Source organism: Echiichthys vipera, assembly GCF_963691815.1.
Source record: "Echiichthys vipera genome assembly, chromosome: 8".
Taxonomy (NCBI): Eukaryota; Metazoa; Chordata; class Actinopteri; order Perciformes; family Trachinidae; genus Echiichthys; species Echiichthys vipera.
This window is the reverse complement of record NC_139833.1, coordinates 10,003,066-10,075,154: the sequence shown is the minus strand read 5'-3', so window position 1 is coordinate 10,075,154 and position 72,089 is coordinate 10,003,066. Positions and strand designations below refer to the sequence as shown.

General features: G+C 41.5%; 2 protein-coding genes across 3 annotated transcripts; one reads left to right on the top strand and one right to left on the bottom strand.

Moving 5' to 3' along the window:
* The first annotated feature begins 30,919 nt into the window (after window positions 1-30,919).
* cited4b (Cbp/p300-interacting transactivator, with Glu/Asp-rich carboxy-terminal domain, 4b) lies at window positions 30,920-33,682 on the top strand. Its single transcript, XM_083917992.1, has 2 exons — window positions 30,920-31,084; window positions 31,994-33,682. Exon 2 carries the CDS (start codon window positions 32,003-32,005, stop codon window positions 32,816-32,818), a length of 816 nt encoding a protein of 271 aa, XP_083774118.1. The 5' UTR covers window positions 30,920-31,084; window positions 31,994-32,002; the 3' UTR covers window positions 32,819-33,682.
* Window positions 33,683-39,988: 6,306 nt separating this feature from the next.
* On the bottom strand, window positions 39,989-57,932 carry LOC310949944 (polycomb protein SCMH1). Of its 2 annotated transcripts, none has more exons than XM_083917568.1 (17): window positions 57,801-57,932; window positions 57,132-57,275; window positions 54,431-54,502; window positions 53,633-53,710; window positions 53,282-53,352; window positions 52,912-53,146; window positions 52,359-52,447; window positions 51,876-52,122; window positions 47,843-48,087; window positions 46,672-46,863; window positions 45,178-45,304; window positions 44,675-44,875; window positions 44,245-44,415; window positions 43,270-43,392; window positions 42,272-42,400; window positions 41,033-41,166; window positions 39,989-40,824 (listed from the first exon to the last, which is right to left on the bottom strand). In XM_083917568.1, the coding sequence occupies exons 3-17, from the start codon at window positions 54,453-54,455 to the stop codon at window positions 40,705-40,707; spliced, it is 2,187 nt and encodes a 728-aa protein (XP_083773694.1). In that variant the 5' UTR covers window positions 54,456-54,502; window positions 57,132-57,275; window positions 57,801-57,932; the 3' UTR covers window positions 39,989-40,704. The 2 variants fall into 2 exon arrangements, with proteins under 2 accessions (XP_083773694.1, XP_083773695.1); XM_083917569.1 differs by having other exon boundaries at window positions 51,876-52,119.
* Window positions 57,933-72,089: the final 14,157 nt, after the last annotated feature.

Below are 72,089 nucleotides of genomic sequence, written 5' to 3'. Positions count from 1 at the left end.
AAGAAGAATGGTAATTAACACAAAGACGCAATCAAAAATGTCTAACTGCACAGACAACAATGTTTGTGAACTTCTGTTGGGTAGGGCTCAAAATCATCTGGCAATTTCATGGAATGGCAAGAGATTTTGTGACCAAATCTATTCACACATGGGCTCAAACTGAGATTACACAGACTTTGTACTAGGGAGCTGAAGGATTAAGTCTGTTTAATGTCCAATCCAACTGATTTGGACATTTGCGTTTTCACATACAGCTCCTCCTGGTAATGTTTGCAGTGCATGTGTGAAAGGGGCTCATGAGATACTGCAAACACTATGCATGATGGTGAGCCATAGATGCTCAAGAACAGCCTAACAGTCCCAGCCAGCTGACTGTCAGATTTCTTTGTTGGAGCATATTAGTAGATTATCTCAACTATCCAGGGTCACATGAAATAAAAATGGGGTTGCAAGAGAAAAAATGCCTGATATAACGACCTGCTTTAATTGAGTACATTACAAGAGTGGAATACTAGTCAACTTGTGGTCACCATGAGGTTACCAGGCAACCAGTGGAGACTCCAGGAAGTCACTGCGTCCGGCAAACAGTTTTTGCTAAGCTAAACTAATTGTCTCATGGCTCTAGCTTGGAAAGTTATCAATCTTCACATCTACTACTCAGCAAGAATAAACATAAACATATTTCCCTAATTGTGGAACTATATTCATTGACAGTTACTACTCTTTACATACTTGTACAGCTACTGTAAAAGTACTGCAAAGTTTGTATGACAAAATACCATTTCTTTCACACTATTGGTGGTAAGTGTGATGCTATCAGAGGAAACTTGTTCATCTTGTATCAGCAACACGGAAAGTGACTTGCTGTACATTTACCCTCATCTTGTCCATTCTAACTATACAGGAAATACTGAAGCTTTCTGGAGGTCTTCTGAGCAAAAATCATGTTTAGATACCATCGGTTGTATCTTTTATCTCTTATGTTGTGTACATTCCAACTCTACTCATTGCAAAAGACTTTACCCTTTTCTATCATGTGGGGGAAGGGAACAGTAACTAAATCTGTTCTGCCCAGCAGTTTTTCACGCCCATTCCAACCCAGGAACCCCAGGTTCGATCAAGGCCATATGCTATAATAATTATTTTGCTAATGTCACAGATGCCTCTGTTTGGTAAGCACTGGGATATTTAAGCCCAATTCACATGTTGCACAGAAGTATCTAAAAGTAAACTAAATGACAAGTACATGTGACGGATTATTGTATTGTTGATATGTGTAAACCCGACCCATCTGAGACTTTAGGCATATTGTGAAAAATGTTATTTGCAGATGATCTGCATCTCCATATTCATAAAGTGTTTCTCTTATGATCACCCCCTTTAGCTGTCATTTTATATTGTGTGCTAGCTATTGACGTGGATGATGTGTCAGTGCTAAGTGTGTGCATGAGCGCATGAAGTTTGAGTAAATACATTCGGGAGATAGACATGTGGGCGAGACAAAGAGAGGACGACGTTGTGTGTGATGGTGTTTTGTGTAGGTGACGATCCCATGGGTATTTCCCGAGAGCGAGGTCTTTATTCCATGCTGCACAAACACAGCCAGTGCTCCACAGGGGAAAGCACCAGTCAGTCAGTTCCAGGGCTTAAAGCGAAGGCTTCCCCTCCCCCCGCAACAAGGATGATCCTCGCACACACGCACACACACATGGACATGCGTGCAAGCTACACATATGCTCAAAGGCATATAGGAGAATGCTTCCACACACACACACACACGCACAGGGTTGGCCTCTTTCTCCTTCACACACTCAATTGTCCTCAGTGCCCTCCCTCTGTTTATTCATGGCGACCCCAGTGCTGATACCATCTCATTCTATCTCAATTACATCAGCCAACTCCCCATCCTCCTCAACAAGAACTGTTCTTCTTCTTCTCTTACGCTTGCACTTGTACCCTCTGTCAGTTTCTCCATCAACCAGTATTTGGGGTTTTATAATAGGCTCTGTATCGAGATAAATACAAAATAAATATGAACACTATGATTAGCAACTGTGTCAGTTGGTTAAAGGGATGAGATTGAAGGTTTAAACCCCAAACAAAAAACAATGTGGATTTAAGACAAAATAAGAGAGAGCTACAAAAACATGCTCCATGGGAAATTATTGGATGGTTGCATCCAATTGCATCATCACTTACTCCAAATAGTAAGCTGTACTGGTCACACATTATAAACTTAAAGATTTTCTATGCATAGGCATGATGTATTATAACAAACATCAGAAAAGATGCAACAATGCCTGTGAATATGATTGATTGCTTGCGCCCTTGTGTTCATGGTTATGTTCTTATGTAATTACATGTTTCAACCTTTTCTCAGCTTCTGAAATATATTGCCTAAAGCCTGAAAAGATCCTAAATGTTCTTTACCTGCTGAGGTATGTCATTCTCTGTGGCAGGAGGCCCATAAAGTGAAGGGTTGTGGCCGCAGAGTGCCATAAATCATTTTCCCAGATTTGATATTTAAATCCCCATAGCAGCTAAGGGTTTACTCTCTCATTGTCTTTTTCAGTCACGTTTATAAGTCGCAGGTGTCTTGCTGCTGCAAACCATATTGTCCCATCATCCAAACTGTTGTATTGGTTGTGTGTTGCTAACCCTCCTGTGTAGTATTTCAACACAATTACAGTGTGAAATATCAGACAAATAGCCTGATTATCCAGATTGTTCACATACCTGCTGCCTTTTATCATGACTCCAGTCAAATGTTCCCATTGTATTTCTCACACAGCACCATGCTTAATAAAGTACCTTTTGAAAGTAACATCTGAAGGATGTTCTCTAAATGTATTATAGCAAAATGAACTGTGATAATGATTAAAGGTGCTGTGGGCTGTGCTGTACTGTGAAGCCTATTTCCCCACGGTGCTGCTTTTGACGCACACATGTTTAGTATAATAATTATTGAGTGTGTTTAATGTATGTAATATATAGTTGCACTTACTGTTTACAATGACATGTGTCCCATTTGTTTGTTTGCTTTTTTGTTTGGGTGTTTTTTGTGTTTTTCCGGTTTCCTGAATGTGTTGGGTAATCTGTGAACAATCTGTTGCAAAATATGAACACGCACACACACACACACACACACACACACGCACACACGCACACACGCAGACACACACACACACACACACACACAGGGAAATTGAAAGTCTGCCATTGAACTTCTGCAACGTAGTGGCCATCCACTTCCTGTGATAGACAATAACAGGAAGTGGTTAACAAGGTCCCCAACAGGCATCCCTAGTAGTGGAATGCAATGAAAAACTCAACATGGCTGTTTCAAACTGAATGTCAGAGTGATAACCACAGGACACTCTTACAAAATGTATTTTGTTCACAAAAAAGCCGGATACAAACTGTGAACAGCAGGAAAAGGTGAGGTCTCACTTTTGGCTTTCATCCATTAATGTGACGCGACCAATGTACAAACACATAATGAGGGGTGTGTCTCTTTAGGAACTAAATATGTAATAATAAAAGCCTGTTTTAATATATCCGTTCAAATCTTTATTCACCCTTGACATTATTACTGAACACGGATGCAAACATACAATAGCACTGTAAACTAAAACAGATGTTATTGATATATATCTGGCCTTCTGGATTCATTCTGCTGTTGGCAGGAATATTAGTTTATCCCTGCAAATAAACAACGCATCCTTTCAAGATACTGTATGTGCAGGAATAGCTACAGCAAAATTGAGTTTAATTGTATAGAAATAATCTAAACCATTAGTGCTTAAAGGAGATATATTGTGCTTATTTGCAGGTTCATACTCTGCTAAGGGTTGTTCACATGCTATAATATTTTAAAAATACTTTATTTAATCCCATACTGCGGGAAAAAAGTGAACCCCGTCGGACACCTGTCTCTTTAAGCCCCTCTCCCGAAAAAGGCCAGTCTGCTCTGATTAGTCAGCGTTTCTGGGTCTTCCCCATCTGCACTCTTGGCGTCTCTGCCATTACAGTCATTGCAGCTGTGCAATGACTGTAATGGCACTTTAGCAGCACTTTCTACTTATATATAGTATAGTTATGACATCACTTCTGTACAAAGGTCCTGGCACAGTTTCTGAATACATGCTGTGTGCATTTCTCTGTGGATTGAGCGTATTGATACTTTGACAGTATTTATATAGCACCTCGACCTGTTCTATGATAAAATTTTAAAAAAGACATGGAAATTTCAGCTCATACACTATGGGACCTTTAAAGTGTAATTCCGGCGCAAAATCCTCCCATGTGGCTAACATTGATAAGCTCAGGGCAGTGCGGTGAAGGCATTAAAGCGACTTTTTAACCACCATACTGCTCAAAATAACACCAAACCTCTACAGCGTGCTTACACATAAAACAAAGCATCAATGGGCTCCTTCCTTTTGGATTGACTTTGGTAATCGACTTGAATGGATTTTACTACGAGAGGAGCTGGTTCCAGGGCCAGTTGGTAAGTCTTTCAAAACACTCTTTTAATAAACTCTGGGTTCACTACCTACATTGTTGGAGCTTTGTTTTATGTGTAGGGACTCTTATCATGCAAGAGGTTTGGTGTTATTTTTTAGCAGTATCAGTGGTTAAAAAGCCATTTTAATGCCTTCACTATAATGCCTCGAGCTAATCAGTGTTAGCCACGTCTCAAACTGTCTCGATGGCTTATTTGATGTATTTAAGTGCCAAAAAAGACCATGGGATGATTTTGCACCGGAATGACACTTTAATGTGTGGTGGTCTTCAGACATGCGGGTGGCTGGTGGCTAACTCAGTATGTGAACATGCTCACAGCGATAATGCTAACATGGTGATTTTTAGCAGATGTAATGTTTACCAAGTTTACCATCTCAGTTTAGTGTGGTAGCATGCTTATATTACATCTGAGGCTGATGCTAATGCCATTATTTTGCAGGTATTTAGTCATAAATCAAAGAGATGCCAATAGTAGCCTCAATAGACCATGATTTTCGATTGCTTTCTCTTTTCTACTATTTGTATGTATCACTCATTTCATCTCTACGTTTAATCCACAGGGGAATGCAGCATCTTAGACCTTTTCTTTTCAAATATTGTCAAGAGGCAATATATAACAATTTGAAAATCCTCCTGTAGTGGAAGGAGATGAAGAAGACTAAAACCTTGTCTGTCACCTCATGTGTAGTAACGGATGCTATGTCTTGTAAAGAAAATCTGAGCTGGCAGATATGTCTGATTTAATACAGGATCCTTCTCAACCAGATGTAAAGGGAACATTCATGCTTATTCATGCTTCAGCTTATTCAAGCCGTCTGAATCCTATATATGATTTTACTAGGGCAAGTAGATTATCTACCGCCTTTAATAAGCATTCATATGTGCAGCTACCAGCAAAATGATGATACTTCTTTCTCTTTCTCAGTCAGTAATTAATGTTCTTCGGGGGATGTGTAAATATAGTTGCTCAGTCTTTTAGCCAATTACGCAGAACAAAGACGGCGGATGTCAGCAGAATCCTCAGCGCTCTGGGAGCTCCCAGCACAACCAGGACTGACCTTCAGGCTTTCACTTCTTTGCTGCTCCTTATCAGCAAGCATTACTTTGTTATTGTCATCCAGACTCATTGCAGTCTTCCAAGGACAGTTTAGGGTATGAACCGTGTCAGAAACTAACTTTAATTTGAAAGTTTTTCCAGCATAATTAACTTGCCAAAGAAAGTCAATGTTGTGTGTCTTTCTCTTTCTGATAATCAGTGATGGTAGGTGTTTTTTATATACTGCAAGAATATTTCATGAATATATGCTTTTTTTGAAACTATAACCCCATTCTACGTGTAACTGTCCTTAATTTTTGTCTTGAAGTTGAGCATAAAAGCTTGTAGTTGTATTTCACACCAGCTTCACACTCTAACAGGTTTGTATAAACGGACCGTCCATTATTGGGATTATCAGGATGAGTGGTAGTTAATAAATGGGGATGACCCTCAACTTTAGTTCCCAGAAAACAACATGGCCAGAGATAAAAGTACCACTTCTGATCCTAGAGCTACAGTACTTTGTAAAGATTGTGCAGTTAACTGCTTTGCAAAGCCATTTCTCTACCAGCCCAGCTGTGCATCTATAGACTCTCACATATAAGCTCTCACAGTAAACCTATCACTGATGCCACATAGGTCAAGTGGTTGAACAAGGGGAGTAATCTAACTGCTTGTTTCTCCACTCTGTGCGCCTCCACAGGCTCCATTGAACAGTGTCTCTGCTGCTCTCAGCTCAGGAATGCGCAAAGGTGGCAGCCACTCCTCCACTGTCCTTTTCTGTGTATTCCAAATATACAAACTTTTGAGCGAACAAGCATGCACATGCAATGGTCCTGCTCGTGGTTAAGACAACTAGTTGTCTTGTGTCAAGTGTTTTGTTGTTGAGCTGTACGTGAGAACGCAAGAGTCAGTTGGACCAGATTGTGTAATGTTCAATTAAGCCTGTGTGTGAATACAGCAGGTCATTGTCCAGGAAAATTCACAGAGAGCAAGTGGGTGTTTCTATTATGCGGCTCACGCAAAACCAGGAGAATACAAATATCTAAGTGTAAAGGAAGTTTATTTGTATAGCACCTTTCAACAACAAGGTAATTCAAAGTGCTTTACATAAAACATTAAAGGCATTGGAAAAACATATAAAATTACATTTAGATTAATAAATAACTTTAAAAAAAGAATATCAAAGGCAGGAGAAGCAGTTTCTGAAAATGAATTTTAGCAGCATCAATGATAACATAAAACAATGACTATATATTCAATCCAGTTTGAGGCTTATGCGTTTAGAATTTAGTCTGAGAACCCAATCATTTGTGGCAGGCTGTGGGGTCCTCACCACACACACATTTCATTCCCCTCTTCCTTCCAGCCTCTCAGGCTGTGCTTGTGCTTAACTGCACATGGAGCGGGGGAGATACCCAAGAGCTCTATAAATTCAGTGCTTAAACAACCTACAAAACAATCATAAATATTCACAGATAGTGAATAGTGAAGTGAAGTGATAGACTTTTTAGTGGCATACTTAAATATCAATTTTTAAATTGTCAGTCGTTCAGTTACAAAACATTAACAGCATTTGAAATAAAACACATAAAATCACATTCAAATAAAAAAGAAGGCAAGAGAAGCTGTTCCTGAAAAGGAATTTTCAATTGTCAATTATTACTTGACAATGTTTGTTTTATTTACTGAAAGGCAGCGGCTAACACAGAGGTCTTCAGAATTGATTTAAAAGAAAGGGTGATTTACACAAAGACGCCAACAAATATTTCTTACCAGAGAGACAACGAGAGTTGAGAACTTTTTCTGGTAAGGGCAGACGCTGAAATCATCAGAGAATGTATAGGAGTGGTAAGAGAAAAATTACCGGCTTATGATCGGCATCATTACTGCTATATCCACGTTATATTCTGCTTCCTGCAAACCTCACCAACCCCCTCAGTTGCCACCCCTTGCATAAACCAAACGAGTATTTCCTGCATGACACAATGAGACAATCTCTGAATTTACATAATAATGGATAGCACTACCATTCTAGCACAATTATTCAATCCAAACATTTTTTTTCCCCATAGAACCAGAGTGACAACATCTAACTATAAAGGCTCTCCACTCTCTCTGTTCGTACTTATAGCTGATCAGAAGTAATGCACTGCAATTCGTATGTAATCCACTTATTTATAACCGTAGAAATTACGTCGGGAGCAAAGGAGGAAATAAGGTTGTTTAAAAGAGCCAAAATCAACATATGGAGGAGGGTCGGGGTGGTAAATGGGTGCCAAAATACAGAATTTTCACCAAGGGGACCGGAGTTCGTGTCCCGGACTTACTAAGCCAAACCACAACCTTTTATTCTAATATTAACCAAGGTGTTTGGGTGCCTAAACTTAAACGTTGCAGTCACGTTCCAGTTATCGTTTCACAGCGTTAAATAGAATATCATATTCTGTAAGATATCATACAAACCTGTTGATAAGAGTACATTTAACTGTATTAGGGTTGAATGTGTAGTGTTGTTTCTTATTCTATAACAATGGCATGCGTTCTCTGTTAAACATGTAACAAAAATGACAAATGTTTTATCAAGAATATATTCCACATTATATATTACAAACCAAGATATGTGAGCCACACTAGAAGGATCGGCTACAACAAGGACAGAGCCTCCATAAGAAAAGGACATGGTATTGGAAAGGAAAAGGACACATGAACCCTCTTTACCCCTGTCACTACCTCACTCTGCATTGATCTATTTTCAATTTACCTTCATGAGCAAAGGCGATCTTACCACAATGACAAAGAGTCAATGAGCAGTGGAATGGCTTCAATCCACAGGACACATAAAGAAGTGCTGTGACCTGTGATGAAAAATCAGGCGAAGCAGCCGGAGGTGTGGCTCATTGCCTACAGGATGTCTGAAAAATGGGTCACACGTGTGGGAGGACTGATGCTTGTGTCTGAGTTACAGAAAACAAAAGGATTCATACTATGCCACAGTATACACAGTGACTGACTCCCTCATTGCTGAGCGGACAGCATTGGGGGCAGGGAGCATAGGCGGCCTTGTTTAATTAGATTTAGTCTCGGTTGCATCCAACCTGAGGGGGGATGAATGTGCTGTGCAAACAAAGTGGACATTCATCAGTGTTGCCAATCACACCGGACGTGATTAAGTTACACACCCTGTGGCCACAGCGCTGGGGCTAGCGTTACACTGGTCGCCAAGGCAAACATAAGCGCGCTGCACTCACAGGCTCAAAGGTCAAAAGGTGCTGGACTTTGTTTTTACATGAATACCCAAAGAGGTTACATTAACATCTAAGTATTACACCCTGGGTAAATTATCATTTAAGTGTCACGACCACATATAAGTTAAAAGGTGAAAGAGTAGACTGAGGAGCTCTGTAATTGCACACTGTTATAAGTGATGTAAAACGTATAAGCATAAGCTGCATTAGTGCCTTGTTTCTATGCAATCCAGTTCTTATAATCCAACAGCAATTACAGTGAATTACATGGATTGATTTACATTGAAAGTACTCTGGAAAATCTCTGTTTATTTGCAGATTAATTAGATTTGGATTCAGATTTATAAGAATTAGCGATTCAGATTAAGAAGAAGTTTGCTAGAAGATGGTTACAGTGAAGAAATGCTGAATGTTAGCAATATTCACATCAAGGTAATTTTTCATACAATTGTTGTATGTACAGTATGTATGTATTTTTCAATCTCTTATTGTTGATTCCCTGTGACAGAGTGATGATATAAGCATGTGCTGAATTCCAGTCAAGCAGGGTTGCATCAGTTAAGTTTAATTGCTTTCAGCCTGAAATGTTTGGATCACATCCACTGACATCATATTTGCATCACTTGTAGAAGGGAGGGAGGGCTGGGACTGTCTGTCACTCTGTGTGCAATAATACTGTGAGCACAGTTTGATTCAAATCTTGACATGACTTGAAATATAACAGCTTAATCTGTAAGATTACGACAATCAAGCATTTTGGTAAGACTGAAGTGAAATTGATAAGGGGTGATTTAACAAGATTTTAACGACTTGTGGTGTATGCCTAAGGAGCCATCCCTGAACCAGATATTCTTTTCCTCTTCTCTCCCAGTTCTATCAAGAGTAAACAGGAAGCGTGTGGCATGTTATAAGAGGGGGAGGGGAGGCACAAGCAGGAAAGCAACAGGGATGAAGTAAAGAAAGAAAGAAAAGAAGGAAAGAAAGAAAGAATGAAAGAAAGAAGAAAATGCTGTTTTACAGATAAACTCTATGCAAGCATTTTGTGATTTTGTGAAAACATTTTACATGTCTGTGTGCTTTAAAAATAGTTTTCCAAAGAGGAACAGAGAAACACGATGTGCAACATTTTGTCGCTGATCTGTTTGACACATGACACTGAAACAGCAGCTCACTGAAAGGCAGTGTGCCCAAAACCCCGGCAAACCTTTAGAAAATCAATAGTGAAGAATTGAAAAGCTGAGTTAGCTCTGTGCGCCTTTTCTAACAGTCTCAGATGCAGTGTCACAGACCTCTCTGGTATCTGTATGCAACTTGTTGGCTGGCACTTAATTGATCACCAACCATCACCCCAAAAAACTCTAAAGAACACATGCTGCCAGCCTTCCATCACTTGGCACAGACGCACCATGTAAATTTCATGACCACAGCATGTTACCGCTGCCAATTCTATGCTTTGAGTCGGATTCACTGGGACACCCACAAAAGCCTAGGGCATTCATCTTTTATAATGTTGTTTTTGTCTTTATTTGATGGTCTCAATGAAAGATTTAGGGGGATGGTTAATCCTTTGGGTCTAGTCAGGTAGATGATACTGCTACTGCTGCTGCTGCTGTGGTGATGAGAGCCGCAGTGGAGAGATGGAGGGAGGCAGGGTGCAGACTGACAAGCAGACAGACAACCATGGCTGTTAATATAGCAGAGAGGGAGGTGCTGATGGCCTGTTGCCAAGGTGACATGGGCCAGCCGGGTTCTGTCTCATTTGCAGATGCAAACGAGACCTCGCAGCTCCTACCAACGCTTGCTAAGCCTTCTCTGGAGACACAAACTGAACCCCCTCCTCCCCGGAGAACAGCTCCTGCATACACCTGAGCTGAGAAGGGAGGGGATGCGCAACTATTTATTTGCATTTCACGTTTGCTTGTGATAAGCCTCCTTTGTGCCCCGTCTGTCTTGGCTCCTCTGGGATGGAAGAATTGCTTATAGTTTCTAAGTGTCCAACAACCCCCACTTTGACATCTTCCCTCCTTGCCTCCTATTCCATTGATTCCCTGTGTTGAATTGGCCTTTTCAGAGAGGGGGGCTGATAGCAGCCTGCACTGTTGAATAACAGCCCACAGCCGACGCAGCACTCCACCCCAGCGACAACAAAAAGGCAGACTCCTTTGTTTGGCTGAAGGTAAACAGCTGGGAACAGATGATGCTGGCCGGGTTGATTTACGCGGCTGCAGCTACCGTGGTGACAAGGTTTTGTTATGATAAGGACAAACAGAGAGGGAGGGAGAGGAGAAAGGAGAGACAGGGAGAGCAGGAGAAGTCAAGCAGATGAAAAGAAAAAAGACAAAAACAGAAATTTGGAGAGCAATTTGGGCATTTGCGCTCATATGAGATTGCATTACATTACAGTCAGTGTATATTTGGATTAAGGTAATACCCCGGTTTGTCAAACATCATGAAATCTGTGGCAGTGGCTTTTGACCCGGAAATAGAATAAACCAGGAAGCAACATCACCAAAAACAACATGAAAAAAACAACACAAGCTTTACATTTAAACCGAGAGGGGGCCTTCACCATGGGAAGTAACATCACTACCAAGAAGACCTGTTTTTGTTGCACGGTGAACCGAAAGAAAAGGCAGTATTCTGACCAGCTGTATGTAGGCGGAGCCCCATCTACTGTACCGGAGGTCGAGTTACTCCCTTCATTTTCCCATTCTCCCCCTCTCATCTAAACGGGGTGAACTTCAATAATCCCATTATTCCCTTAACTGGGGAAAGATCCTTTTCGGGTTACTGATGTGCATGTAAACACACTGATTAGGTCCATTTAGCTAGTGCTTTTATCCAAAGTGACTTACAATAAGTGCATTCAGCCATGAAGATACAACCCCAACATTTCTTGCAGGTACACTAAATTAATGCAAAAACAAGACTGCTTCTGAACAGATGAGTTTCCACTCTGCTTTAGAAGATGTGCAGGGTTTTCTGTAGTCCTTATGTCAGTCGGGAGCTCACTCCATCATTGTGGAGCCAGGACAGCAAATAGTCTGGATTTTGTTGAGTGCACTTCCTGAACTCACTGGAGAAAAAAAAAACAGAAGACCTAACGATAAATGTATCAGTGTGATGTCACACAGGTTTGAGAATAGACATCCAAACAGCAAATTACAAGAAAAACGCACCAAAGGAAAAATAACGGGACAGAAAATACACCATCCCCTTTCTTGTGTTGTTTTTGTCCTTTCAACAAACGCAAATATATTTGGTCTTGAATTATGATAACGAACAACTAGAAGACAGAAAATAAGTGTTGTGTGTTGTGTTGTGATAATTTAGAGGTACAGAATTAAAAAAAAAAAACAGTATTGAAACGGCCATTTAACAAGTGTGGCTGACGTGCACTTATGAGAAATGCCACATATGCCACGCAGACCAAATCCTGAATGGTTAAATGGTCATGAATAATTAGGGCATTCTCTCACTGAGCAGATGTCTCTTTCTGCCAAACGCTGCATTTCTCTCAAGAATGAACGGCTGGGCAAGATAAGCCTGGTGGAGGAACAGAGTGGGGGTCTAAGAGGAGAAGGGAGGAAGACTGGATGCTACAGCCTGTAATACAATATACCATGTGTGCACAATCACACACACACACAGGCATATATAATGCAAAGTCTCACAATATGCACACAAGCGCTGATCAATGCCTCAAGCCCTCTGACCCTCCCCCAAAACACATGAGCACACTGCACTAACATTATTTACGAGCATTCCCACTTGAAGCCCTGGAGTCTGGAGAGACTATGGTGGCAAGGCCCCACTCTGCTATATGGTCACCGTGTCAGTGAGCCTATAAATTACTCAACTTGCCCCTCAAATATTGATAGGGCAATCACCATCTCACCAATACAGAGGGGACACATTTTCTCCACTTTGCTGTTGAGCTCTAAACATGTTTGTTTTTAATAAAGGATTGCACCTTATTCTGTAACACTTGATGTCAAGTGCAAAGATACTCCGGATTACACAATGGCTTCATATGTTTCCTCCCATGTTAAGTTATTGCATCACACTGTTAAAGATGTGTGGTTGAAGGGATGTTTTTTATCCTATATTACAGAGTGGATACACTCACACTAATTTGAAAATAAACCGGAATTAGACAGGTCTCTACAAAAAATATATGTCAACACAAGTTGTAGTATTAGGTGGAGTTTCTGTCGGGAACTGTTCTCTCTGGACGCAATGACTTTCCGGAGTCACATTGAGGTTTTCAAGCAACCAACGGAGACTCTGTTGAACTCGTTCCAGCATGGACCCGCCCTCACACTTTTCAGATTTTCTATTGATTAAAAGTATGTGTTAATAGGTGATCATTAGAGGTTCTGGGCGGCAAGCTGTTTCCAGTCTCAATAGACTGACCTAATTGTTTCCCGGCTATAGCTTCACATTTAGACACATTTACAGTTTTGAGAGTTCTCATCTAAGGGTCTACTCACACTTACCATTTGTACTGTTCCCAAACATGATTCATGGCTAAAGTCTAGTTTGTTTGACCAGTGCGAGAAACTGTTCCGTGCTTAAGCGCGGTAGACTTCCCCACCGTGGCCCGGTTGAAAGAGGTGGGTTTAAGTAAAGCACCATTGCACATGTACGAGCATTTGCACGAGCATTGGACTTGATGTTTGTTTATATGCGTCTTTGTCCTGCAACAGACATTTGAAAAGATGCCGCTGAAGAGTTCGCAGTGGTCTGATGCGGAGGTGGAGTATTTGCACCCTAACTCTCAACAAGAGGCAAGTAAGCGTATTTCCCCAAATATCAAACCTTTGATCTTGTTAGGGTGTTCATCGCCAGCGCTCTTATATACTCCATCAGGGATATTTAATGACCCTGTTTACAGTTGGTGTTAAAATGCATCTTGGGTGATCAGATCAGAAGTGGACAGTGCAAAATCCAAGTGTAAACCACTTTGTAGTGTAAATGCTAATGCGTCTTGATGAATCCCAGACAAGGTTGTAACAGAAAAATACGCTGTCAATGCAGGATGTGGTAGCGATGCCCCAACGCTCTGTAACTTGGCTATTTTACGACATGCTGGACGATGTGTTCGACGAAGTGTGATCGTCCATCATTTTGCCCTATGGAAGGATATGTGTTGGAATTTTGCTGACAGCGATATTTCCAGCTGTGCGGACACACCCCTAACATGACTGGTGGTGACCTTTCAGCTGATGTGATGTAGGCTGTAACTGAACAAAGTGGTCAACTGGAGACAAAGTATAGACAAGGGTGTGAACATCGATGTGTCTTGGCTGTCCACACATCACCAAAACACATCTTGAAACCAAATCTACCAGCGTTATGTGTTATGGGTCATACCACCCCGTGAAGGTTAGAGTCTTACTGCCTTGGGACTTGTATATCTCCCCAGCTTTTTCTATATATGCAGTGTATAACACATACATTTCCTTAATAACTGTCTAGGCCTTTCTTTCAATTAGTTTCTCCCAGATGAATTGAACAGCTCTTAAATCTGTACTCAATGACCAGCAGCATTTTAGCAGTCATGGACCAGTGGTTTTATCATTTCTAAATACATTAACAGTATCTAAAGGCCACGTCTTGCCAGGCAGAATGAAGTGTATTTAGCGCTCTGGTCCACTGATTTGACTCGACTAGTCTGTGGACTGTCAACACCCAGAAACATGACTGCGATTGCCAGCAATGGTGGCTGACATGTAAGTGTCTTGCCACCATTCACTCATACACCTCACACACAGTTATGTACTCGGCCTCACACCTGCAAAGGTCAGCTAAGGAAAACAAGCAAGGCATCAATATACAGTATAGATTTGTCTGTTTAGAATCAAATCAAGACAAGGAGACTCGAACTCTGGGATTCAAAGCACGGGAAACAATGATTGGTTGTTATTAGGCAAAATGAATAACAAAGATGTAGATTCTACTCAATCAATGGCTTGCAAACAATTTAGCACTTGAAGCGTATTGATTGCCACAGCTTCCCATAAATGCTGTAGGGGTTTTGAAAAGCCTTGATGGCTCCAGGTAGGGCTGCATTATGATAGGAACAAAGCAGTGAGTCAGAAGGAGACACTGACAAAGACTTATCTGTTAGGCTGTGAACTTTTATTCTTCTGTATTGAATCCAGTTGCTCTAAACTGTAGCTCTTCTCCTACTTTACTGCCCCTGCAAAAAAAACACTTATAGAAAGAGAATTAGCTGCCAGTTTTGGAGATGAAATTGTCTGACAGTGAAAGAGTGTAATGTGGAAGGCACTCAAGTTTGTCACAGCAGAGTTGTCATGACTAGATAAAGGAAAAGTGTTTTGCAGTTTCAGGCTTCAAATGCTGCCTTTCTGCTATCCTCAATTGAGTACAGAAACTGTCACTTTATCAGTCGCATAAAGCTTGATGTATGAACAAGAGAATAACTTACGGGTAGCCTGTAAGTCGAAACAACTGCGACTCATTCTGATGTGTCTTTGTCATCCTATGAAATTGTTCATGACTCATATGCATCACAAGTCAAACTGTCATGGGCCCACACCTTATTAACTGGTTGCAGAGGAGTTGTGTTTGTTTGCCTGGCTGAAGCAGAATATAAGTCTATCAAACCCCATCGAATAGGCAATAGTATTTATGTTTGTGTAAGGAAGTGTGTGTTCAGACCACCACATTGCCAGGAAATCCCCACAGGAGGAAGCTTGTGGCACATCATCCCATTTCAGTGATAATGCCATCATTGTCTTTTTGTTAAGGGGTGGAATAGCTATCTCTGCTCTCTTGCCATAGTCAAATAAGGATGTCTTTGTCTCACTCTGTATCACCAAACCTATTGTGGCTTTTCAACATATTATCGTGTGTGTGTAATGATTTTGGTATATTTACGAAACATTTCTTTTTTAAAAGCAGCAACATTAGCAGTGGTTTTCACAGCTCTAAACTACAAAACATTCAAAAGTGTTTTTGAAATTGTTCTAACACATCAGCAGTGTTGTTTGGTTTGTGTAGGTGTTTCAGTTCCTTGTGGCAGAATGGCACATCAGAACAGGATGATCGCAGTTTTTTCACAAAGAAGTGGAGTTACTAAAGCTGACTTGGGAATGGCTTCTACTTGCATTTTCCCCTTGGCAGGGATGGCTAACTGTTTTTTGGATAAACTTCACACCTCCTAAAATGCAACTGGAGGCGTTAAGTCATTTCATCATCTGCATAATATTTTCTCCGATCCAGCTGGAACAAAAAGTAAAAAATGGTAAATTCTTGAGTGGAAAGTCTTTGCTGGCCAGTGATTGCTGCCCATTTTGATTTAGCAAACATTGGCTTCCAGTTATATACTAGTGATTAGTAGTTAAGATTTTTTATCTTCCCACAATGAGATTTAGGATGCCCTCAAGGACAGAATAACTGAAAGTGTGCACTCTTATCCCCATTTTGTGCATATAATAGCTTATGAAGATGGAGCTACAGCAGAGAGAACAGAGAGGTAGTAGTTTATTGGAGCGTATACACAAGGCTACTGTCCGGAGACGACATATTAATGCAAGACACCAACAGCAGAAACACAGAATTTTGCGATTTCCATACAGCTTTTCTAATGCAATACTTCAAAATGTGCATAAAATACTTTTATGGAACACAAGTGTGAAATTGGAGGAGGTTATTATGGCAGGTTTTTCCCCCCAACTTCATGTGTGGCCTTTCAGAGCAGGTGTAAACTAAATTCTAAGTAGTTGTCAAACAACATGCTATAAAATAGTTTGTTTCAAGCATACTGACATCTTAATGTGAGCAGGGATTCATTCTTCCAGTTCTGAAGAAAGCACATCAGCTAGAAGTCCCTTTTACAATGAATGAGCATACATTCTCATTAGATTCCCAAAGCTAACATGGCTGATAACATTTGATCGCAGACCTGACCACATGAATAACTGATGAAGGGTAAATGCTTGCATTTATACAGCACATGTGTGTGAGATAGCATAGCTTTCCGGAATATAACACAACAGCATTTAGTGTGTGAGTCTGCACTACCCAACCTGCAAAAATATGCATCAATTAGCCATCCGAACCTGATCTACAAACTGCCAACTTTATGCATTATAGTAGGGAGGGGATGATAGAGAGAGGGGAAGAAAAAGTGTACTATTACTCTCAATTTTTCTGTAAGACATTAATAACTTTTTGATCCACTTGATGGTCGGCTGGCATTCATTACAGCTTCATGACTACCTCTTCTCCTAGTGTAAGGGCGGAAGAACTCTGTCCCCCCATTCCGTCTTTGTAACTTTTACACAGGCGGCTAGGTGCAATAAATGTGCAACATTCTAGCCATGAAGAGGCTGTCTCCTCTTCTATCAATCTATTGAATCTCTCCGGTAGGACTTCAAAATAATAGGGTGGGTAAAGTGCACCATTTAAACATACAATACATACTGTACATACAATAGTTTGGCTGCATATAAGGAATTCTGAAAACTGTTCTACCACTGAGAAACTAACTTACAAAGCAACAGGTGGCTGCTGTGACAAGATTTGTGATACTTGATATGCTTTTTTGTGTGTGATTGTAACAGTGATCATTAAAAAAAGCCAATGATCCAGAAAGTGGACACTGCTACTTTCACACTGGACCAAAAATTCATAATAAGTCTTGTTGTGTTTAAACAGCAGTGGAAAGCTAATTTGACCATAAGGTTCCTTTTTATTGAAAATACTTGACAGCGTGTTGCAATCTTTGCAGTTGCAACATCAGAAAATACCTCCATGTCTTCATACAACAGAAGCACCACTAGCAGATCATGTTAGATTAATACATGCTAGTGTAAAGTTATTGGCAAATTTATTGTACATGCAAATCAGTTACAAAATTGACCTTCGTGTATACGTTTAAAAAGCTTATATTGTACACTGCCACAGGTGCAGTTATGTGAAAACGCTTTCAACATAGAAAAGACACAATGTCTGTCACTGACCGATGACCATATATTTTTGAAATATTCATTTCTTTATTTTGTTACTTAACAGCTTCCTCCCTCCTCAACACTCAAAGTGGAATATAGGTTGATACCAATTCAATGTGTTGCATTATGGCGCTAAACTTGACTGTGCATTACACTAGAAACCAATTCAAACTTCAAACACACAGGCATTCACTTCGATTTACATAATAAGACTCCATAACGAATAGAAATCATGCTTTAACTGTGCCATATAAGGAAAGACAGTGAGAGTATTTGTTGGCCCTGTATATTAAAGTTCAGTTGACTCTCACAACTACAGAAAGTCAACTGTGTTTTGATTGATTTTGTAGAATAGCCGAGGAAAGAAGAATGCAACTAAAAAATAAAAAGCACTGATAGGTAGCAGATGGCATTAAAATGGGGATATATAAAGAGTCACATTTGTATATTTACTAAAGCGTGCAAAATTATTTCAGTCACTCAGGCGTTATCAGGGTGTTGATTCCAAATCATTCTGAATTTAAAGCAGTGGCTAAACCAGTTAATCAGCTGCCAACAATCAAGTGATCAGTCACTGGTGTTGAACAAGGCAATTTAGAATTAAATGGCCAGAGTGCAGTGAAGCATACTGTACTGGGGAGTATAAATAGTTGCAATAAAAGATGAGTGTAAAGCCACCAAACATGAAGCTATTTTAAACATTAATTAGCTATTTTTCCTGTGCAAACATACCAGTTTAAATTTAAAGCTTGATGTATGAACAAGAGAATAACTTACGGGTAGCCTGTAAGTCGAAACAACTGCGACTGATTCTGATGTGCCTTTATCATCCTTTTGTATATTTACTAAAGCGTGCAAAATTATATCAGTCACTCAGGCGTTATCAGGGTGTTGATTCCAAATCATTCTGAATTTAAAGCAGTGGCTAAACCAGTTAATCAGCTGCCAACAATCAAGTGACCAGTCACTGGTGTTGAACAAGGCAATTTAGAATGAAATGGCCAGAGTGCAGTGAAGCATACTGTACTGGGGAGTACAAATGGTTGCAATAAAAGATGAGTGTATAGCCACCAAACATGAAGCTATTTTGAACATTAATTAGCTATTTTTCCTGTGCAAACATACCAGTTTAAATTGCTGGAGTAACGCTGCCATAACCCGAGATTGTTAATTAGTATTTTGTGCTTGAAATGTCTCTCCATATGTTTCAGGTATCATCTTCAATAATTGATCCTCAGCATGCAGCTTAAACAGCCTGTACTCTGCTCGCCAGTACATTGCATAAAAATTGAATGCTGTCTGTTATGCAACCGTTTTATAGCTCTACTTGAAAACATGCAAAATGAAAGCATTATTAACTTTATTTTCTTATGTGAGGAGTGTTCTGGAATGAATGTTTTTAACAGAGTTCACTTGTACTTGTTCTAGTCCCATGCTGTTTTCTCCCCTGACTAAACACCATGCAGCAGGGTGGAGGTCAAGCCAGAGGCAGCAGATAAGAGGGACAGAGGAGAGGAGGGAGAACGGAGGAGGGAGGGAGGGCGTACTCCCTGACCGCAGAGCACAATGTCTTATCTTGTCCTCTGTCCTCCCTGTCGTTATCTCCTGCACATGGACACATGGGGATTATACACAGCTGTTTGCTGCCCGCAGAAAAGGAAATAAGAATGTAATGTTTTTACAACTAACTGTCTGTTAAGAAAATAACTCACACAAAGGTTAAAACTATATATGGGTGATAGATATTTGAGCATGCAGCTGCTCTTAAAGTTACGATCTTGAAGATCTCTGGCGGCAGCTATGGAGATAAGCTGGAATAAGAATAAGCGGGAATTGCAGGTGTGCTTTTAGATCTCACTTTCCAGAAATCCAAACCGTATGCCGCTTCACACACTAGTGAGTTGAAAAGCAAGTCTGTTGCATTAGCTCCATCTACCCTTTCTGGTGGACCAACCACTGCTGGGTGATGGAAAATTGTGATTTTTCCTGTAAATGTTGCCACCAAGTGGCCAAAAATTCAGCGAAAAAGCCTAAAACTGCAATTCCTCGAATGGCCACTTGAGGCTGACTCCAAAAGCGAGTCAATCTCCATGGACACCATGTTAAAATTCTGGACTTTACAGCAGAAATAAACAGCTGATTATAGCCTGGTACAAGAAAATGGTCATATTAAAGCCTAAAGTTATGCAGCATTAAGAGCTAGGTCACTTCGAGTGATGGGTGGTTGCCATTACAGTAGGCTAGTTTAGACTGTTGGCTTTATTTTGCCTGCCTCAGCTCCATCCTCTTTGTCTATTTTTGGATTAGCCAGGAGCAGGCGGCGTCAGGCACTGCCAAGATGGGGACTACCAATGAACCAGGAGCCACCAACTTTGAGCTTCATTTTGGCTCTTCAGAAACCGATGAGTGATGTCACTGAGACTACATCCATATTCCATACAGTCGATGGTCGCCACAGACAGGTATGGAATGACAACAGTCACAATAACATCGATGATGGCATTCTGTGCACATTATATGAACCCTGCTAGGACGCAACATTGTAGTGAATATATTAGGCCAAATGCAGCAGTAATCTACTTTATAATTCATTATATGCTTGACTCACCTTGAAAGTAACAAGACGTTTAACATAACCCTTTATAGCTAGCAAGCTAGCTGCTAACTTAAGCACTGATGTTTTGTTAGGCAATAACATTCTAGCATGTATCCTGAAACCCAGTTCATAATACTGCGAATGCAAGGGCATAGGCTCAATCATCATTGTGTTACGTCATCTGGCGATAGAAAGTGACTAAAGGGGCATTTATTTACATGAAAACCTTCAAGATTATTTCTTTAAGTAAAAAATTCGATGTCACAGTATCCTCTAAATATTCCCTCTCACCTCTAAAATTCCAAGGTGTAACTTGTGTTTGGTCTAAAGAAAAAAGTTTTCCAGCTAAAATAGGTGTAAATATTTTATTAAATATACAATTTAAAGAGTAGCTCTAATGCTAGGCCAGAAGGTGGCACAAATAAATTAATTTGCATATCCATACAAAGTAGTGCTAGGAGGTTGGTGGCAGAGTGAGATGTGCTCCCAGCTAGCAAAAGATATGCTCCTTGCAGCGGTTGGGCTAATGACTGTAGCTTACATCAGAGCTTCATTAATTATGAGTTTGGTTCCCTCAAAGGTTAGCACTGTCAAGATGGCTTGCAATTGGTCAGCACTGCAAATTCGAGTCCACCAAAAGTTGAACTCTGCAAAAGTTCCGCACCAGTTAGGCTCACCTTGTATGAGCAAATCCACTGAAATTAACTGTTCAAAATGTCTCTGTTATGCTACTCAGCATCAGTGTCCACCACGTGTGGGCACTTCCTATATCATATTCAATGGACCTATTGATATTAGCAAAATACTCGAACACGCTATTTATGTATTTATTAAATTAGTATCTGAAAATGTGATTTGACATTTTCTCATAGTGGATGGATATTTTTATGGATATATGACAGCCGCCTTTTGGTTTTTATTCTGTATCCTCTGTTCTTGATTCATGGTTTCAAACAGCAATATCCAGGGATGAGCCCAGAGTGGATCTTGGATAAGCCTCTAGCCCTTGGCTTAGGTCCCCACCCCCATCTCTCTAGTGCTTGCTGTCCTTCTCACTCTCTCTCTCAAACAGACACTCACATACAGGGACTCCAAAAGCACTACAGACACTCTGCCAATTTAATAAAGAGAGACTTTGTCATGCGTATCTCTCCCACAGCTTCCTGGCCAGAGTGACAACAGTGTGGGTGAGTGGAAAAACAGGAAGAGGACAGGCAGACTATAGACAGCTCTAGCGGGCAGTGCATTGGCCTGTGTGTGTTTATGTTTGCGTGTATGTGCTGAAGTCTGTGCATGTGTATGTACGGCATATGTGTTAACCGGCAAAGACATGTGCTCATCGGGACATTGCTCAACATTTAGAAGCAATGGTGGTGTAACACAGATAGGGCTCCCCGGTCAGGAAGGAGAGCTGTTTCCTGGAGGTGACGTCTAGCTGTCAGCAGCCGGGTAGGAGCGGGATATGGCTCCACCATTAACAGACCTCAAGATGGGAAGGCCAGTGGACAAAGTCCACAGGGGGAACTTCACCAAGGCACTGAGCTTTTGGGGGAACTCAATAATGCATGATTTATGTTTTCTTGGTAGTACAGCATGATTGCTCTCCTGAATGTCCCTCTTGAGGATGAATATCTCTGAAAATGTACAGATCTTTCAACTGAATACACTCTTGAAGAGGCAACATTGTTCCTTTTAGAGCTTGGCTATACTTTTATTACCACCCTAGAGACCAAAGGTAGCCTATTGTACACTGTTTTTTTTATTGTATGAGCAGTCCACCACAGTAATTCTGCAGCATTTTCCTTATTCACCCACACTTTCCCTCCTAATTATTTTGCTGCTGTCAACGATGTTGTAACCAACTGCTTGAATACTAACTGTGCGTCCAAACAGATTTCTGCTGTGAGTGAGTCATTTGGTAAATATAGGGAATGACAGCACTGACTTTCAATTTGGGCTCAGCTGTTTAGCAGTCTAGTTGGAACACACAAACACATGAACATGATGACAGATGCACACACACATACACAGCTGTCAGTGGTTTGGGTGTTCAGAGAAGACATTTGAATTCTGCAGTCCATATATGTAGGAGATGAAATTGCAGTGTGCAAACATGGCATGACATGAAACCCCAGTGTGAAAATAGGTCATATCATAGGTTGTACCGCATCAACTGCCTCAAGTGTTATTGCATCCATGTATCAGTAGATGAGACCTGCTTTAGCTTGACAGCCAGGGAGGCTCCCCAGATGGTAAACAGAAAAATGAAATTATGCCCAGACCAATCCAGATTGTTATTGTCCACAAAAGGCTGTTAGTTCCTGGTGTTTTTGTAGGCTGTGCCAGAGTCAGAACTACCTTACAGCTCACTGTCATATTTACACCTTGAGGTTTATTTTGGAGAAGTGAAAAAAAAGCCCACGCCCAATCCCCTCGCCCCAACACAGAGACATATCTGTTTAATGAAGAGGTGTGTGTGAGAGAAAAAAGACGGTAAGGCCACAGGTACATGCGCATGCATGTGTGCAGGTGTGTGTACATTTTTTTCCTGCGTGCATGTGCATGGGTGTTTTTGTTTGTTTGTGGTGGAGAAAAGTGTCACCGGGTGCTTTAGCCCCTCCACAAACCCGACTCCTCTTGACATCTGTGAGTCAATTAGCTGACTGAAGAGAAAACATCCCTGCCCCCTCACTCCCAACCCCTCCCTTCTCTCCATGCATCCCTTCCTCCACCAAACAACACCAACCAACCAGCCAGCCAGCCAGTTAGGTAGTGTAGCATAGCAGCTCCTGTCTGCCCTGCCTGGTGTGAGGCATTGGGGGAGGGGCGCTAGTCAGGGCCGGGGATGGGAGGGTAGTGGGGGTGATGAGGTTGGATGTCAAGAATGTGGCTCATGGTCTGCTCTTTTGTGTGTTCTGTGCAAGATGAATAGGCCCGTGGCTGGCTGGGGTGCTAGCCGGCCACAGTTCCCCATTGACTTGTGTGTTAGAAAAGCCTGAAGGCCCTGGCCTGCCCCTCTTGAAATCAGACAGAAATATAATGAAGGCTGCTGGGTGAACAACTTTAACGCCCACTACATATAGACATAACTATTTCAACGTGTTATTTCCTCCATGGCTCATTCTTGTCTCAATATTGCATCTAGCTTTATTATCTCTCTTCTCTTCTGTCTATCTCTATGTCTCTGTCCATGCCTCCCAGAGCCCCCTATCAGGATAGTTATTGTTTGCTAAGCTGGTGTGGGGGCTGTTCTTTTTGTGCCTGGTGCATCCCATATTCCCTTCCCGACTCGTCCCCAATGCCCTCCACGTCCTCAGGCAACTGCTATGGAAATATGCTTCAGTCACATTGCTAATTATTTAAGAGTCGTCACCTCATTAACAGTGCTGGGAGATAATGAATGATTAATAGGTCATTCTTCACATCGTCATTGTGTTCTCCCACTCTCTCCCACTCTCTCCTTCTTTCCACATAGCTTCTTGTTTGACAGGTTGTACTGGCTCTTGTTGTCCATCCGGTCTGTGTTTCACCACACTCCTGCATTTGCACGTTCCTGAAGGTAACTGGAAACGTCATCGGTGGCTGTAAGGCAGGAAGTGCAGTGAAGGGGACATGATTAGTGTTTGTGTCGACAATGATCCCTCAGGCTAGTAAATGCTGGGGAATGGTGTTGCTTGGAAATGCAGGCAGTGGTGCTGACTGTAAATGACTGACACTGCTTGGTAATGAGCCAAGATTGGATACATGAAACCAGGGAGTCTACTCCACTTGTATTTGTATAGCTTGTATTAAGTAGGCATAGGGGTGTGCTAACACCTGCAAGGACTACGTATCATGCCTTTGCTATCATCATAAGTACGCTGGGAATTCTCAGCTGTACTGGGGAAGTTGTTTCAGCGGTTATCTGAATGGCCTCAGCCTCAGGAACTTTGCACTCTCTGAGACATTAAGACAACTCTTTTCCTACTACCACCGAAGGCCTCAGTATGCATCAACAAAGTCATACCACATGCCATCTAACCATGTCAAAAGGCAAACATATTAACATCTATTCTGAATCACCACACTTTTTGAGTCAGGGACAAAAAGCCTGCTGACAGAGATGGGAGGGGTTGGAGAATGTAGGATGAATGAGACAAATGGGAGTAACAGCGCATAATCAGACTCTCTTCTGAGGCATCATGGTGTTGCTTTGTTGTAAAGAAGTAGTTGTGTGAGGAATGACAAAAGAGAGATTATGAAAGATGTTCAAACTATGCCTTACTTGTGCCGAATTGCCACTGCATGGCTCTTCGCAACTTGACTAGCCTTGAGTTTGTGCAGTCCTGTGTTGCTCAAGTGACAATTCTAGTGACAATTCTCTCTGACCAATCATTGGTCCACCTTTTATTATTATCTCTGCTTGCTTGGAACCTTGTCTGAGGTCATACAAAAAAAAGTACGAGGTGCTAGGTAGTATCCACAACTTTTGCTGATGTAAGACAAAAAGAATGGTTCTGAGCGACTCTTGGACAATTGCTGTGCAAAGGTATCCTGATTGTTAGATTGTGAGTAGGGCTGTACCCGACTCAGAATTTTGTTTTATCTTTTAGTTTGAACATGCACGGCATGGTGCACAGCTTGTTAAACAGCTCTCTGTGCTAACTTTACTAACAGCGGGTCGGAAATGTGCAACAACATTTTTTGCTTAAACTAGATATCAAACAAAAGCCGTGACTATATTGTATTAAGTTGCTGTGAGCTGTAAATTCACCATTCTAAGCAGAAGATAATGTTATCTTGGAGCCTGACCGGGGCAAAGCCTCTCTTCCTCCCAGCACCCGCCTCTGTCTCACTCAAGCCGTTTTCTTATATGAAATGTGCGAAAAATTTGTCCAAACATTGTCCAAAGTTTCGCCACACATGTAGCACACAACAGGATTGTCCGTGTCAGACATGTTCTCACTTATTGAAAATAATCTGTTAGATATTGGTGAGGGGTGGCGCCTGGGTAAAGCGTGCAGTACACAGGACACGAAGCGGATTATACTGCGGTCACTTAGGTGAGGCTCTTGACATTCCTTGAATATGTCTGGCATTTTTGGTGTTAAGCCCTTATTAACACAAATTGTTACCTCAGTTAGACATTTTCGTTAGCATCTTTGTTTAAATGACCCTTCTTCTTCACGTTAAGATGTTTTTTTTCTTCCAGTTTCACATGAGAGCTGCATGATAGGAACGTCATCAATGCACCCGCTCTCACGCTGTGAATTCTCCGACTTTGGGCTCAGTTGGACATTACACAGACTAAAATCTGTTTGATGTCGGATCCAACTGATTTGTATATTTGCATTTTCATATACAGCTTCACTAGGTAAGGTTTAGATCATTTCAGGTCGACAGACTCACAGCTGCCTGTACTGTGAAAAGCAGAGCAGCCCGGGGACCAAAATGTCCCCAGACGTACCCTGACTGACAAAAAATAGAAATAAAAAAGACTGATATTGAAGAACTATGAGCCCATTGTAACCAACTTTATTCTTGGATCTTTCTTGGATGTTCTTTATTTGTTGTTTGTTAGAAGTCATATAGAGATCAAGCCTACTAGTATATTTCAAGTGGAACAGAATAAGGGCGTACAAAGAGGTCAATCAGTTGTATCAAAGTCAAACAGACCAAAGTCGTTTTGAAAGGGACAAATGTCAAATAACTTCACATGGGACAATCTCAAAAGTTGTTGGAAAGCTGCTTTAATGTGGTACATACCGACAACCCCCCACCCCACCAAATCACTACTTTCACTCAAGTCTCACCCCCACTTGTGGCCTCAGGTTCGTGAGTGGCACTTACCCGGTTTCTCCCTCTCCCTCCCCTCCCCTCCAAAGTCCCTCACCCACTTCTCCACCACAGTATGTTTGAGTCAGACCCTCCCCCGTTAGCCTTGACTCAGGCTTATTGCTCCCTCTCAGCTGCTCGGCTGAACAGTGACTGTTGATTGGTGGTTGAGGCAGAGAAGGAAGCCTTGGGAGTATTTATAGAGACTCTCTCATTTACCAGAATAATAACAAACCTCCCCCACGGAGAGAGAGAGAGAGGCAAACTGACTTTTGGTTTCACATCTCAGGGGAAATGTGCATACGAGGACACACTCATGTCCTGGTGAATAAGGTGACTTCTCACTTGTATTGATGCGGTGTAGCCATTATAACAGAAGATGTCTAAAGTGACTACAATTTCTTTATGTCTTAAGTTAAGAAATATAGAGAACAAACTTCTTGGATGTTTTGAAAAGTGTGTTAACCATTTACATTTTATGTCACAAGCACTTAGGTACGCTTATACATAGGAATAAATGGAGAAAATATAGTACCAAAGGGAAAGGCTGTTTGATGGGAAAGTAAAGCTTTGAAAATATTCTATATATATCATATACGTAATTGAATATTGCTTTTTTAAGTGGGCCTGTATTTAAGGTACGTTTTGCCACAGCTGCTGCCCCCATCCACAGCAGCTTCTGTGTTGGGATTCCTGACTGCTTCTCCAAACAGGCAGTGTGCTAACAAACACCCACTGTAGGAAATACATAGACTATAAATAATAACCAACCCACCACACTTCAAAAAATCCAAACTATCCTTTTAAATTTGTATATCACCTTGGTGCAATGAACAGATGTGATATTGGAGACCTGCAGTTGGTGAGCTATTATGGTCAGTTGTTGAGATCCCCACAAAAAAGCAAAAAAGCAAACAAAATCAGCAGAAAAAAGTAGTTTAAAGTATTTCTATTTCAAGTTCCTGCTGGAACACGGTGTGTACATAGTCCTTAAACACATAGAGTGAGTATTTGTTTTATCTGAGATAAGCTAACACATTTTGTGTCAGTAATACCAGCAATCCACAGTGAAACCAATTCATTTTAAGGATGTGGCAGCACTTCCTGAGTACTCAGCCATATGGCTCTACCTCTATAAACACATGTCTGTACCAGCCATAAGGCTCTATACATCACTTACATTGCTAATCATTACTAGCGTTGACAGTGTTGGGAGGATTAGTCAGGTAGGTAGGATTGTGTCAGCTGGTTTTAGCTAATAGTGACAGAGATTAAAAATGACTTGGGGGATCAGTTCAGTGTCTACTGGTCAGACTGCAGAACATAGAAAGTGGCTGAGTTCCAACAGTAGCATTACTACAGAGACGGTTAAGAGGCAAGGTGGCACAACTCAGTTATTTCCTGTATCTGTGTCATGTGTGTGAGGAGACTAGAGGTAAAAATCAAGAATCCTAATCTTGGAAGTGAGTGTGAGCACAGATTATGACCGATCCCTTCGTCCCATTGTCACCAACGTGAATTTCGGACCCATTTTTCACAAGCCACTTATCTACATAACTTCCTGACCCTAAAATGGCATGACAAGTCAGGAGAAACTAAACTTTGTTTGGAGACCTGTCTCTGTCTCAGCAACACACTCACAAGATCTGGCAACTGATTATCATAATGCTATATGTGGTTGTTAGCTGTGTAAATATCCAGTGTAAGCTAAAAAAAATACATTATGGAAACATAATCCATCCACACAACATTCACTTTTAAACGGTAAATGTATACCGTTTTAGACCCTTGGCATAGCCTGTAATGCTTTATTTATAGAGTTTCTTTGATTACCATCATAAACATACAGGATGTGGTATATAGAATTGCAAAAAGTATGCTTACTAATATTGTAATTGAAGTGTATAGTATATTAGGACTACTTCAGATAAGTTTCAAGTAGATGCTGTGCAGAGTGGTTCAACAGGGACCCACCAAACAGAGTTGGTATGTCAACAGGCTGCCACATGGAAGAACTTTTCCAATCAATTTTCCAAACAATTCCTTGTTCTTCAGTTCTGGGTGTTGAGTTTCTACAAGCTTCTTCTCTGCCAACTGGCATAACCAGGGATAAAGCTGGAGTGCACGATCCTACAGCATCATCTGTGCAGAACATCAGACTTCCACTCCAGGGGGGCTCTCCACACACACTCCAAGACCCTGTTGAGGAGCAATAAACATTGGCCTCTACATCTCTACAGACTGTCGGCTCCCTTGAAGTCTGATGTAGAGGGCCCAGAAGCGGCAGCTAGACGTTTTGTGATCTTTATGGCCAACTTCATAACAGCTAGGAAGGTTGCTGGAGGACGTGCAGTTGCCTCAGACAGTGGGAATTACATGCAGAATGCTGAGGTGGATGATACTCAGACAGAACAGGCTGAGTTGTACAGTGTGTGACAAAGCAGTTATTAGCTCCGGTGTTGTCTGCTGTCACTAAAGAAGAATCCATAAGGAATGCTGAGGCATTTTAAAAGGGGAGCTCGCCAGAAGTTGGAAAGCTCATACTGAAATGAGGCTAAGCTAATTCTTTAGACCCTGTTTAGAGCGAGAAACCTGTGTGAAATCAACCGATCATGCAACTGCAGCGTTTTTATTGCATGTTTTACAGTGTGGCACAGGGGTGTGTCCAAGCTGGGAATGGAAGCAACACTTCCAGCCTATTGCTCCTATAAACACAGTCACATGAACTCTCCCTCTCTCTCTTGCTCTTTATCCCTTGAGTAAACACGCATGCATGCATGCGCGCGCACACACACACACACACACACACACACACACACACACACACACACACACACACACACACACACACACACACACACACACACACACACACACACACACACACACACACACACACACACACAAGCATATAAATCAATAAATGGCTTAAGGCAAGGTGTGTGAAGGCTCCTCTCCCAAACCATAGATCACAGTCAGAGATGTGAAACATACACAATATACAGAAAAAAACAGCCTTTAAGGGATAAGACTGCAGTGTATCCTCCTTCTAATTACAACAACGCAAGACTGTTCAATGGATATATAATTAGAAAATCCATATCTTCCTCTACAATCATGGCTGATTGCGATTTCATGCAAATATCTCGAGTTTGAAACAGACACAGTGATGTTATTGGTGAGCTCCAGAAGGTTTGGACACATTGCCTGCACTCTCTAATGCAAATGAAACCATTAGGAGCTTTTGGCCTTGGGATAAAAATAAAGAATGTTTTGATGCATTTTAAAATGCTTGTTTGTCATACTGTCACAGTCTGCACCGACCTTGCATAGAACATATGCCCTACCAAAAAGAGTGCTTGTCACAGGGCAACACAGAAACTAATGTTGATTGTGTGTTTTCTTTGGGCCGACTGGCTGGGTGAGTTTCTCAGTTAGAACCCACACCTGGGAGTGGCTTATTAACACTAGCTTAAAGTGGCTGGACAATGTCAAACAATGACAAACGCCTGCCAGTGGTTGTCCATTTATAGTTGAATTCCCAAGACAATAGATTGGCTCGCTCTCCCAAAGTGCTTCCATTCATTTACAATTGCAGGCAAGAGGTCGTTGTCCTGAAGTGGGCAATCAAGAGACGTGCGCATCTGCAGGGCCGAGGTACACAGGGCAGAAACATACACACATGCCTGCATCCACAGTCCATACACGTAAAGCAGGCGGACACACATCCATGCACAGCAGTAGTTACACTGCTGCTGCAGCTAGTGTGGCCTAGAATAGCACACAGGCTACATTCCTGTGCCCTCCCTCCGCTGCCTCACTGAGGCGAACACACAGCAGACTGGTAGGTCACATGGCCCAACAGTGATCTTGGAGATGAAGTGAACATGCACGTAACAGGGCAACACTCTTTTTACACACACACACACACACACACACACACACACACACACACACACACACACACACACACACACACACACACACACACACACACACACACACACACACACACAGAGGCCAATTAGATAAGTAGGCACAGACAAATTGGGAACATTGGTTTCTACACTAATGTTATGATATCTGACACACACCGGCAGATATGAGCATTACATTACATTACATGTAGCTGACGCTGTTGTCCAAAGCGAATTCCAATAAGTGCATTCAACAATTATGGCACAAACCAGAAGAGCAAGTTATTAAGTAAGTGTTTAAATAAGCCAATCTTTAGAGTGCTACATATAAGTGCTTTTTGCACCCATGCTAACTGCTACATATAACATCTATCTATCTATCTATCTATCTATCTATCTATCTATCTATCTATCTATCTATCTATCTATCTATCTATCTATCTATCTATCTATCTATCTATCTATCTATCTATCTATAATGCATATAACTCAATAAGAGCCCTTATATTTTCAATATTCAACCACAGGAGCAGCAGTTACTTATGAAGACAAACAAGATGTCCAAATATTCTTTCAAAAAGAAACAGTGGGGAGGAGGGTATTTAAATTGGCTACTGTGTCACAGCTCTCCAACTGCCTCTTTTTTTTCTACGCCCATGCACAATTATATTAAGTAGGGCCAATAGGAACAAAGAAGAGGCAGGACCGAGGCTCCACCTCTCCCCGACTGCCTTCCTCTGAGCTTTTTAGATGTACATAATCCCTGAGTTGACCCAGAAAATAGGCAGTCGTTTCAAGATCTGATGCGGCAGTCTTTGTGCACACCGTCCCCGCCTGAGCATGAAGCGTAACCCCGTGGAATACATACTGTAATTCAAAGGAGCTGTGCATTGCAGGGGAAACTGTTTTAAATAGACGGAGCCGAAGCAAAGTCGCGCAACTTTGTGAAAACGGAGCGGATACGGGTAAGTGATTTTTCTCGGGTTTATTTGTTGGATAAATTGGGGTTTTTTGGTCTGTGGTGGTCCTCGGGGCTGCTGTTGCTGCTCCATTGTTTGCATTCCCTTGTTTTAAACTCGAGATTAGCCACACGGATAACATTAGGCTACAGTGTGTGTTAACGTTTAAACAAATCGACACAAAGTAAGCGGATAAAACCGAAGCCTTTGTTGAATTTTTTTGGAGCCCTGTTAGAAATGTGGTTGTTCAGCTGTTGGGGAGATGTTGCATGATGTCAGTGTTCTTTGTTGCAACCTTACGTGCGTAAAATGTAACTGATTTTTCTGCCTCAGCTGACATGCAAACATAGATGGGGGATTTAAGCAATGCAATACGCGATGCACGCATTTTTCCTCTATTTTGTCGATCCCGTCATGCGTGAATTATCCGGCTGGAAATAATGGACCCCAAACAATGTATGTTAACCTGTGATTCCGACCTGGGCGTTCATTCCTTGGCACAAAGAGGGGAGGTTTTTAGGAAGACTAAACACACGAGGAAGATTTTCAGTGTTCGTCCGCAAGCTAAACAACCATGCAGATATTTTTTTTCCGGAAGCGTTTCGGTGGTTTAACTTGAGGTGGCATTGTGACATTACAATGGACGAATTATTGGTCATTATAAAAGAAGTCAATTGGCTGCGTATGGAATTGGTTTGAACCACAGCAATGTAATTTTGCAATTTACTGCACATGGCACCATTAATACCATTGCTGTGTATCTTAATAGTGGTACTGGTTGCAGAGGACAGCTACATTATGCTCATGCCCATGTCAGCCTTGATCCAGCTGCGCCTCCCATCAAATGTTTTTACAGCTCCCAAACATCTTGTCTGCCCCATGGATGTTCTAACCGTGTCTCCTCTCTGTTCATAGACAGTAGGCATGGCAGACCATCTGATGATGCCCATGAATCACAGCTCAGCGGGCGCTAGTATCCACGGTTACAGGATGGGCATGAATGGCGGCCTGCAGGCAGGTCACCAGCAGCATCCCAACCAGCAGGGCATGCGGGCACTGCCCAATGGCCAGATGATGCACTACGGTGGCGCCCAGGCCAACATGGAGACAGCCATGAGGCAGCGGCAGGGCATGGTGGGTGGACCCATTAATGGACAGCTGAATGGGGCCCAGATGGGTCACCACCAGATGACCTCTGGTAACATGATGTATAATGGCCAGCCCCAGCAACAACAGCATCACCCTCAGCAGCAGCAGCATCACATGCATCCACAACAGCACCAACAACAACAGCAGCACCAACAGCAGCACCAGCAACAAGTCCAGCACCCGCAGCAGCAGCAGCAGCAGCAGCAACAGCAGCAGCAGCAACAACAACAACAGTTCATGAACGGAGGACTAACATCCCAGCAGCTCATGGCCAGCATGCAGCTGCAAAAACTCAACACCCAGTACCATGGACATCCACTGGGGCCTATGGGTGGGAACCACATGGGGCCTACAACCCAGTACCGCATGAACCCGGCCCAGCTAGCTAACATGCAGCACATGGCCGGGCCGACACTGGCCCTGAATGGCATGGACGCGGACATGATTGACGAGGAGGTTCTGACCTCGCTGGTTATGGAGCTGGGCTTGGATCGGGTCCAGGAGCTGCCAGAACTCTTCCTGGGCCAGAATGAGTTTGACTTCATTTCAGACTTTGTCAGCAAACAGCAGCCCAGCACCGTTAGTTGCTGAGAGGACCCGATTTGCAAATGGGCACAAATGGAGTGAGAAGAGTGAGAATTGTCCAGGGTGGATGAAGAGTGCTCATCTACTCACATTTTATTTAGTGAGCACCTCCCTGTCCAACTATGCCCTGTTGCGGCACAGGATGCACAGAAGAGAACTCTGGATATCCACAGGGAACACATAGAGCTTGAGTCTCACATGTGCTCGGGCCAGAGGGCGGCTGGCTTCAAGGCCGAGTTCAACCTCTCCCATTTCCTGGACATGAATGTAATAAAGAAATGCTGAAATTCTTAAAAGCCACTCTGAACAATGCTATGACACTGTGCAGCCTCCAAGCCTGGACTCCATGACAGTTTACCAGTAAAAAGGTGTATTTATTTATTCCTATCTGAGAAAACTGATATTAAGAATAACCACCTTGTCCATTTTGGGAACCAAGTGGTATAATGATTTTTTTTTTTTGAGTATAGGATGGGGGGAACATTTAAATTAAGTTCTCTGCTCATGATTTGTTCCTATTCTATTTGGCCTAGTATTTAAATAAGCTCAGATGACAAGGTCATCTAAAAGAGAGCCTGGGTTTTCTATCATAAGTCAGGCACAATAGAAGTACGATGTTATCTCATTTGAATGGGAGCCTCATCCAGATTTAAAAAAATGGTTCACTTTTGGTAAAGTGCTGCCTTTTTAGTTGTGATGTTCTCAAAAACCTACTGCTTTTACTGTATGAAGCTGTTTAACTCCAACATGTCCACACTGTTGTGTTCTATTGGAGATGTAGAACCGCCTTAATCGCGCAGATTCTTATTTATTGGTTGTTTATATTGTCCCCTTTTTGTGGTCAAGATGGGGGGATGGTCTTTGTGAAGGGGGTTTTGAGGATCAATAAAGATGGCCTGGATAGAAATGTGGCCTGCTTTTCCATTCATTGCACAGTTCTTCCCCGGGGCAGTGGGGAGCTAGCTAAGTGCTTAAGTTAACCTGTGGGTGAAGGGAAATCACGGTTTCTTTCCAGTCTGGGAAGGAACCATTTAAATAGATACAATATTTATGCTTTTTGAGAAGGACATACATTCCAAGTCTCCTGGGTTTTCAGCATCACGTCTTTTCCCTCATTTGCCATTTTGATATTTAATATGGCCACTAATGTCACTGATAGTAACATGATTGACATGCAGTGGTAATGAAATGTTTCTCTGCTGGTTATCAAAAGATTGTATTATATGTCAGTTTATAATCTGATATTACATCTCACGTAGTGATAGCCAAATGTGATCATTATCCAACCTATTTTCTTGGTAGTTATTTAAGAAAATGCCATGCACTGACATTATAGGTGTCAACAATGTTTACCATAATGGCAAGATATTCAATCAAAGGGGGGCGGGCTTACAAAAGCAGCATTTAAATAACATTGGTTTCTCTACAGCATAACAAACATTTGCTTCTTTTCTGTGTGTAAAGAGTAATGTGTGTGTGGTTGGGGGAGGTGAGAATGACCAAAGAATGCTTACCTTGATGGGGGTTTAACTGACTTAAAGCTTGTAAGCCCCAACTCAAAGACAGTGCTGCTTTTTTCCAGCTCTCACAGTGGATGGTCAGAGAAATTATTGGCTTCTAAATAATAAAAAATGACTTATGTAAATTCAAAACAGCCCCTCTCCAGTCTAAGCCATAGCCTGTTAGAGGAGTAAAACAATTTTCCTCATATAATTGCATTCATTATGAAATGAGGGTAAAGAGATTCTCTGCCGTGGCGGAGTTTGTTGGATTGTTTTGTGCCTGCGGGCTATGAAAATTGATTGAGGTCATATTGGGAATGTCATCACCGCGTCTAGCTTTTCACATTGTCAACGATGGCATCTTTAGGGAGTAATAAGGGGAAATGAGAGCACTGTTGTTCGCAACCAGGAATAGTATTTGCTGATTGCTCAGTTTTTGTCCAATTGTGTAAAGGCTGATGTGCTCAGTTTGAAACCAGGTGTCATGGGTGATCCAAACCGAAGTGTGTGTGTGTGTGTGTGTGTGTGTGTGTGTGTGTGTGTGTGTGTGTGTGTGTGTGTGTGTGTGTGTGTGTGTGTGTGTGTGTGTGTGTGTGTGTGTGTGTGTGTGTGTGTGTGTGTGTGTGTGTGTGTGTGTGTGTGTGTGTGTGTGTGTGTGTGTGTGTGTGTGTGTGTGTGTGTGTGTGTGTGTGTGTGTGTGTGTGTGTGTGTGTGTGTGTTGCACTGTCAAGAGAATGGCTCATAAGTAGGCCAACAGCCTTGGCACAGTGCTTAGTAACCGTAGCAGGTCCCTTGCCCAGTGCCAATCTGGTGAGATGGTCTTCTGGTGTGGGGCATGTTGGCACACTGTCAGAACTCTGTCTCCTCATATATCTCATAATTGTATGCTGCACTGAGAGCTCCTTGTTTAGCCCCAATTAAGTGCAGAGGTTTTGTTTCTTGATTGTGACTCCATAGACAAATGGCTAACTACGCTAAACAGCCCTGTTTGCTCTCCCAATCCCTTGTTATGACTGCCGCCTGCCTCACAGAGCCAGTCTAGACGCATGCTAAGCAGGGTGGGACACTCCGAGAGGTTTACAGTTACTTCTGTTCTTTTTACTCCCTCGTTTTCAGCCCACCCACAGCAACTGCTCAATACAACACTGTCTTCCTGTGGCAGCTTGCTTTTTTCGCAATATAAGTCAGAGACCAAAAGCCACATTCTGATAGAGGCAAAGTGAAAGATCTCTTTAATTTACAATTAGAAAATAGGTGGAGGGTTTTTTTGTTCTCTGGGATTTCTTAGTTGGGTTTTCCCAACACTTTTATGATTACACTTAAAAGCAGTCAATAAACATCACGCGAGGTATGCTAAATGCAGCCTAGGTAACATTCCTCTCTTCTGCCACATATCTGTATATAAATTGTGTGTGTGTGTGTGTATATATATATATATATATATATATATATATGTATATATGCACTGAGTATTTTTTCCTTTCCCAGGCATTGGTCCAGCTGGTGCCAAGCCTGAGCTCATTGTAATCTCGGTCCTTAGCGCCAGCGATGGATAGATGGTCATTTGCTGTTGTCACGCATGGCCAGGTCTTCACATGAGCGCGCACATACACACATTCAGCAGTCGGCACACAACCTGATCAAACAGGCTAACAGGGATGCCTCAATATCAATATGGAGTCAGGGGAAGATTAAGGATTAATGCCTCATTTCTGGTCATTGTGATCCTTACACCTACAGTGTGTTGGTAGATTATGGTGGATCCATTATTGGTGCAAATGAGAAAATCCCATGAGTGGAAGGTATACCCAGAAATTATAACTTAATAAAGATGTACTGGAAATGTGTAATTTGGAAACAGTATGACTAAACTGAGCGTTACCTTTCATCAAAGAGCTGTTAATTCAAGATTCCCCCAGTGTGAACAACTGTCAAGCAAAGAGCGAAAAACACAACGAAAGTGAGAAACACAGTGAGAAGAAAACTCGAGTTTCCCAGATGAGAGGATGAGTTATTTATTGACAACAGGGGCACGTTTCTATATGTGTGTGTGAATATTGTGTGAAGAGGGCACATGTTTGAGCTTGTCTGCTCCCAACAAGAGAGTTTTTTGACATGTTTTGTGTTAAGTGTGTATGTGTGTGTGTGTGGCAGTTTGTAGTGGTGTATGTGTGCTGGCAAAGGGTAAACAAACAGCAGATCTCAGGGCAGGGTTCATCCAGTGGACATGTTGCTCAAGCCGAACTTCCTGATTTTCAAGCTAGTCACCTTGTACCTCCACCTGACATGTAGTCTTATTGGGCGCTACTTTCCCCTCCCCTTGCTTCAAATACCCATCATATCATGTCATAAATATTTCAATGCAACAGGCTTTCTCTGGAAAACCGAATCAGTTTTTGAACGGTTGTATTCTGCTCCCAGTCTTTTTAGTAAAGCTCAGCATCTTCTAAGCAACCAAACCTTTCCTCTTTCTCACACGAGGGCAAAAGCAATAGAATTACATTCCTCTTTCTTTCTTAGAGCCATATAATTTGGCTGTGTCTCAGTAATTGTTTTGTTTTCCATCCTGCTGAGGAGGGTTTTTTTTTTTTAAAAGGCAGCCATGTACCTTGTGAATGCTGCATCCAGAGGTAAGTTGCTGATTTTGGCATGTCGGGGCAGGTGACACAGAGGTTGCTTAGTGACTAGCAACTCCTTCTCTGACCCCCCCTCCCCAAATCAGGGGGTGAATGGTTTGCCAGCTCTTTGAAGTAGAAGAAGGGGGTGTAAATAATTTATTTTCCCGCACACAGCTGACACTTCTTCGTTGAGCCGGCTCAAACACACCGAGGTGTCCCAACAATGTCTAACGGTGGTAAATATTTAAGGGTTGTGTGATTTACACAGTTGAGCCAAACGGAGCAGAGCCGCAGTTTTGCAACAGTGGCAGAAAGTTAACCTTGGTGTCAGCGCATACTCCAGTAGAGCTGGTAATATCCCTTGTTAATATGTGTTTTATTTGTTTTCTACCTGCATGGATGGGTTTTATCATGCAATTCAAACTGATACAGTTGGATATACAATTAAATTCCCTCTTAAACTCGTTCATTGTTTTCTAGTTTGATGTGTCAGAACCTGTCAAGAAGATTACAAGGAAATACTAACATTTAACAGCATAATTTGCACATTCAAAACGAAAGTAAATATTGCCCATTTGAAGCTTAAAACGTTAAATTTGTGTTGACAGTGTGGCAGCAAGATATTCTTGCCATGACACTTTATTGGAAATGTAATGTAGAGGTGAATCCGACAGTCTCAATAAAGACTGAACATTCAAGGTAGTATTTTTGGGTTTTTCTGAAGTTCATATTATTGTGTTCACCTCCTTCCTGTACTGAAATTTTTATTTGACTAAGGCTCGTTTAATGTGAGCAGGGAAATTACGTGGGCTTGCCTGTGAGAGTTACCGGTTCGTAGACTGGAATAGAGGGAAACCGTATTAGCACAGGCTATGTTCTGTACACAGTGTCTTTGTGAGCAGGGCTTTAAGCCTGAGTGCTAATCTGGTGACAGTGGCAAGCACATGCTACCAAAGACAGAGTAATGGGCTATAGGCAGGGGGTGGAATTAATACAAGAGAACATTTCTTGTGAGGCTTTACAAGTGTTATCCTGTCAGAGAAAGCTACTATTGTAATATCAATATGTTAATGCCAAGGGAACTCATATGCATGTCATATTCACCTATGTATTTGTTTGTGTGCGTGTGTGTGTTCATGTGTGATCCGTGCCTTTTCTGCACTCGTGGATAGATAATACCCACGTTGCCGTGTGACCAACATTTTCCTTGTAGGAAAATCCTGACATTAGCCGGCCCACACCATCTGTACGCACGAGGCTGACAGGGTGAGCGTGTTAGGGTGAGGGCTGTCAAGACAGCGCTCTTAGCAGATATTATCTCCTAATCAAAAGTCACTGAAGACAAGCAAGTGAAGCAGGTAAGCAGCCTCATTTATGGAAGGTAATGAAATCAGATTTTCGTAAAAATTCGTAGCTGAATGTGGCTTCGGGTGTGCTTCCCTGAGATGTTTTGGTTCCTGAGATGTAATCACGTTTTCCTTTTCCATCCCTTATTATTTGGTTATATAAACCCGCAGAAGTGTTCTAACAGCATGCTGAGAGTTCGGTATCAGCTGGAGAAAGTGGTTGATTGAGCTCCCTTATTTTTGCACTGGTTCTTTAACTGTGCCTGTATATGTCTTCAGAGTGCAACATGCCAGGCTGATTCTGCAGAGAATACAGTATTTCTATACCACTAGACCTGAGAAAGTCGTTTTTTTCCCACAGTTATGACTGATCTGCAAGCCCACAAAACTTCCTTTCATACATAGTGAAACTGCCTGTGTCTATATGGTGTACAACTGTTGGGGCAAAGACAGTGAATGACTCAGGAGGAGCACTGCACAGCATTGTTGGTAAATATCAAGGGCAGAATTCCCCCAAAATACCCGATACGACTGTTATGTCGTATACAATAAACATAATCTATCCTGGTTGTCTGGTTTTAGATAACCCAGCCAGTCATGTTGAATATCTCTTCACCTTCATTCCTTCACTTGAATACTTTACAAGATCTCTGCCTGCTGCCCTATCAGCAACACAAGAATGGCGCCTGATAAAAATCACACTATAAGCGCTAAAGTAAAAAACTGGCTTCACAACCTTCACAAACACAATATAGAGCACAAGGAGCTGTTATTTCTATTATTAGCACTGGCTTCATGCACAACACTTTGGCTACTATTACACATCAACAAGCTCAGGCATCAGCCACGAGCTCTGAGCTTGTCACATGTGCGTGAGCATAACACACAAACACAAGCACAGATTGTGAGTATGTGCCGTACGCTCTCACACAGAGAAATGCATTCATACTCATCCATGTCAGTTAGGATCAGTTGGTTTGGTCACTGTTTTCAACCTAATGTGTTATGTTTTCCTGTTTTCACGAGGAGGATGTGGTTAGATTTTCTGTCTTGTACTGAGTTGCTTCAGTAGACACGTATTTTTTCGCCCACAAGCCTAATAGCCCACTCATGTACTGACAGAAACAATGACAGCAACATTTACCAGAAACAGCATGAACAATAGGTTGACATGGTCATAAAAGACAAGGGTTTTAAATAATGGTAAATGCATGAAATAACTACACAGCATTACAGGAGAAATTCTGACAACGGAGAAACTAATTAATAATAGGAAATCTTTATGTGATAAAATATATCACTGAGATTATCATGCTGAGTGTACCAGATGGAGATTTGGCCACACATGGCAGTACATGCCAGTGAGTCCCAAGGAGAAACAGCAAGGGGACGTGACTGCTAAAAGGTAGACTACGCTGTGCTGCCCTCTGTTGGTGAACTGCTGTAACAACATTAAAGAAACAACAGTAAGTGCAAACAAATGCATTCTTTGAAATACACCCTGAAAATGTTAGACCTACATTTGTAAGTGGCATCCAATTAAAGGGACATAGTAAATATCGTACTAATGAAAATAACAGGTAAACAATTAAAGTGGTGTAATATAAGATCACAGATTGTGACTTTAAAGGGTTAACATTGCAAAACAAAGCGCGGAGAAAATAAACCAACAGTTGAATTATTATATATTTATTGAACAATGTTAAGTACAGTATGATAGGGCTCTCCATGTAGGAACTCTAATAATATAGTATAAAAATTAAAAAAGTACAAATAACAAAGACAAGACAAGGCATTGTAAACAACATCCAGAATAAGAATAAAACAAACAATAAGAGATATTTCCTCACGGCAGTATTTTCAGAATAAAGTGTTTTTTTTTCTTTTCATAAAAAATGTTTTTCCTCCTCATAGTTAATATTGTTGTAGTTGCAAAATTGTGCCTCAAATCGAGACATTAACCAGAAGTGTTCCCAAGTGTTGGGATGAATGTAGCGTTTTTTTCTTCTCTTCCTTTAGGGTTCTTCTAGCATCCCAAACAAAACAATACAAGTCCATATATCCATGACGTACAAAATATGAAATGTAACTTAATAAAAGCAGGCCAAAAAGCCTTTTACAGTTAAAATGGCAACATATGACTCTTCAAGTTATACTGAAATGCAAAACAGATGACGGACAAGTGGGTGATCCTACGTATCCCATGCTGCCTTAGGGCTGGATTGTGCTACACAAAATAAACATTCCTCATTGGATGAGGTCAGGACAGGGGTATGTCATACCAGATATGGTGGTCTGAGGGAAGCTGCTACATGTAAATGGTCAGTATATGTCCAATATGTAATGAATGATATACTGATCCTAGAACAGGGAGATGGGGTTGGAGTTTAGTCCTTTGGAAGGCTGCGGCTGGTCAGTGGACCCCCTCAAGCCCGTTTGAGCTTGTCAATGTGAAACGTCAATTTGAGGGCAGGACCGAGCTTCAAGCCCATATATTTCATCATCATGTCGCTACGCAGCAACAGGAGTGCTTTTCCGTCAATCTCCTGTAGCAGAGAGGGAGGGACGATTAACACAAATGTTTTTTTTTGGCAAAGCTGTCCACCAAGTTAAGTCTTGCAAATGTACTAAACAAAAACTGACGTATAGTGTAATCTAAAAAGAATACATACACTATATACCATATAGACGTACATTTTTGTCATATAAACTTTACATTTCTAAGGGTCTTTACCATTATGAAAGAATACATACATGTTTTCTGAAAAGGTCAGCGTGTGGTGCCAGTACTGGGTCGATATCTCTGATATACTGCATGACGTCCTCCACTGTCCACAGGTTGGGGTCCTGACCACTCGGCCTCGGGCTCTCCCGGAAACTGCCTGAGCCTGAGAGTGTAAAAGCACCGACTCAATCCATGAAGACAAGTCATTCCTTGGGTATTCATTCAGCCTATGCTATTATGTCGTTTCAATTTTTTAGCGAAGATCCTTTCACTCACCAAGCACTACAATACACTTTAGCTTGCAATACAGAAATACCATTAAGAAAAATAAGACATAATAATCATGGGCCAATTTAACTTTAATTAAATAAACAAGACAACTTAAGCTCAAATGATAGTATTTCTCACATCAGAATGACCATGACGGCCCGCAAATTTCCTTATCTGCCACAGTCTGATAAACTGTCTGAGGGGACCCAAAATTCACAATCATGTGAACTGCATATTTGCCGACAAACACGTTTGACCACATCAATGACACAGAATGTTGTATGAGCGAACAAACACTCATTATGGACTGGATCCGCCCCTTTACACACCCTAAGTAATTCTAACTGTCTGGGAGGTTTAAAACCTTTAAATTAAAGTGTTCATCTTGTAAAGGTGCAACTCTTGCAGAAAACAGAATGTCACGTCTATTAGTCACCTATTAATATAGTTGTGACACAAATGTTTAAATGTATCATTATCAGCCTCAAAAACTCTATTGATTAAAGCCTACTTACAGTTGAGTCAATTTGATTCTTCTGACTTTAAGGTGTGCATTCAGACAGACGACAGCACTGCGTGGAAATAAAAGGCAGCTGCCTCATTCAGTTAAATGGAGTCTTTCCCGCGACGAAACCAATGCAGAGGGCTTCACCAAAAAATTGCAGGGTTGTCAGGTACTACGGTGGGCAATTAAATATGTGCAGGTGCACAATCTTGGTAGATTATTCTGTAACGTGACCTGCATATATCTAAAATGGAAGATAAAATAATTGTTGACATGGTAACCTTTTAGAGAATTCTGTGTCGGAGTATTTTATTATTTTTTTCAATACATTTGGTGTCTGACAAGCCTTCACGCTCTTTTTCCCAGTCTCTTGCATTTTTCATTTTAAATTTTTGATTTGATCACCCACTTGGATGCATTACAGTCGCTATCTTGAAGCACTGAAATGTGCAAATGTATTGTCAATGTTTCCTGTATCAGTGCATCGTCCTACCTGTAGAGTTATGACGCAGCAGCTTGGAGGGAGACCTTAGGCCAGGAGTTTGTACCGTAGAGTTTGGGGAGAGGGGGCTCTTCTTTAAGTGCTCTGATGCGGCAACACCATTGTCCATGAAGGACTCACCTGGGGACAATGCACACAAAAGACTCACCGGTGAGATAAAATCAACACATAGATGCTTGAACTGTACTGAAGCAACAAAAGGGGCCACCAGCCAAAAACTAAACCTATATAGAAATATGAAGTAATTAAAATGCTACATGCACGACATGACTTCATGATTTATTTCAGTGATATGCCTGTAACCCTCAGAAAGTATGACAGTGATTTGAGTGTGTGGCCTGTTCTGGCCTGTGAAAGTGAAAGGCCCTTTTATGGGGGAGATTAACCTTTTACATAAATCTCTTCAAATATTCCATTAACTTAATTAAAATCTAAGGAAATTGAAAGATGATTAAATGATTAACCTCCTGCCCAGGAACTTAATACGACTCACTCCTGGGCCAAGAGCTGCTTCTGTTTTACTACCTCCTTTTATATGATTATATAAGGCTTTACTGGACAACTCAGAGCAGTCGATTATTAGAATTAAATGTCCTATATAAAAGGTGGCGCAGCATTACAGTTGAGAGCCACTGATTATATAAAACAAATACTACACATGAGTGGAAAAGTGTTTAATCAGTCCTTTGATTTAAGTACTTACTACTTAAAAATATCTAATTATGAACAAAGAAAAATATCAACCAAAGGTAATAAAAACAGAAATTTAGTAGCAAGGAGTAGCAGCATATACACAACTTATGATAGACTACTTATAATATCGATGACTGTAGTCAGAGCAACACATCTCTCACTTGCTCTGCCTGAATTCACAGTAAATGAACAAAAAAATAATAATTGCACCTTTTTATAATTTATGCGTTACAGGAATGAGACCCAAGGTGGATTTTAAAGAAGAGAGGGAAAATCTTGACATCAAAGTACCATACCATCAGTAGAGTGCCGGTGGATTTTGGGTAGTTTCTGAGTTAGTGGACTGTTGTACTCCTGAAGGAACCGCTTGGAGCCTCGCCCCGGGCCCGTCGTTAGGCTGTCTCCAAAAGTCCTCCTCTCTAAAACCAGGATATATGGAGGAAGAAGTCATTTATGTTACTTTTAGAGGTGAGAAAGGTAAAGATAAGCGCAGACAGGCCAGTAAAAAAAAAAAAAAACACCTTACCATTTCTGTACTTTTAATTACTGCTAAAAATATAGAACTTGAGTGAGTGAATTTGGTTTGTATCAGTGAAAACTATGGTATGTATTATGTTTTACCATTAATCTTCAATTAACTAATGACTCTAAGAAGCTAAAACGTGTCAGCACAAAAACACACTGTGACTCTGTGGCCACACTAGAAGGGTTTGACTTGTTGGATAAAAGATGAAAAAAAGAGGATATTAATCTACAGTTGACACAACAAACACTCATCGTGGCAATGAAAACCATATTTCATGCCACTTATTTTACTCCAATAAATACCTTGATGTTAGTACACTTCTAAATGATGGCTGTAAAGCTGGTAGCCAACAAAATGTCTTTCATGTCTGATTTATCTTGTTCACAAGAAATCTAAAACCTAGGCATGGTACAAGTTACTTGTCTTTTGTACAGTAGTGTAAAAGATAACACGTTGCACCTCCTGTGAGTATTTACATGAGTAAGGCAGACATGTTGTTGTATTATTTAGCCCATTTATTCTTGTTTTCTTGTCAACTTTAACAATGTGTAGACATGCAATATAATTGCTCTCTGGAAAATGTGTAAAGTCTGCTGGTTTGCAGCATATTAAAGAAAGCCAGAATCAGATTTTGCTTCTATGAATGACGACAAAAATATCAACATAGCTGCTGAAATTAAATTTACAGCATTTGCATTTTGCATTCACTAAGAAACGGTCACTTCGGATAAACAGTATCACTGACCTGTAGTGTATGTGTGACTATCGTAGTGCAAGCCTCCTCTGGCGACAGGCTGGCTGCCAAACAGAGGATCGCAGTGAAGGTTGTGGCAGAGTTTTTCCAGGAAGCGGAGGACGTAGGTGACACTGCTGACTGTGGGCAGGGTCAGGGTGTGCTGCTGCTTGTCAAAGTAGGCTGGACGGGGCAAACAGGGGGCATGGACAGAGGATCATGTTCTGTTCAATGTAGTGAATAGTCCTTAGATGTGCATGCAGGGTTTCAACACATCCTCATGGACAAAATTTTTACTTTTCCATGACCCAAAAAAAATTTCTTTGACCGTTCACAACGTATGACACAAACAGAACTGACAGCCACAATGAACGGGTAAACAGTTAAGCAAAAGCCTCCTAAAATGCTGTTTTCTTTTTATTATGAGAGTTTAAATTCCCACCTGAAATGACTTCGCCTCCTTGCCCAGACTTGAGGCAGGCGAATACTGTGCTCTGGTTTTGGGCGGAGTCCACACAAGCTTGAACACACTGCTGAAGCACCGAGGAGGCCCGGCCTGGCCCGAAGTGGTCGGGGAGCTGCTGGATACGCCGCTGGTCCAAATGGGGACCCACTTTGCCGTACTTGTTGAGGTACACACAAACTAGGGGGGAAAGCAACAAGCAGAGGAGTCAGTATTAAAGGGTAGGTGACTTATTTTATCAACAAAATGCTTTTGTAATTTAATAAAAGGCACTAGTATGTATATCTTTAACCTAGTTTGCTTTGCATGTGTTAACAACTATTTGGCAGATTCTGTTGTTGACAGAGCACAAAAGGCAGCGACAGTGAGTGTGAGTGTATGTGCGAGCGTGTGAGACAGCATGATAGATGACTAAACATCCGAGACAGATATACCCATTAGTAATAATGTGCAGTATGTCCAGTTCTTAGGACGCTGTGTACCTGTGGGGGCCTGTAGTGCAGAGTTGGGGATGGTTGCATTGTCCAGCGGTACAGTGCTTGTGTCGGGCTCTGGAGTGCTGCTGGTGGGAGACGTGGGGACTGGATTAGGTACCACACGTGGTTTTCTCTGGATACAAACACACACATTCAGACTTTTTACAGCATTCGTCTCTTTTCTGGTTTGTTACAATCAGTACATTTGATGTACTCATTCAAACGTTCATAATACCGCATCAAATGTAACTCTTAGTTATTATTTTTTATATTTGCACTCTTAAACCTGAGGAAGGCAGTTTATTTTTGGCACTGTTGGGCAAAAAGTCCATAATAATCTTTCATCATATTGTAGCTCAAGTGTTTTGAGAGAAGCTTCCCTTGCCTCTGTTTTCAGAGAGAGATTCACATTCTGGCTTTTGCTTTTAACCTACCGCAGCTTAAAAACAAAGAGCCTCCCTCTAAATGTAACATGGTGTAACATCAGTAAACAAAACAAAGATCACAAGGAAAATGCATGACTCTGCCAAGTATTTCCATTAATCTCTCTTCAGTACATTATTGGGACCTGACGAGTGAAACTAACCGCTTTGCCAGCATACATTTGTTGCGGACAACCACAGAGTTTATATAACAGTTGTTGCCTTTGAAATACAAACCAGGTGTCTGTTCCATTAGCAGTTCCTGAAATGGGGGTACTTTGGAGTACTGCAGGGAGTACATGATCTTTTTAAAAATGTTCATTTAAAAGATATCAATCATGCATAATTTATTAAATAAGTATACCATAAATTACAAAATAATTCAAAGTGGGTACATTATTGAAAACAGTTGTAGAGTTGTACTAAAACCGTGAGCGTTTCCCCCAAAAGATTTGTTTGTTTGGACATATATGAACACAGCAATCGACAAAACAAGCAAAGAAGGGGTAGTGTCGGCTTGCTTCCAATCGATTCCCTGGAGAGGTTCAATTACGTGGGAATGCAATCAACCCAACAACCCTGAAACAACTTAGTCACAACTGTGGTTAACACTCCAACATAGTCCTCCAACAGAGGCCAGTGGTTTACTGAAGCCTAATGTTGGGTTGGAAGACAAGAAGCTAGTGAAAATGAGTCTCGGGTTGACCTGGAAGCGATCAAGTAAAATGGCTTTTTTGTGTTATTCAGGTGAAAAGAGAAGAGGGAAATCTGGCTTGAAGCTAATTCTTCCAGTAAGATTTCTGACCAAAAGAGAACTGATCGCTCCCTCATGACAACAATGAAACAATTGTATCATTTGAGCCCCTGAATTGAAAGGTGTTAAAATTCCCTCATAACAATAGTTTTATTCTTTTTTTTTTCTTTTTTTATCTGGGCCAGTTTCAGACTAAACTACTTGTCTAAGTAAGGTGATGTATAATGTGTTCTAAAAAGGGCATCCAAAAGCTTCCTCCTCATGCAGCCAAACATATAATATGATATTCTGTGGTTTGGTTTTGTGTATGTACCGGATGTCTACCTTGCTGCCAGGCTTGGGCCCTCTCTTCTTTGGGATTTTGATAGGTTCTTCAGGGGCCTCCGCCTGCTGCAGAGCTATCCTCTGGGTCCAGTTGGCAGGCAGCCTGCCCCTGGTTCGCCCTGGGCCTGTTACAGGCCGTCCTGGGCCAGCCATGGCATCCTCCAGCCAGCCAGCTCTCTTCGCCCAGCCCAACTGCAAACCAAGACCAAGGGAGACAAAGAGTCAAGTGGGGTAATACGCTACAATGATAAGGCTCTCCCTACAGAGATACTTGTGTATTACAGAAATAAGCACTTCTTTTGAGACATCTTGGTTTACTGAGCTCATTGTATATACTGCCAATAGTATTTAGCCATGTAGATACAGTAGTTAAATTTTGAGTCCCTTGTTTTTAACGGCGGCTTAAATTCTCAACATTTAAATAATCCTTGGACCTCCCTGCGGACAGACATCAACCGTGTTTCCATCAAACACTTTCAGTATAGTACCTTAAGTACTGTACAACTGTATATAACCCACAACAACATGTACCTAAACATTAGATCTGTTTTGCGTTTCCATTACAGACAGTAGCCATGTTAACCGTTGTTAGACTGTTGTTTGTTGTTTTTAGTTTTTACATTTCCATCTGCATTACTTTGATGTGAGTGGAAGCACGTGGACAGCCACACGCTAAAAATGCGCTGAAAAAACCTTTTCATTTCTCAAAACTTCACCCAGCTCTTGTTGCATTTCCTCTTCACAGACGATGCAGAGGAACGTCAGCACCAATTGTGGACTTCAGAGTTCATAGCTCAACGTTTTCATATTGGATAAGTGTGCTAGGTACCTCAACAGAGAGGAAACGAAAAAAAGGGACGGAACAGAGAGGTGCTACTGGTACCATCCACAGCTTTTGACAATGGAAACGCAAAAATAAGCGTTCTAAAATGTAATGTACTGAAATGAACCAGACTGCTTGTTGGAAATAAGGCTATAATTCCTTTAGAACTGCAGAAATAGAGGTGGAAATCTTAGACACGGAAATCACAAGACCTGGGATAATAAAACCCAAACTATCTGCATGGCTAGACAGCATTAGATGTAAATGAGAAGACTTTTTTTTTTAACTTGACTGAACTGCAATCGCCTGTCCCTGATTGTATCTCTGACTGAACCACTTCATTCCTACCTTACTGCCAGGCTTGGGCCCTCGTTTCTTGGGGATTTTGATGGGCTCCAGGCCTTTGCCTGGCTGGATGCTCTGTGGTCCCAATGCTGAGCCCTTCTGATTCCAGGGCCCTGTCACCTTGGTTTTCCTGCGGCCTGGCTTGCGTCCTCTTTGACCTGGAGGTCTGCCCACCGTCGGCGTGGGGTGCATGGCTGGACTCTCCACACTCCCGTCTGTCAATGCCCCAAGGCTCTTAGGCAACACTACTGTGTGGGCAAAGATGGACAGAGACACAGAAAAAGAGGAGTTGAGAAATATAACTAGGGCATAACATCTAGTAATACACCTCCCGGCCCCCCATTTAATAACAGGGGCTACATAGAAATATAATTAAGTTTGTCAAAGAGTAATTATTTTTTCATTAATTGTATTTGTGAGCTTAGAATAATATTTCTTCATCTGAGTATTCAATCTGAAATTTACACTCCCTTTTGTGGTTGTGTAATGTGACGGACAGGAGAAAAAGAAACAAGTTCATTTAAAATCAACTATACCACACGATTATTGATTGATAATGTAACATGCTCATAACACCAACACAGCCAAATGACTCATGTATCCAACTGCATACACATCCAAAAAGCCTCTAGGCTGTTGGCTACAACGTCCCCATTTGACTCGAGCTGCAGCCAACCCAGAAGCAAGTTACACACTCATTGCACATGGCTCATCAGGTAATAGCATTATGCACCAAGACTACAAATACCCTTTTCAAATGCTAAACAACACACAATGCACCACATCAATTATATTCAACGCAGAACTAAATCCAGACAGTTCATAACACCTGAGCTCGAGTTTCTCATGCCAGCCCAACAGCAGAGAAGGTCAAACATTCTCAGCAGTAAAACATTTTCCCCCTCACTTGAACTTCCTTCCTCAGTTATAAGCCTGAGGACACCGCATACCACCTCACAGACTGTAGAGTGCTTCAAAGCGAGAGAGTGAAAAGTTAGAGAGAAGGAAAGAGGGTGAGAGGTTACATCAAGAAGTGCATGCTCCAGTTCACTTCAGAAGACTGCTCATTCTGTGAATCTTAACCTTCCAGTGAACTCAAAGGGTTTAGTCGGATTTTCTCCTGCATATGAATAAGGTCGTGGAAATCAAGAGTCTTGAGAAATTCACTGCAATATGATTTCTTTTCATGGTAGTCAGATTGAAGGCAAAATAATTCATGCAATAATACATCAATCATGATACACTGTCTTGCAATAAGACATCAATACACTGCTAATGGCAATCATGGTGCTTTATCTCACAATAGTAAAGGTGGTCCATCCACATTACATTAAAACATTTTCCACAAAAATCTAACGGTATCTACTCATGCATTACGTTTAAGATTTTAAGAAATGTATCAATAGAAATGAGGAGAACAGACTTTTGTTTGTGGTACTCAAAGCACAGGGTGACAGGGTTAATCCTCCCAGAGACTGTTATCTAAACTCCTGAGCAAATAAAGTCTACCCATTGGCATTGTCAAACAACAAAAAGTAAGCAAGACAATATGTATCATTGTGGTGGTAATGGACAACAATATATCAGAATTGTATTGTGGAATCAGACAAACAGGCGTTACTTGCATAAACTGACAGTGATCCATAACGGAAAGATATCCAGCCAGAGGTGAAGGGGGAAAAATGTGTCGTTTTGAAAGAAAGAACAGCAGTAATCATAGATGGTTTGCTTTTTCTCTACCTTGACCTCCCTGGTGGCTAGAATAAAAAGAAGACATGTGTGAACACCTTAAAAGCCAGAGGAATAAACCCTAATATAGAAGTAAGCTGCAGTAAATTGATCTCTCTCACTCCCACCCATTATCACACCCTTCTCTTTTTGACAGGAAGCATTTCAGAAATCACAGGAGGCACTGCGGGAACACTCGCATGGTTAAATCATTTAGAGTTGGCCTGGGTCTGTATTAAAAGGTCCAATCCAAGTCTTTTTTAAAATTTATTATAAAGCAGGTCAAGGTGCTATAAAATACTGTCAAAGTCGATCCATCCACGGAGAAATATATTCAGAAACTTCTGTACAATTGTGTTGTCACATACACACATATACGTATATATATATATATATATACGTATACACACGTATATGTATATAAATATAAAATTACTACTACAGTGCAGTTACTGTCATTCCCCTGCTGCAATGACTGTACAGAGACGCCAAGAGCGCAGATGTGGAAGATCCCGAAACGCTGACCAATCAGAACAGAGTAGTTTTTTTTTTGGAAGGGGGGCTTCAAGTGACAGGCGCTACAGTGGAGCGTTTTAGACAGAGGATGAATGCAGAAAAAGTCGGACAGACATTGAGAACAATTGGGTTTTTGAACATTAAAGCATGTCAAGGTACTAGCAGAAACCAAAATACAAGGACAAATAGGACAATATGGGACGTTTAAATACATAAAAAAACAACCAAACAAGCCTTGTACTTTATATAAGCCAACACAGCTGGCAAAACTTCAAGAATGTTTGCATGGAAAACAACCACAGTATAGCCAGGATATCTGGCCTCACATGCACCTGGAGACACACACAGACACACAGACACACACACGCACACACACACACACGCGCACACAGACACACACATACACACACTGCACAAACTAAACTGCACTGGTATTCATCAGGGATCAACCAAGACAGGTTTACAAGGAGCGTCCACATTCATTAACACAGGTCTTGGCTCGTGGGGCTGTATTTATCAAACACACGCTCACACGGGCACACCAATCAATGCAAAGCTCAGACTGCAGGCTGTGACTTTTCATAAGGGAGCCACTGTAAAGCTTGGGAAAAAAGACACCTGATTGAGTAAACAGATTGGACAGATCCCAGACAATATGTTTAAAAGGTTTAAAGAGCTTGAGGTTACATGTTTATTGATCAATGGCAGTGCTTGTATATACAGCCAAACAAACGCGCAACAAGCAAACCTTTTTTTTTCTCCCTCTGCTGTGAGTGCACTGAGTTCACTGAGTTCACAAAGCCACCACTGCAAGCTTCCAATTACAGGCAGCAAACTTCTCACACTATTTTAATCTATCACTTAAACAGCATTTTTGAAATTTCATTCATCTTCACTCACCGCTCGACAAAAGTCAAAAGTCTGTTGTTGTCTGCACAGCTGTCCTCAGATTCACCCTCTCCTTCTGCCCTGTCCTCTTCTCCCACTTTTCCTCTGTGTTGCTCCTCCTTTTTTATCCTTTCTCTTCCTCTCTCCTCCCACCATCTGCTGACAATGTAAACAATCGACCTCTCACAGCGTATGTCTGTCTTTTCTCTTCGTTTCCTATCTCCTCTCTTAACTCACTTCTCTTCGAGGTGTTTAATCAGACCCCTTTAGCCAGGGTGCCAACGAGAGGCCTGTGGAGGGGCAACCCGGGCTCGTTTCAACCGCGTCATGGCTCAACTCTGCCAACTGGGGGAGTGCCAGGCCTTCATAAAACACTAGCAGGCTATAAAGGCATGCCTTGCCTCCCCATATCCCTCCTTCTTTTTCACTCTTTCAGATACTGTGGATTCTAACAGATGAATACAGCTGACCTCGTGGCTGATAACACTTGTGTCCTCTTCTCCATTTTATGTTTGCTGTATAACAAATTGCTTACTCTGGTTCTTCATGTCAAGAATGCAAACAACCTTTGAAATGCTCCAGCTTTAAAAAGGAAACTGAGTGGTGAGGTGAAAACTCCTTGTGTCGCGGACGCAGATCAAACCACAGGAAGAACTGGATGTTACAGGATGTTAGAAGTCAATTCTGCAAATACAATTCAAAAGTAATCTGAAGAGAGATTCAATTCCATCAGGAATCAAAAATAGCAAACTCATGTTGATGACTTGATCAACTCTTGCTAAATAAATAGTACCATTATGAAAGTTATTACATTTTACAGTATTCCAATCTAAATAAATAGTCTTACGAAGTAACATAATATAATATGTAGGGATCTAAAACACCCTACTGTTAATATCCAGACCTTTGGTGCCAGGCGGCTGAAGGTTGTCTCCAGTGAGGGCGCACCAGCCAACAGGGTAGATGTCACGCGAGTCATAGCGGCAGTAGTAGTCAAAGGCACCCCGCCAGCCATCAAAGGTGACCAGCACCTCGACTCCACGCAGTGCACCCACCGTAGCCGGGCAGATAAAGTGGGGATTTTTACGGTCCACCGCCTCCAGCTTCATGCCTATCTGGAAGGAGTTCTGCTCCGGGGCGGGCGGCTCCTGCTGGGGAACATAAGAGAAAAAGTAAGAGTCAGGTGTGAATATCTGTGCATTTATTTTTAAGGGGGGCAATAAATAAATAATAAATCTTCTACCAGACATTATGATGATCTTTTATGGATCCTGGTGAACTCTAGTATAAAATATGAAGAGTAAATAAACATGCTTATTTTGTCCCTGATATAGGACCACGACTAGTTTTTCAGAGCGTGCTGAGCTTGTGAGTTTTGTACAGGTACCTTGTGAAAGATGCGAGAGGGTGCCATCTCAGCTCCATTTAGTGTTTTCAGAAGGAACATGGGCCAAGAGGACGCATTGAGACGGAAACCTGAAGAAGAGGAAAACTGTTGTTATGAAACTGCAGCAGTTTTAAATCCAAGGGCTGCGTGATGAACATGGTGACGTTGATGTAGACAAATCATGGAAAACTGAAGATGTGACCTTGGCTCTGAAAAATCCATATGAGTTTTCACTATATTTTGACATTTCATAGACCCATAGAGGTTAATTATGAAAATAATGATCAGATTAAAATAACTTTTTGCAGCCCTAAAATGATCAACAACACTTTGTGGCAACAGTCTAAAAAGACAGTGTTCTTGGGTCTTTTCCAATGGGTAATACAGAAATGCTCCAGGTAGGAGGCTTTCTAACCTGTGTCAGGTCAAGCTGTAAAATGACAAACTGACATCCTGTGCTGTTAGTCACTGACACCTAGTGGACCAAAATGAAAACCCCTAAAAAATTCAGAGAAAAAGAAACTGTCAGGAGAACACCTTTGTGTGTCCTTACCAAGCGGTGGCTGCAGCATGCCTCCGTTCTTCTCACAGTTGCCAATTGGCTGGATCTCTGAGGAGTCCACGAGGCGCCAGAAATCGTTCTTGTTGTCAGACCCGTCCAAGCGTAGTCTGAGCCGAGAGCCCGTCAGGCCCACAACTGTGGCGATGCAGGTTGACGTGGTGTTTCGCGGGTCCTGCGCTTCCAGCTTCATCCCTGCCTTGAACTCGTTAAGTGGAGGCGTGAGGCTCTAGATAGTGACAACAGACAAGTTGGAGACAAGTTGAGCATTACAGCAGAGGAGAATGAAATTAGAGTAATCACTCAATCACAGGAGAGACGCTTGATGAAAACAGTAAGTAGCGGACCTATCGATTATGCTCACCTGTCTGAAGCAAGCAGAGGGTGCAGCGGTGGCTCCTGTCTCTTTCAGGTATTTCTCCCAACTGAAATGCCCTGTAGAAGAACATAAGTAGCAACAAGAAATTCATATCACTTTACAATAGTATTAATGTATATTCAAAGCGGTGCTAAGTTAGATAAATGTTCCTGATTTTATTCTTTTTACGTTTTGTGAGCGCTAAAACACGAGGCTTACAATCTATTATCAACATTTGTAGCAAACTTTGTCTTAATGATTAATAAAACCATGCTGAGGTAAATCCTTGGGCACTGTTGCCTGTTGGAATTGCCCATAACTGACTTCATACATCAGTGGCTGCTGTGGGTTATTTACCTTGGTACTGTGAGGGCACTCGGGAGGGCCGTCCACTCCGGGCATGCTTGATCCTTCTGGCATCTTTCCACTCTATAGCTAGAAGAGCCGAGAAAGATAGAATAAGCTCTCAACTACGGCTGACTTTCACATCAATATCTGCCACGCTCACTGCTCCAAACACTGCTAGAACAACATGTGGGAACAGATTTGTTCTTAAATGACCTGTACGAGTGATTCCACATCCACCAATTTCCTCATATTTTGAAATTTCTCTTACGTACAAACAGAATTTACAAGTGGTTATGTTTTTTAAAATTCCATTGTCATAATTGGACCACTTCTTTATTTTAGTGACAGTACGACCATCAGGTAACGGTGTTAACAACACAATAGGACATATGGTGCAGGACACGGAGCCTCATATGGTCATATTGGGGTTGTTATTTATACTAACTAACAATTCTCATGAACGTGTGCTTATTTATGCACAGGTGGCATTCAATCATGTTAGTGTGGGTCATTTACAGTTATCTGAAGTTAGGAGCGTTTGCTGAACCTGACGTGGCATGTTCATAACCCCACCGTACGAGAAGAAAGTTAAGATAATAATACAAAAGTGTTCTTGCATGAGGCTCATTATCTGGTATTACAGGACTAATTCAAGATGATATATGAATCTTCCTGCACAGTAAAAACCAAAGGGATTAATTGGAAAGAACTCAAACTAAAATGTGCATACTCCTAACTTTACCTGCAAGCTACTTTGCATACTTGTTTGTTACAAATCATACAGTGAATGGTGTAATAAATCCGTACCTTTCTGTGGCACAGGTTTCCTCATGCTCCAACAATACTGACCAAGCTCACAACACAACAGTGGCCTCCACTCTAAAAACGAGAAAAAACAAACAAACACAAAAAGAGGCAGTGTCACAGCTGTGTGGAATAAAGAGAAGATCTTGGTGACTCTTGTAAATTTAATTTATCAAGTCTGGAGAAATATGTAGTCACGGCACTATAGTGCATCCCTAAAAAACAAGGTGCAAGCATCATATAACTCAACTTGTATGTCTGATATAACAAGCCAATGCAGTACATCCTAAACTTCGTCATAACGTTATTTCAAGGCAGAAATGTGTTCCTTATTATGCACAAGGCTACACGGTGGTGTAGTGGTTAGCACTGTCTGCCTTTCTGTGTACCATGATGATGGTCTGTTCTCCGGGTTCTCCGGTTTCCTCCCACAATCCAAAGAAATGCATGTGTTAGGTTAATTGATGACTCTAGAATTGCAATTGTGAATGGTTGTCTGTCTCTGTTCGTCTCTATGTGCCCTGCGATAGACTGGCGTCCTGTCCAGGGTGTACCTCGCCTCACGCGCAATGTCAGCTGGGATCGGCTCCAGCACCCCCCGCGACCCCGACATAAGCGGTTGAAGATGAATGAATGAATTATGCACAAGGCATCTAGACTATTTTTATTTGATGGAACCGAACACAGAACCTCTAAGGTTTGAATTTTCTAATCAGTAAAAACATAATATAGCACAAAGAGCTGGAAAATAATATATGATCCTCTCAGACAGAGTGAATTCCTCCAGATTTAAACATACTTAAGTGCCGTGCTGTTTTGGGTTGTTCTGAAAGCGCCATAAAACTAACATGATGGTTAACATCGTTATGAAGAAAAGGGTGATTTTGAGGAAATCTACCCATCTCCTTGTTGTTCAATGAAAGGGTTTCTTTTTATTTGTGGGGGGATTAGGTACTCTGCATCTAACTCATACTTTAAATTTGTTAAGATTTGGGGTCCATTTATTTATTATATCAGAAAACAAATTAATCAGGTTTTTTAAAAACATATTATTTGTACATCCCCAGATTGTATCCCAAACACGGGATATATGCATGCAATTATCTGTTAGCTTGGCAACCTTTTTATTTACCTATGATTTTTATTAATTGTATGTCGGTAGGTGTATCAGAGTGGGGACCTGTGTGTGGTCTCTTGTTTACGTTTTGGTATATACTTGTTTTAAAAGTTCAAAATAAAAATTGAAAAGAGGGTGGGATGAACTGTATGTCACGGGGTAATTAAGAGAGCAACTGATCAAACAACTGATCACACCAAACAAAACCCCACAGTATTCAGAGCCAAGGTTAGGCAACCATATGTTAACTGCACTGCATTTCAAAGGGAAACCAGAGAGTTGCCCTTGTTATCTTTGCAGCTCAAAGGCCTTCTCTCCAGGCAGGGGGTCGTCATGGGAGGCAACCAGAGGCAGGTTCAACAAAGAGACCCCAAAACCATGCCAATAATGTACTACATATGGATTTAATTAGCCCTTTCATACTTTAAGATTCATTTAAAGATCAAAATACATACATGCTGTGAATGTGCAAACGGCATATGTAAAGTAATTGATTTAAAAACGAAGGGGACACAATATGAGAAACACCTCAGTATGAAGAAAAAGGATAACAGCAGCACAAACGAACATTTAATCAAGACTTCTCTTAAAAAGATGTCAGTATCATTTAGCTCACATTGCTTATATTAAGCCACACAATATCCCTTAAACTCTGCCATGCAGTAATTTCACGAGAAGTGAAACATCTTGCATTTTGACTAAAGAACTCTGCGTTACTGTGCGAAATATTTACAAATCAGTGTACATGGCTTGGGGAACCTGTTTTCAGGCTCAGTGGCTCCTGTAACCCAAACCTTAAGCTAACCAACACTACCATCCAGACACAACAACATCCAGGTCAGCAGGTCAGAATGATATAAACAAGTGCTTCGAGTGCTTATTCCTCTAGTCCCACAGTAACCACAGTCCAGTGTGACATTTATTAGACGTAATAAACATCCAAATAATACCTAATACAGAGTTTACTATAAACAGGGCATAAGGAGGGCAGTGCAGGACATAAAGTCTGTGAATCATTTGTCCAGGTCATCATTATCCTCAAAGCAATTTCAGTCCAAAGCAACTGGACTTGGTTATTTGTCTAGGAAGACGTTTCACCTCTCATCCAAGAGGCTTCATCAGTTCATGTATGCATCTGACCAGGACCAGTCTTCCAAGCCAAATAACCAAGTCCAGTTGCTTTGGACTGAAATTGCTTTGAGGAGGATATAAAGTGTTTAAAGAAAACATGTCCACACTATGTTATGAATTAAATATGAGTTAGTAAAGTTGTAACCATTAGCATTGTTAACCAAATGCTAAATATTTGAATTTGCTGAGAAAAACACAGCTTCATTTCGACAGGAATTGAGAGCTTTTCACAGGGAAAAGTCAAAAATACATAAAATAACATAGAGGGGCAATGAGAAAAACACAATACATCAATGATGTTATTAATACCTAGACGTCTAGGTCTTAACTGTGTGTATCACTGTGAATTGACTGTGAGCTCATTTAGAGTGTAATGTGTAAAATGCATAAAAGAGCAATAACAGAGGGCGCACAAGGTAACTTAGAAAGCGTGCTGTTCACTATAAACATGCCTACCTTATAACTTCATAACCGTTTAGCAGCGTCTCTCCTCCCCGGATGATTTCCTCTTCAATGGAAGTGCGCCTTTTTACTCCGCCGAGGGGAGGTGGTGGGGGGGTGGCGTCCAAATTAAGGCGGCCCGGTGCCCGTTTTAACCGTCTGGGGGAAAAAAGTGACAGGAGGACTGGCTTTAAAAGAGAGCTCAGCGGGTACACACCGTCTCTCTTGTTGCTGTTGTTTTCGTTTGCGGCTCAGCGTCCTGTCACTGCCACTGCCACCGCTCCTACATCCACACGTTTTCCGTTTTACAGCCAAAAACATCGCGTTTCTCCCGTTTGCAGAAATTAGTTGCGCTCCAGTCAAAACACAAAGCAAACACATGGGCTCCTACCCCGCTGTCCCCCCTCCTTCTTCTCCTCCTGTGTGCTATATTCGCATGCTAATTTGCATGACAGCGTCGCCAATTATGTCATTCAGGAGTTAACACCACACCGACGGTAGGCTCCGGGGTTTAAATGAGAGGAAACAACAATGAATGAACGCCAAACATGCACGCAGCCAGTGCAGACACCACTTCCAGCATGCTAGTGCTACACAGACATGCCCACTGCCCGGGATGCTAACTTAGCATGCTAGGAAAGCTCGCTGTAGCTCGTTGACCTGGTTATAAATGTTAGAGCATACCACCACTGAAGGGCCGGCCGGTGGTGATCTGGGCTCAGCGCTGAAGCCGGACATAGAAGGCGACGTTGCTCGGTGTTATCCGAGGATTTTTTTATTTTTTTTTATACCTTTGCTAAGTAACGTGTGTGTTTGTTTCTGGTGTGGATTTAGCGCATGTCCGCCATGTTTTTTTCTACACGATGAGGAGGGGGTGTTTTGCCAACATTTCTTGTTGGGCAGTCAGTCAGTGAGGCAGACAGGCTGGGGGATGGAGAGAGGGCGAAATGGCGACCCCTGGCGGCGACGAGGATAAATCAAATACAAAATGTATACAAATATTTTTCACAAATGTAAACACTATTTTTTTTCATATCCCAATTTTTTTTTATCTGGTATTAAATTGTGTTTTAAAATCTTTTTGATTTCATTTCCAGTGCTTGCTCAGTTTATAGTTTGGGTCTTATTGTAAGAAGAAGAAGAAGAATTACTTTATTGATCCCTCAACGGGGAAATTGTATTTTTTCCCTCTTATTATTAATCATGTTACACACACTGGCCCGAAATACACACATGCACAAACAGGACTTATACATGCAATTAAGGAGAGATGATAGAGCGAGGGAGCTGCCAGTGAGCAGCTGGGGGTTTGGTGCCTTGCTCAACAACAGCCCAGGAGATGAACTGGCATCTCTCCAGCCACCAGTCCACATACATGGTCGACACTGGGACTTGAACCAGTGACCCTACAGTTCCCAGCCAAGTCACCTATGGACTGAGCTACTGCCGCCCCAACTGCTGCCCCAACAATCTTATCACGAGAAGCACTTTGTTTCATCATATAAACTTATAATTATTATTTGCCTATATTTTGCGCTCAATACCAAAATATGTATTGCACTTACTTTATATTCACTGTAATATAGCTACAATATGTGCAATAGCACTTAACTACATACTATTAATTTACAAGCAGGATGAAACCATTTCACAGTTTTAAACATAAATGTGTCCCAGTTTATTTTCTCCTGTTGCGGTTTATGTGAAGGACATCTAAAAAATACTCCCCCACGGTTTCAACTTACTGAAATTAAACTGTTTTGCCTTGTATTTAAACTTCATTCATTCATTCATTCATCTTCAACCGCTTATCCCGGGGTCGGGGTCGCGGGGGGGCTGGAGCCGATCCCAGCTGATTTATTTTAATTTGGTTTTATTTTTTCTTTTCCTTTCTACTGATATTATAATTCTGTTCAGAATGTATTTCTAAAAGGACTTCCTTTGTAATCCATTCCTAATCCTGTCTATCTTTGATTACAAAGCTGTTGTGCAAATGCTTTGTATCATTTATGCAATCTATCTATTTTGTACATTTCAATAAAGTTTTGCGCTGACAGGACGTTAACAAGGACCCAGGCTGTTGCCTAGCAAAGGCAATCCATTGAAACAGTCCTGAAATATTATATTCTATCTTCATAAAAGCCATATCTTCAGTTTTCACTCTCTCACACACACACACACACACACGCACACGCACACGCCCACACAATGTAAACAATAAATACAATTGAATTAACACCTCTGAAAAACTCACCATTGTAGCCTTCATGATGGTCGAATTCATCTAGTATTAGTAAGGTAAACTGGTAAGTGTATATATTATAACTAGCCTACAGCATACAGCCTGTTGATACATCATATTTTGTAGTTAAATGCTATTGCACAAATTGTACTGTATATAACAATGAATATAATGTCCCCAACAACCAATTTCCAGAACTCCATGCCTGCTGAGACTTGGAAGAATGCTGTAAGAATTGAGTTTTTCCGTTCTAATACAGCTCTTTGATTAAAAATAAAGTCCTTTTAATAAAAAGTCATTTTCTCACAATGTTGATAACAATGCTAATTAATTTATCAAAAAGAATATTAAAAGGGGACAAATAAGAGTGGAATTTTAGTAAACATTATTATTGCAACATTACTGCCGCACAGAGTACTGCTCTAGTTTCATTAAAACTGTGCTCCAGTTCTGGCTGTTTGACTAAGAATGTAGGGTATTTGCCCTGAGCATAACATGAATAAAATGTGATTATCTGTGCACACAAAGCTTAACTTATTAACCACTATTTGTTCCAGTTAAGATTATTATAACACTCTGAACAGAATTCATGGCAGCGTCGAAATGTTCGACAAATAGAGGAATTTAATATCTCAAACACAACGTAATCCATGCTCCAAGAGTGAAATCAGAGCAAAATATCACAGAGATACAGTATGCCTGCAGTATTGTTAGAAACCTGGCACAGTAAAATAGCTTGAAAGATATTTCAGATAAATTGTGTAGGTGTGAAAATTAGAAATAGTGGCCATTTGGTAATTCCATGCCAATTACGTCTGGGTAGCAACTGTAACTGTGTGATTCGGAGAAACACCCAGCAGTTCAATTGTGTGTAATGGTCACCTGGCAGCACTGCTAATGCCCATTTCAGCCTACGCTGGGCAGGCCATGGCCCAGTGGCCCCCTACACCCCAGGCAATTATGTTTGGTTTCACACGGTGAAAAGGGTTAATTGGCAGTGCCCACGCGCCTGATTGGACCTGTTTCACGCCTGTCAGCCTTCATTGCATCAAAGGAAGCCCCAGTCCACCAGGCACCATTATTAGAGCACACACACACACTGTACACAAACTCTGTACTTGAATATTCTCACGATTGTACATATTGTGGAGGAATAAACATATGCACATAACCTGCACACACAATATGAACACAGACACATGAAAAATCCAAAACAGAAAAAACACACCTACAGAAACACACTCCTACAGAAATATTTAATATCCATCATCCTCATGCAGAGACATAAGGTTTTTTACACTTGCGTGCACACAGACAATATGTAGATCACTTCCTGCATGGTCCTAACTGACATCACTAGGGGTCAGTGTTGTTTTATACAAAGCAGAGCGAGATCATTTCTGCCACTTTCCTCTCCTTACATTTATTTCATTATGATTATTTTGTGCTTTCTCCCGACCACAGCCCAATTATATTTTTTGCCGCTCACTATTCAGTTTAAACTAAACTTTAAACAGACTTTTATTGTAATGGTGATTATGGATTTAATTTCTTTTCAAATAATATTTTCGCTTTGATTACGTAAAATCCCTTGGGTTTGTTTTTTTTAACACAGTTCTGTTGGATGTAATCGAGGACCAATCATATTCTACTTTCTTTCTGCTTTACTGTAATTATAGGCAAACCAAGTAGACATGCCCTCCATATATTGTATGCCTGTGTGTTTGTCAGGATTTCCATGTGGTTCTAGTTTTTTATTAGACTTCAACCGCTGAGCTACCAGCAGTCTATGAAAGTCCATCAGCCATTATACAAGCCAGTTTGACAGGCAAGTAACAACAGTGACAATGTGGCCCATCCAACAGTCTGCCCTATAAATCATACTTTCTCAAGGTTCAACTAATTGTACACACAGAAGACATTAGTAGATACAATATGTGAGTCTTACAAAATGTTTTCATAAAAAGAAGAACTCGAAAAAAAAAATGTTTAGTAGAATTTACCAAAATGATCTCCCCTGCTCCGATAAAATCAACATACAGAACAACACCTAAAAGAAAAATTATGAGGTTTGATTTGCAGATGCCAATGCACTTAATAGCTGTAATCAGAATTCATTTCAGAGGTAATCTCTCTCTTATCTTGTTAGCATGGTTTCACAAGTTACATATAATACAAGTACACAAAGAGCCTGTAAATGTGCAATTTCCAGACAGATCTTTTGTGTCTATGCAAATGAAAAATTCTCATATTAGTGTTTGCTCCTCTCTTTTGGCAGCGGCATGTCTTACTTGCTCTTTTCATTTTATCGCACTAATTGAATCTGGCTCTCTTAGCTGCCGATGTGTTTTGATTTCCAAACATGTTGCTGTAGGTGTCCACTAGCCAATGGCATGGCTCCACCGCCCTGGACTGTTTCGACACATACAGACAGTACAGCAAGGATCTTTCCCCACTGTGTCTCCTTGTCACTTTCAGCGCTCTGGCACGCTCCAACAAAGTCGCCCCTCTCACACATACACAAATACCCAGACACACACATGCATAAATAGACATGCACACTCACACACACAGTGAGGGTATGATTGCGTGTGTTCCTTCCCAACTGTGCCTCAGAGGACTCTGCGCTTGTTCCACAGGCGAGGACATGTGCACACACACAAACACACACACACACACACACAGTCCTGATACACACTTCCCATCTCTGCTGGCATCCTGGGAGGGACGTGCGAGAGAGAGAGCAAGAGCATATGTTGGATAGACGTTTGTTGAGGGGGGATATTTCTCTTTGGATGTTGTCTTACAAGCTCTGACGGCATGGTGCAGAAAGAAGGAATTTTTTCGTCCAATTTATTAATCCTTTTAGGCAATGTTCTCTGTTCAGAAATGCAAATTGAATCAATCTGAGGCTGACTTTAAGACTTTTCAAGTGGGATTTAATTAGAAGCCCGGGCCTGCAGTTTTTAATGAGAGAGGGGGTGGAGAGATGGAGAAAGAGAGAGAGAGAGAGAAAGAGAGAGACATGGGGAGGGAGAGTGGGTTGCGGTTTTGATCTGGGGGTCCTGCTGGAGAAAGGATACACAAACACCCACAACAAACACGCACACAAACGTACACACGTGCACGCACGCACACAAATGCACCCTGTAGAGCCGAATATGAGGCGGATGCCCGCTGTTTGGTTTTTCTTCACTTCCCTCATCTCTGTCTTGTGAGAGTTAAACCAGAGATCTTGTTTCTTCAGTATACATCTCAAACTCTCACACCAAAGTAGCATATCTCGGCAAAGATGGAGTGAAGCTTCATGCTGCTTTTCAGTGTTGGAGCTGCTCGATAGTAAAAGACCTCAGGTCAATACTGGACAGCTCCCAATTGTCAGGGCATGTAAAGCCATAAATGTGAAGCTGGTCTGTGCAGGAAAAAAAAACACATACCTACCCCTGGATGAGCACAATTTTTAAAAACAAGTCGATGGATATACTTCAAGACGGGTAGACCTCAAACACAGGGAGACACATAACCCTTACACATAACGTTGTGTTGAACACTGTGTGTGTGCGATCTATACCTGCTGCTGGTCACTATTCATCAGTCATAAACAAGGAAATCGCATTGTTGCTCATTGATTCTTGCTTTTGTGACCCCTTAAAATGAACCAATGTGCACTTGAGATTAAACTGAGAGCAATTCTGCCAATGAGCTATTTTAGCATCTCAGATTGTTTTATTTGACTCATTTTTAGAGACCCATAGCTCTGTCTATTATTTCACACGAACAAAGACCCAAGTCTAAAACTGACCATCATGTCATGTACCAGAAATATGCTTTCCTGTCCAGTTAATCTTCTTTTAACCCCTCAGATTTATCAGAAGACCATAAGTGCCTATAGTCTTGGGTTATTTTTACACTTTATAGATCTCCTCACTCCCTTGTAAATTATTCTAGCAGACAGCCTATTCCTCAAGAGAAAAACTGCGCCCTGGATTTATCAGAGATTTCACTGCCATTTGGCTATCACATGCTGCATCTGATACATTTTGAGGAAATATGGTGCCGTTAAAAAGGGTGAAGTCGGCCTGTGGTGTCGGGATGTGGTTTGAGAGCTCACGCTCTCCACTCTACAGTAACTCTCTGCCATATTTCCCTCCCCCCTCACTGTTTCCTGTCACCCTCTCAAATTGGGGCCAAGCCTGGAGAGCACTGGCATGTTTTCAGGGGCTGTGCGACATCTTCACAGCCACTGTGCTTGATTTCTATGTTTCTGCACTGCCACTTTTGTGCTGGCATCCACCAGGAGAAAGAAGGGGAGGGGAAGGGTTTGACTCATTAGTGCATCTAACTTGACCGTTTCCACTTTGAGATTTCTCTCTCTCTCTCTCTGCGGTTTATCTATGCACTTGAACAGCAGCAAAAGATAAATGTCAGGACGATTATTTCAGGTTTGCAAAGCATAATATAGGAAGGAATAAACATGAATGGATATGCACGAAAACAACAATTTCATATGCCAGTGAAGTTGATGTTCAATATCGAAAGAGCGGTGGAAGGAGGGAAAATGTGTGAAGAGATGACTTTTAGGCTGCCATGGAGAGACATGTATTTACCCATTAACGTGAGAACTCTAGTGTGTGCCCACAAAATGCTCGACGTCTAGTTGATACTGTCAATGTTTAAATAATACTAATTAATCTCCATTATTGAAACATGTAATTAATCTCTCTCTCTCACCCTCTCTGGCTGTCTCTCTGTCTCCTTCTCATTGACATTTAATGGAACATGAAAAGGAAACCCGACGAGCAAATGCTGTGTTGTGGTCCTCGCGGAGCGCTCATTGAGGGACTCACATCAGAGGAGAAGACAGGCAAAGAGACAGACGGGTGGACATGTTTTGACAAACAGACAGTTGGTCCAGAACTCCTCCCTATCTTACCACTCCGTGCCTCCTCTCCCTCCCTCTCTGTCTTTGAACTCAGGCCTTCATTAACAATCTGCTGATTAACAGGCTTGGGAACACAGGGGGTAGACGGATCAGAGGGGGAGAGATGGAGGGAGGAGAGAGAAAGAATATGATGGGGGTACAGGTTAGAGTATGTTCAGAGTAAGGCTATGTTTAGACCAACATGACACTGTGTGAGGCTACTGGGTGGCACCAACAGAAAAACACATGTGTCAAAAAGGTTGAAGCTGGATCAACTTTTTCCACAACACAATGTAACATCATCAAGCAAAACAATGCGGTGGCAAATCAATAACTGTTGTTCTAGGGGTGTAAGGAAATCACTATCAATTTTTAATTAATCCTCTGAGACGTGTGGGACTGCTGGTCCTTAAGAAGCTGTAGCAGGCTTTGTTTTAAAGATAGAGTGAAGGTATTGGTATTATGAAACCAGCTAACCTATTGGACATAGTGGTGGAAGAAGTACTCAGATTTTGTACTTAAGTAAAAGTAGCAATACCAGTGTTGAAATACTCTGTTAGAAGCAGATGTGGTGTGGAAGTTACATACAGCAATGGCCTATAATGTATATTATATTGATGTATTTTAATTATTAATGCATTAATGCAAAGCTCAGCTACCTTATAAATGTTTCTGCTGGGTAACTTGTGAATTTTCCCTGGGGATCAATCGAGTATTGTTTTATCTTAATCTATAATAATACATCATAATTGTTTCGGTAATACTTGGTATTATTCTGAGAAGTAACCAGTAACTTAAGTTATAAAATGAATGCATCGGACTAAAAAGTACAATATTTGTAAATATAAAGTAGCCAATAATGGAAATACTCGAGTAAAGTAAAGGTACATCTGGACCTAAGTACAGTACTTAAGCAAATGTGCTAAGTCACTTTCCACCACTGGTCATAGCTTGTCAGGAACAGCGTTAAGTAACGTTTCAAAGTTTAGGCTTAATTTTGGGAAAGAAAAAAACTGCCATGACAGTGGTACATTATGTGTTTAAACCCCCAACCTCTAGATAGCAGTGTTGTCCAAAGTTACAACATATGCATATGGTGGTGTGTTCTTTATAAAAATTAGTTTTCCTAAAATTACATTTGAAAATCGTAATATATCTCCACGCTAACAGGATTGGAATATATCACAGTATATTGAATCATAACCCCTGTATCTGGATACGTATTGCCAGATTCTTGCCACACACAGCCCTATGCACACACACATACCTGGTAGATTACTTCATAATGTGAACGCCATGTTTTTTGCTATTTACCTCATGATCTGTTGACATGAGGGATAAAGGGATCATCTCCAGGCTCATAAAGTCCTTACTTGTAGTGGTATAAGCTTTTGGAATGGCCTTTCCAAAGTCCTCACCTCAACCAGGTTGAAAATATGTGGACTGCCCAGAAAATAGGAGTCAATGCAAGAGATGCCACAAATGTGGTTTAACTTGACCAATTCTTCCAAAGGAGTGGTTAAGTTCAAGCTGAATTATGCCAGAAATGTAAAGCGGCTGAGTGAGGTGAAAATGCCTAAGGGCAGCACTCACACTGTCCATCACACTCTCCATCCGTACCGTGCTAAGCTTTTAGAGAAAAATAGGTAAAATAGGATAAGAGGACAACTTTATGCAATCAAATCACTGTTTTAAGCTATTTCAGATGTCTGAACGAAGTGAGTGTGGCTGTATTAAATCATAGTATAAGTGATGACAGAGAGCAGCAGAGCACCGAACAGAGGTTTAATCAGAAGAGATTCATTAACCACGCTGTGTCTTTCCCAGATGTTGGCTGTTGTCGTGTCACTGACAGAGGACGGCGATGAAGCGATTTTGGCATTTTCCTATTCTTGTTTTGTGGAAGTAGATATTTATGGAAATGGCCAGAAAACTCTAGTGCATGGATGGTACCCGGTACTTTTTCTGGTACCACCTCGGTTGAGTTAAAACCCTGCAGAGAAGTGGTAGTTGCACTATGCTGTACACTATGTCGTGTAATTGGCGAAGTTGCTGATGAAAGGGAAAGGATTCAGCGAGTGTCGTGTTGAAGATATGTCACAGCAGTTTCATGTGGCGTCAATATGCCGATCAGCTGAGAATCCTGCCTACACTGAGCAGGTTCTGTCCACATGGAGACAAATAAGAGAAAAGCACTGGTACCAGAAAAGTAAGCAGAGCACTAACATGCGGTGGAAACATGGCATTAGTATGGGCATAGTCTTAGAGTTGCAAAAGAAAAACGATGCAGAGAGAGAGAGAGAGAGAGAGAGAGAGAGAGAGGGGAAGAGACAAACTAGAAAACACAGAGAAGGATAGACAGACTGACACAGAGGGAGAGACCGTGGCAGAAAGCTGGGCTGATAGGCAGAGACAGACAGCGAGAGAGCTGGTCTGATGGACAGAGAGAAAGAGACAAACTGACAAAGGGATAGCGCGAGGGATGGGCCTGTTCTGAATTAATGACTGCTCTCATCAGAAGATGAATGTTCTCCCGCTCTCCCCTCGGAACCGAGCTGGCAAATAAAAAGAAAGTCAGTCCAACAAATAATGAATACACAAATAAATAAATAAGCCAATAAATAAATGAATAAATGTGACAGAACTCCTGAAAGACAGATTATGATCGATGTACAGTCAGTCGCGTGTATTTGTGCGCGCGTGTACATTTTTTGAAAGCATTTTTTACTTTTGTGTGTTATGTATGGGAATATATCCGTGCTGCATGTTCTCGCTGTGTGCTAGTTAGGGGCTGTAAACATGTATGTTTTTATTGTGCGTTTCCTGCTGTGCACATACGTGTAATTGCTGTTGTCCATGAGTGTGTGTTCAAAGCGTGTTTGCTGGTATGTCTGTGCGTGTGTAGGTGTGTGTGTGTGTGTAGGTGTGTGTGTGTGTGTGTGTGTGTGTGTGTGTGTGTGTGTGTTTGTTGGTGTTCATGTTTCTGTGCGTGTTGTTCATGTGACTGTGAGTTTGTGGTTGTGAGATTTTGTTTGTGTGCGTGTTGGTATTTACTTGCATGTGGGTTTGTGAATGTGGCTTTGTGATGGTGTGTGCATGTATCCATTTTTATTAGTGCGGGTTTGTGCATGTGTGTGTGTCTGTGTGTGTGTGAGCGGGGGGCTCTCTGGTGAGTCTCCTTAACATCAAACAGCTGGAAGTAATAAAATATTTAGGAAGCGCTGGGAGTCTGTGAATATTAATACTGCCTTTTCCTTCTGTCTCTCAAATCTCCCTCTCTTTTTCCCTTCTTTCAGTTTATTTTTTTTCCCTTCCAGTTACTCCCTCCCTCCACCTCGACTCTCACAGTCTCTATCTCTCTTCCTCTGCTGCTACATCTCTCAGCTTGTCTTCTCCACGTTTTGCTTTTTTTGGTCCAAACATGCTCTGACTCCCCCTAACTCTGATTCCAGTCTCTTTGACCTTATTTATGAAGGAATCACAGTCACTTAATTGGGAGTCCGCTGGGGTGATGAGGGAGAAAAGAGGAGTTGACCTATGCCATTTTTCTTGCTAGTGGTGTCGGCATCTCTCTGTGTGGGGGATAAGCAGTGTCACAAGTCACTGCGCCACCAGGCAGAGTTCAACACACTGCACCCTGCCATGTCAAACATGAAAGTGGATCAACAGGCAGGCTCCTGAACAAGGAGTCACGGGACCTTTTGGCTCGACCGCGTTGGAGACTTGCAGCTCTGACTTTCTAGGATTATGTTCAATACAAACTTTTGCACCTTACCATCATTTTTAGTGACACAAAATCAGCGTATTTGCATCAACTTCACTACAAGCAAAAGTGATGCGAAGACTTATTTTAAATGGGAGAGAATCAACACTACATAAGTATCCGTCTACCATCATTTTAGATATAATGTAAGTATAATACTAACCTTTATTAAGTGGCATTACTTGTGGATTATATTTTGATTGTTTATGATAAAGTAATATATTGACACTATAAATCAGTTAATTAAATTTGCAGGTCATTTATGCATTAGAATATATTATCATTACGATTAATTATTCAATTCCCTAATTTAGCCTTTAATGCTAAATTAAAAATTGATTTGAAAATGAAATTGCAAAATTTATTATCAAAAGGATTCATCTTGTTCTTCAACATTTACAATTTCAGACGTGTAAGCTTTTCCAGCCCACAAAGTATGGAGACCAACACTGCTCAGTATTAACATCATGAAATAATTATATGGATGAACAAAGTACAATTAAAACTACAATGCAGCCATGAAATTGTGAAATAGTCCAATAAACGTAAGAGTGAGCGGTTTATATCTACACAGTGAGTTTTCTTTCCTGGAGTCCACCATGCAGCACTGCCATCTTTGTGCGGAAGCCCAGAATGGACAAAATAAACACTGGCTCTGGAGAGGGCCATTCATATTTTCTTATCTGAGTTCTCCTACACACTTTGCACATGGGAGAAGTTTTATGTTGTTGCAATCTACGGCTAGATGCCACTAAATCCTACACACTGGACCATTATGTTTGAAATGTCCACCTTCAGAAGTCTGTTTTCATGGTTCATATTGCATATTTTGTATGTAATCATTTGGATGATAGTTTACTTCATAATGTTACATTTAATCATTTCATTTTGAGGTAGATGGTCCATATGTGGCAGCACGAGTTCTGACTGACCTGCTGTTAAGCTGTGACCCCACAGCTAACACACTAGTTGCAGTACAGCAGGGCAGGCTCTACTGTTCATGTAACTGTTGCTCAATGAACAACTAGCGACAAGTCAGAAATTATATTTAGTTTTGGGTGTAATCGGGTTTGTTTGAAAGCAGACATCTACAGGCATCATTTGCAATAATCGTGCTTCTGGCTTTTCAAAAAAGGTTACACCCCACAAAAACTTAAATGTAGGTTGACATACTGTGAATGAACACTTAGCTGAATGAGCCGGATTGTGAAACTTCCATGTGGATGGCTAAGATTAGACCCAAAGGCATACTCACAGAAGGTGTTATACAAGATGCACAAGGTCAGTCATTACAGCAGATGCTGTACATTAATGCAGGTACGACAGGGACACAGACATGCGACGGCAAACACACAAACAAGTCAGACAGGAAGGAGGACAAACAGACCTCAGCAGAAGGTTGTGGATCAAGGTCATTAGTTTCGAGCTGTCATTCCAAGGATGCCATGCTCTTTGTCCCTTCTGGCCTAAAGTGTTCCTGTATGTGTGTGTCACAGGAACATGCTAAGAGGCCATTAATTACACTGCTTATTATATGGCCATTAAAAAGGAACACAGACAAAAGAGCGTGAACCAAAGTCAGACGTATAGCCAGGGAGCCAGGAAGGCAGGTAGCAGGTCCACAGAGAGGCAGAGAGAGAAACAGGCAGACTGACAGTGAGACAGACTTTGGGCAGGGAGACAAAGAGATATAGTCATACTGAAGGACAAGCAGACAGGAGGGCTGGCTGTTGTCAGCATCAGTGACAACAGCAGCAGCAATGTAATTATAGGCTCTCTGATTAAAATCAATCTCATTTCTGCCACTCACAACACACTTTGCCTGCTGAAAAGATCTCTGCCTCTCTGACACCTCAGCTGGGGGAGAAACGTGGGGAAGTCAAGGTGGACAGATGAGCAGGAATGGTAGTCATCTATGTTGCACTGCAGTGGAGTTTTGCACAGCATCTGCCAATTATAATTTTTGCAATTAAACAGTCATTTTTGTTTGACTAGACTTTAATACATGTAGTTAGTCAGGTAGGTGGGGCTCATTTCTTTGTTAATTTGAGGTGGCAACAGCTGGTCATGCTGGCCAGAAAGAAAATCAGAGATGCGCATGGCACAAAGGTAAGATGGTGAAGTACTGTTATAGTGCACACAGGCGGTGGCATCCTAAGCTGCCAGTAAACTCCATCAGAATTGCTTGTCAGACTGTTGAATAGCTCAAGAAACCCCTTGCATCTTTCGGGCGTATAGGATTAGTGTCACTATGTCTGACTATTTCTGTAATGTTCCAAAACAGACAATCTGATATTCACACCCACTTTGTACTTGTCTCACTAGCTCTTTTTTCATTCTTGACACAATATTTCTGTCACTTATTCAGTGCTGTACAATGAATTTGCTCTAAAAATGTGCACCCTTAACCCCATATTCATATAATGCTGCGTCTTTCCACTCTCTGTGAAGGCTGACTTTTCACTACGTGATAAGACAACACTTAGTCAAACTTCAAGCAGAAGCAGACACTTATTGGCCTCCCACCTTGTCCCCCTCACCAGAGTCTGGGGTTTTGATTTTGGCCGGCTAGGTGCGGCAGTAGCTCAGTCCATAGGTGACTTGGCTGGGAACCGTAGGGTTGCTGGCTCAAGTCCCTGTGTAGCTTGGACTGGTGGCTGGAGAGATGCCAATTAATCTCCTGGGCACTGCTCAGGTGCTGTTGAGCAAGGCACCGAACCCCCAACTGCTCGGGACGCCGGTCACTGGCAGCCCCCTCGCTCTAACATCTCTCCTTAATTGCATGTATAGGTCCTGTCTGTGCATGTGTGTGTATCATGATTAATAATAAGAGTGAAAAAATTCAATTTCCCCGTTGGATAAATAAAGTAATTCTTCTTCTATGACAATGACTCCACAGGGTTATGTGGGTTATCTTGAAGACTAATCAATTGGCCGATTTATAGGTTTATGCATGTCTCCAGTGACACTGTACTCACTGCTTCAGCATAGTCGAGCTGAATGCAGTTTATTTAACAGTGAAAGCACCAATGCCTGAATTAATCTGTCAGCAACTGACGGCCTTGTGTAGTCTTAAAACACTAGTGTGAAATTGGCTGGGACATAGATTTTACAAGAAAACACAGTATTATTAACTTTATTATTTTGACTGACCTCAATGGAACAGTTGTGAAAGACTGCATTTGCTCAGATATAATAATGCTAAATGCAAAATCCATTTTTTTTTGCTCTTTTGTAAACTTTAATGAAACACATTCACCTCTCTACTTCCAGTCCGTCCCCTATGTGTTACCTTCTTAAATCCATACACACACACACACACACACGTTCCTATTATACTTCTGCCCTTACTACAAGCCTGATTCAGTAGTTGGAAGTTCCCGATTTCTGATTACAAGTGAACGCAGCATAACAGTTCTGGCCGGCAGACCAACCGCGGTCAGCTGCGTCACCAACATGGCGGCCTATTTACATCTAGGGAGAGAATGTCGCCACAGACACTCAGATTTGAATACTCACAAAAAGGCAAGTAGAAGCGCTTTCATTAGTGGATCATATGATCAATCATGTTTGTATTTACTCACTCTTTTATAGACACTAACTTAAAAGACAATTCAATAGATGAAAATCTTACAGAGTGCAATTTTAATGGAGCAGAGGCTTATGGATTTTCATTCTGGCTTTTCCAAAATCGGACACAACCAATTATCAGTCCAAAATGCCCATGAGGGCTACAAATTGTTCATATGATACTCTTTTCACAGCTAAGGAGAGAAGGACATGCAAAATGGATGAGTGGACAAAACAGAAATACACACACACACACACACACACACACACACACACACACACACACACACACACACACACACACACACACACACACACACACACACACACACACACACACACACACACACACACACACACACACACACACACACACTGGGATAAGTAGAGAAAAGACAGATTGACAGAGAAAGAGAGACAGAGGGGAAAGGCGTCAGTGTGGAGAGGATTTATGAGTGGGGCCTGTCTGTTGGCTAT

What these genes read in the sequence shown, in the direction of transcription:
- LOC310949944 (XM_083917568.1), bottom strand. Translation starts at nt 54,455, where the DNA reads ATGAGGAAACCTGTGCCACAGAAAG. An exon ending in AGTGCCCTCACAGTACCAAG is followed by an intron (nt 53,353 to 53,632) that starts GTAAATAACCCA and finishes GTTCTTCTACAG; the next exon opens with GGCATTTCAGTTGGGAGAAA. An exon ending in CATGCTGCAGCCACCGCTTG is followed by an intron (nt 52,448 to 52,911) that starts GTAAGGACACAC and finishes CCTCTTCTTCAG; the next exon opens with GTTTCCGTCTCAATGCGTCC.
- cited4b (XM_083917992.1), top strand. Translation starts at nt 32,003, where the DNA reads ATGGCAGACCATCTGATGATGCCCATGAATCACAGCTCAGCGGGCGCT.